Here is a 69,932-nt window from a genome sequence, read left to right as displayed (position 1 = left end):
AGTAGGTTGCAGGATGGGGTACCAAGGTACCAGAGTTGACCTTTTTGCCATTGAATCACTGGATGGCCTTGGGCAAGGTACTAAACCTTTCTTTGACTGTATTCCAAGATCTAGTCGGCCAGCCTGGTCTGGATTGGATGGACACTCCTCTTTTGGCTGGAAGGGTAGAGGTAGAGGCTACCTGGCAACAGGTATGGGACAAGTCCAGCGGGGTCTGTGCCATTACTGGGAAGCTGTAACTATTTGAACACCAGAAATGGTTAAAACTGATGTGTTGGCACTTCTCATATGCCTGTAGCAGCAATTAGGGCTTACTGTGAGACAGAAGAGATCAAATCCCGGTGGTGGAAATTAGGAAGTGAAATGCCAAGAACAATAACTAGAACAATGTCATGAATTTCCTCCACCACAGCACTGAAGGAGTGTGACAGGGGATATTTTGATGGGCCTCAATAATTCAGAGCATTGGTTTCACTGAGGAAATTCCAACTAAACATGCTCAAAGCTTCTGTTATGTTTTTAAATGTTAGCAATGGTTTGATTTTCTATCAGGGGCACGCATCATTGGAGAGGATCCTGGGCTCCCGTCTTGCTGCTCCGTGGGCTCCAAACCAGTAAGCAGCTCAGCAGAGCTGGGAAAAGGGAGCTGAGACCTGTGAAACTGGCTTTCTCCCGCATCCCCTTTCCCAGAGCACACACACATACCATGTGTCATGTTGAAACTGGATGCACCTGCTAGAGGAGCTGTGTGAGGGCAGACATTATACACCAGTTATAAATCCTTAGGCTATCAACAGCCTTTAGTAAACATTTGGACAATCCTTCCTACCTCTCGGTCGTCCAAATATTTGCACCGTGCGGGGCTGCTAGCCGTTTCCTGACATGCTGCATATCTAAGAATATCCCCGGATCGTAGGTCGGTTCCAGCGTGCTGTGATGGATGGTCTTATCGGATGAAATTAATGGCTTGGGGAGAAAGAAAAAAAAATATCTATCTGTCTCCTGATAATAAATCCAGGTCAGGATGGAGTGAAACAGCTTGCAGTCGTGAATGGTATTTTTAGAGAGCTTTTAGGATGTGATCCGAAGCACCCAAGGGTTAACGATGAACAGCCCTGAGCTCAATTAGTGGATGCACTTCCCTTGGTGATCACTTTGGACCAGGCTCTCGGAGAAATGGTTGAAGATGCTCTTGAAAACTCTTCCTTCCTGCTGCGCTGAGCGCAGGGCTGGAAATCGCCTGAGCCAACTTTGGATATAAAATAGGAGCCTGGTGCACCACAGCCAGGTTTCCTCCAGACCAGAGCATCTTCCAGGTGAATCATTGCAATGCACATCTGTGTGCGAACCATTCAATGCAGCAGAGTTGCCAAACAGAAATAAAACATTTTTTTTTCTTAATGCAGAGAGAGGAAAGTAGCCTGGACTCTGCTTTAGCAGGTAATTGGGTTTAGCAGTTAATGAGGTTTAGCAGTTAATGGTCTTAAACACAAAATCTGTGTTTTGTGATCAAGACTACTGTTCTAAATAACAACGTCAGGAAGATTAAGCCTTGCAACACGTAATTTTAGTCTTCTACTCAATACATAGCTGGTGCTTTATGGCTAAATACACACTATAATAAGCCAGTGGATTTTCTGATAGTGTAGCAAAGAAAATAATCGACCCTCAGCTTAACTGCAGGATCAAACTGCTTAGGGTGTAATGTGGCTTTTCCACTGCAACTTCAGTTTGGACCTTGTGTTTTAAGCTTCTCTCCCTCTCAATAAAACCACCAAACCCACGACAGATAAACGCAACGCAGCTCGCTATTGTGTGACCGGTGAGGCGGCGGGTGCCGTAAATGTGTTTTCTAATCGCAATGTGGGGTTAACCCCACGCAGAGGGTTTGCTCACCCCCCGTTACCACCAGGTAATTCCCCTCTGCCACCCCCTCCGGTTTCTCTAGCATCTCCTCTCCCCCCACCTCGGTCATCACTTCCTTTTGGGAAGCCCAAAGCTCCGACCCCTCTTTGGACAGACTAAACAACATCTGCAAAGTCGCCTCTCTCCCCTCCAGCCCTCCCAGGGGAAAGAGCCGGTCCCAGATGGACAGGAGAAAGCCGGTGTCACCGGGGAAGGCGAGCGGGCTCCCGGGGGGTGCTGGGGAGCAGGGATGTGGCGGAAGCATAAAGCACCTGTTGGGAGGCTATTTAAGGATTAGCCAAGTGCTGACAGACAAATTGGCAAGATTAATAAGAGCAATCAAGGCTGTGTGGGCTCGAGTTGTGAGCTGACATTAATGTGACATCACTTTCATCTGCTTTTGCCTCGCACCGCATAGCTGGTCTGCGGCATCATTAGTGCTTCTAGAGAGCAGCGCGGTCGGATGTGGGGGTTCGAGGAGCGGGGGGGGTGTCTGTGTGAGCGCGTATGGGGGGGGTGTGCACACACGTGTGTGTCGGGGTAGGGGACAGCCCTTTGTGCCGGTCCTTCAGCTGGTCCCCACGCAGGGGCTGCCCACTGTGATCAGTACAAGGGCTGTCCCTGCTCCAGGGCGAGGGGCTGTGTGTTTGGGGGGCCCCTGGACCCCCTGCCCTGCTGCCCCCTGCCCCCGGCACCTCCGCAGGGCCTACCTGCCTCTAACAGCCAGGGTGACATTTTCTCCAAAGCCATCTACTCTGCTGGGTTTGGGGTTTTTTTTTGCCCTGACAATCCCTCCTACACAATCACTTAATGCCACTGGGAAAAAACAATGTCTTTCCCCCCCCCAAAAAAAGAAAGAAGAAGAAAAAAAGCATCATGGAATAAAGGCTAATTCCAGGTGCGAGGAGAGAACAAAGAAACTCCTCTGCAGTCGCACTAAGCCCCACGCTGGGAATCTCCCCTTTCTGCAGGGAGAAAGTTTCATCACCTACAGATATTTTAAGGGAGAAAAAGCTGTTTTCAGGGTGCTTCTCTGCCCCATCAAACCCAGGGGGAAAACCCCCTGCAGCTCTAGTGCAGCACAGCCGCTGCAAGGGGAAAACTTTGGGTAGAGTTTTCTCATTTTCCCTTTTTCCCCCTTGTTTTCTTGAATCCCTCCCCTGCTAAAGCTTCGCTCGCCCCAAATCTTGTCCGCATCCCCTTCCAACGGCGTCTTGTTTACGCACTAATTTTCTTTCTGCTTTAGTCAATGAGAAATCATAACAGTAGTAAAGCATCCGAACGTGCAAATCCTCCAGGTCTGCCTGGCTCTGCCGGAGAGGCTCCTCCGCCGAGAGCTTTTGCCCACAAAAGGAAAGTGTTGAAAAGGAGCGAGATGCCAAACGCTGCGCGCACGTTTGCTCGCAGAGCTCCTGGGGGAGAGAAACCCACTCACTGGGACCCAAAGTGGTGGGAAATTATCGAGTGGGGAGAAAAAAAGGCTGTAAAATTCTGTGTTTTTTTAAACTATCGACAGTTCAAGCACGCAAATGCAGGCGGGGATAGAAACAATTGTGGGGGCAGGAATAATTTTGGAGAAGGTTTTTGTTAAGAAAAACAGAATGAGACTGACCCTAAAGTCAGACCCTGAAATCAAAGTAACAGGCTGATGATTGCTGCTCCCCCCCTCAAAAAAAAACCTTCTGTATTTTTATTTTTATGTAAATTGATTAATTGATTCCTGCTTAGTTAACCTTTAAAAGGACTGGAATTATACATACATCTTTTTACCATCTTAAATGGGTAAATTATCAGTGGTTTTGGAGTGAATGTCAGGTTCTGCCTAATTCCACCCCAGAAAAACCCCTGAGCATGATCCATCCCCCCTGCGCAGACGAGGTTTTGAGGGACATGCACCCATTTGTCACCAGGACACAGAAACCCCTCTGCGAAGTCGAGGGGCACTCGAGGAGGGCGAGCTGAACCTCTGCCCAACTCCAGGAGCCCAGGGCTCGTTTTCGTTGGTTTTTATGGCTAATTCTTGGAGATGCTTTTCCCTGCAACTCTCCTCCATCCCCGCCCGCTACGTCGGGAAATGCAGCCCTGAAACCGGGGGGAAGGGGCAGCACGGGGCTCCCCAAAGATCCTAAATGTCTTTCTGCTAAAAATAATAAATTTTTTTAAAAAAATCATTTTTGCCCCCCAAAACTGATTAGGTTTAAAGTACACAGCTTAGACCAATCCAGCAGCAACATCCCGGGCATTCGGTGGTCTGTTTGTAATCTCAGCCTTTTTCATTAACATAAACACTACTTCAACAAAAATATACACGGCCACCTACTAAGTCAGGGAAGTAAACGAGGAGCCGGTCGCGCCGCTCTGGGCGCGGGTCTTAAGCCGGGTTTAAGGGGCGCGGAGCGGCCGCGCAGCCCAGCGAGGCGCGGGAGCTGCGTGGAAAACCCACGCGAAAATCGCTCTTAAACCTGTGTTCTGCTTCGTGCCCCTGCCCCGGGGCGGGGGGTGACACCGGCAGAGCCGTTCATGCACCGCCAATGGCTTTCTCCGGGAAAAGATGAGGGAAACATTAAAACACCGAACCAACCCCCCCGCGCACCCAACGCTACACCCTGTCTCTCCCCTCTGTTCCGCGGCGCCCAGGGCCGCGGTGAGGGGCGGCGGGGAGGGCAGGGGGCTGGGGGCGGCTCTGCCCGCCGGAGCGTTGTCCTCCCGGCTCACCCCTGTTTGCCAGGGAACAATTATATTGTCTGTAGCTTATTATTGGTTTTGCAGGAAATAAATTTTCCTTTTCGTACTTGCTTTCTTGCTTTTTTTTTTGTTTTGCTTTCGTGCGTTCTTTCTCTCATTCTCCCCTTTTCTCCATTTCTCTCTTCTTTTTTCTTTCTCTTTTCTTTTGCTCTTTTAATCTTTATCTTTTTCTCTTTTTTCTTTTTCTCCCTTCTTTCCTTCTATTTTCTTTTCCTTCCTTTCTTTCTTTCTTTCTTTCTCTCTCTTTCTTTCTTCGTTCCTTCCTTTCTTTTTCTTTCTTCCTTCCTTCCTTTTCTTTCTCTTTTTCTTTCTCTTTCTCTCTTTCTCTCTCTCTTCCTTCCTTCTTTCCATTTTTCTTTTCTTCTTTCCCTCATTCCCTCTTTCCCTCTTTCTCTCTTTCCCTCTTTCTCTTCTGTCTTTCTTCCTTTCTCTTTTCCTCTCATACTCTTTTTTGATCTCTTTCTTTCTCCCTTTCTCATTTTTCTCGCTTTCTTTGTCTTTTTTTGCTCTCTTTTCCTTTCTTTCCTTCTTTTCAGCTTTTCCTCTCTCTCTGTTTTTTCTCTTTCTCTCTATTTTTCTCTCTAGTTATTATTTTTTGTTTGACTCTTTTTGCCTCCCCGTTTCCCTGTTTCTTCGTTTCTTTCTTTCACATGTTCTCTCTTTCTCATTCTTTCTCTTAATTTCTCTGTCTTAATTTATCTCTTTTTCTCTCTTATTTCTCTCTGTTTCTCTCTGTTTCTTTCTTTTTCGTATTCTCTCTTTCCTTTCTAGTTCTCGTTCTTTAACTCTTTTTATTTATGTCTTTCTCTCTTACTATATGTAGTTCTATATGTCGTTCTGTCTTTCTTCCTCCTCACTCTCTTGTTCTCTCTCCTCTCCCCCCCAGATCAGTCTCTCTCGATACCTATTTATCTATTTCAGTATTTGGAGGCACTTCTATTTTCCTCTTCTGGGGCTGCGGAGCAAACCAGACCCAGGGTTCCGCTCCAGCTCTGCTCTAAAACCTCTTCCCGATGTAAAGAAAATGTCTTTTCATGATATGCCAGCGCAAATCTCACACCACGTCTGTATTTGTTTTAGTCACAGCCGTTTAACCCGAGTCGGGAGGGCTGGAACCCCGCCGCGGGTCGGACCCGCTCCCTCCCCAAGGCCAGGGCTGATCAGGCAGATTTCGATACGGTTTAAGGGCTCAGCACCGTGCCCCGACGGCACCTCCCGTCCCACGCGTGGTGGGGACACACGAGGGACCCGGGGCTGCCTCTGCCCCGGGCACGGGCAGCTCCCCCGACCCCGTCCCCGCAGCAGCTCCGCGGCTGCGGCTTCAACACCCGCTTCTGTGGGGGAAACACCGCGGAGAGGGGGGAGAAAAATCCTTGAGCCCGCGGTGCTTCGAGTGAAGCGTTCAAATTCGATCGTTTCCGAAGGAGAAACGAATGATCCCGTAAGAAAAACTGTTATGCTGCAACCTAAGCCCTCGGCAGCATCTTTCCTCGCAGGTAGCCCGCAAAATCTGCTGGAGAAAGGGGTTTACTTCCAGCACCTTGGGGGCCAGGAAGGAGTTCCCCTCATTCACCGATTTTAAGGGGGTTAGATGCAAAATGATTTGAAGAAGTGGAATTTAAGGGAGATGAAGAGCGCGGAGCTGAGGGTGCTCTGCAAAACGCGCTGGGGCGTTTTACAAGTCGGCGAGCGATTCTGAAAGCAGGAAAAGCGAAATCATTTCTGGGTTCGTTATTCGATTTTTTAGTGAGTTCTGCGTCAATTTTGGTGTGTTTTTTTCCCAGATTTCTTCCCTTTTCCTCCTCAGCTTTCACACACGCACACCCCCTTCCCCCAGAAAAACCCAGATGCGCAGCGGGAAGATGGATGTTCCCGTTATCAGCCTGATTCTCACAAAAAGCAACTGCTTTACTGCAGAAATCGGTTAACTTCGGGGCATAATGACCAGTGCTGCGGGAAGCCTTCCCACCTTAGGTCGGGCATTTCAAGTATCCGCTGAGCATCTTCCCCGGGAATGCCAACCGAGCGCGCTGGTCACTGCAGGACATTTTTTAAAGCCCCCCCCCCAAATCGCGTATAATATTTAGCTAGGGACTGGTCATGCAAAAGGGATCGTTTTACGAGGCGCTCTCCTGTTTTTTTCTAAGGAGGTGGGAAAGATGAATAACTAATTTTTGGTGTCTTTTGACTCTCTGCGCCGGTAACTGCAAAGCAAAGGGAGTCCCGAATCTGCAGCACCCCGTAGTGCGGCTCCACAGCCCGCTGGTGCACTACAGAGCTGCCGGCGTCCGCCAATTAAGCGATACATCATTAGCTGGGAATTTACTCATTAAAAAAAAAAATAAAATCATAATGCAGCAAAGCAGTTTTAGCCGGGAGAGCTTCCAAGGAAAGCCCTTCCCGGGTCTGTTCAAAGAGGGGAGCGGGGAGAGGGGAACTGCAGTTGTTTACCGGGGGGATTTTTCACGTTGTTTGTGAACATGAGTCCTGGCCGCCCCCCACCAGCTTTGGGTTGGGGTAGGGAAGGAATGGAGTTTAGACGAGGGATTTGTTATAGAAACAAGGTTAAAAAAATCAAAAACAAGGAGGCTGCCCTGGGACAACGCGGTAGCTGTGCGGACAGAGCCCTGTCCGGGCAGGGGGTCTCCCCGGGGTGGGGAGGCTGCAACCCCTCCGACCCGGGCCGCGGGCCTTTGCCGTGGCCAGTGCAATGCCCCCCCATTCGCCTGTCGTGTGCTGCCCCTTTGCCTGGGGGCTACAGGGCCGCTCTGCAGTCCAGCCCCTCTCCCTGCAGCAGAGCACCGGGGCAAACGGCCCACGGGTGGGTTTTTCCCCCAGAGGGATGCGCCGGGGCTCCCTCCAGCAACAGCCGCTTTTGCAAGCGGGGTAGACCTGGCCGGTCGCTGGGCAGCGTGGGAGCTCCGTGGGCAGAGACGGGAGGGACAAAGTCCCTCTGCTGCACCAGGGACTTTCCCGCACGCCGAGACCCACCGGGGGCTTTCCTCCCGCGGCCAGGTACCTGCGGAGGTCGGTACCTCCCGGCAGGTCGCTGTCATGGCCCGGAGATTGTGCCAGCCTTTCCCCGCTCCCCCGGGGCAGCCCTGCCCTCAGCATCCCTCCCTGGCAGCCGCTGCTCTTGCCGCATCCCTCCCCACGGGGGACCGCCGCGTCCTGCGTGGATGGCTCTGCCGCCGCAGCCCCTTGATCCCGCTCTGCAGGTGACAAGGTGGTGGCTGCTGGGGACCCCAGGGACACTTGCCCTGGGGAGCACCGGGGTGCTGGCACCTCTGCTTCCCCCGGGGCCGGGTGATGCTCCTGCCTCGGTGCTCGCAGGGAGAACCGTGCTGCCCAAGGTCCTGTTCTCCCTCCGAGCAGCCCGCCTGGACCCGCAGCACCGGGGACCGATCCGGGGCTCCGTACGGTCGCGGAGACCCCCCCCCCCCCCCAATCCGTGTCCCCCCCTCGCCAGGATTTTCCTCTTAGAGTGCCCGACACCCGCAGCTCCAGCTCAGGGACCGAGGTACCCCGCCACGTCCAGGCACTGCTGCCCCCCGGGACTAAGCACCGAGGGGCAACAAAGGGAGGCCGAATCCTTCCCAAAACCCGTCGGGTTTATTTTCCTCATGTCTCTATATTTACGTGTAGACGAAGCCACCAGCTGGGTTATTATCTGGCCCGATAATATACCGTCACTGTGGTTTTTAGTACCCGTGCAAGAAAATAACCTTTTCCTCCTTGATTTGGGCTATTCCGTTTTAACATCTCTCACCTCTCCGTGCAGACGGATTTTGGGTGATACCCTGAAACGGGGGGGCGGTGGCCCTCGCCTGCCCCACGCTAAAAATGCCTCCGTCCGCTAGCACCGGCACACCGGTGCGATTTCGACGGCGTTTTGGTTTAAAGTTGGGAAGAAAACAACGAAAAAAATTCAATAAGCCTGGAAATAAGGCTGAACCCCGGGGAAGCCCCTCGCCCTCCCCGTTTGGCGGGGACTCCCCGGCCCGGCTCGGCCCGGCCGGGCTTTTCGCTCCGGGAGAAGTCGGGGGCTGGAGGCGATTCCCGACCCCAAAAAATTTCGTCGGGTCGAAATGCTTCTGTGTCACCGCCGTCCCTATTTTTACCGCTAATCCGCCGCATTTTGGGGCTAGAAAAGCTGGAAATGGCTCCCCGTTTTGTCTGCGTGCCACACTGCTCTGCCAAGGAGCTGTTGGGGTAGGGGGCATCCCTTCCCGAGGGTCCTGTTTGGTTTGGGGCCATCCCCAGCACCGGGCCCTGTCAGAAGAGCCCCCCGCCAAGGAAGAAAACTTGTCCGAGAAAGCAGGGATGGCTCAGCAATGCCAGCCCGGATTTAAATCTGGATTTACACCTGGATTTACACTTCGGGTCGCCTTTAAGGGCGAACTTGTTTGCTGAGGGATGGCCGGGAGCATCACTCGCCGGGTCCCAGCTCTGCTCCGGCTCAGCCCCGCTGTTTCTCTCGGTACCCAGGTCCTCGGGTCTGAATCCCAGCCAGCCCAAAAGCATCCCTCCAGGAAAGCATTCTAGCTATCCGTCCCTGAGCAGGGATATAAATACCCGGAGATATTTTGAAGATCTCTGTGGGAAGCGATTGTGTCTAAGTGGTAGCGCTCGGAGCTTATTATCGCTGGAACCGATTTGTATTGCAGGGAGCGGGTCCTGCCAGAAAACTCCTAAAAAATCCTGCGCTGAAGAAGGCTGTAAATTCCTGTGCTGCAATATTTCATCGAAGGACGTCATGGAAAATGTGGGGCTTGGGGTGGGGGGGCAGGCTGGGGACGGGCAGAGGGGGGAAAAGGAGACAAAAGTGGGGGGGGAATGTAAGATTTTCCTTTTTTTTCCTCCTTTCTGACCAAAGCCTGAACTTCTGCCTGAGGCACGGCGGCTGACAGCCAGCCCGCACCTCCCCGCAGCCGCGTTAGGCACTTCGGCAGCTCTGCTTCGCACCCGCTCCCAGTTTCGGCTTGTTCTTCCCTAAAATCTCCTCCAGGTCCCGCTCGGCCCCGGAGGTCGGCCTTTGCCCGCATGGAGCCCCGGGGATGCGAGGGGTCAGGGCCAGGCTCTGGGTGCCACCGGGAAAGGGCCCACGACCGGGCACACGCACACGTGGAGCAAAGCGTTGCGGTGTGATGGATCCGTAAAAATGGTGGGGGGTGCGTGTGTGTCCCCCCCAAATACCACCTCTCCCTTGGCCCGTTCACCCTCCAGCGCCCCTCTCCCTCTCCCCAGCCTTGAGTCCCTTGCTTGAACGCACCGCCTCGGCTTTAAATAAACATTTAGGGATCAATTTGCCGCGGATTTGGGGCCAGCGGCCACGGGGATGGCCGCGACTGAAAAAAAAAAAAACCCAGCCGAAGAAAAAAGGCTCGTGCTGGGGAAAAGATGGGGGGGGGGGGGGTCCTGCGGGTGGTGTTAATGCAAAGCAGGGGCAGCGGGGAGGGGGACATGAGGCGGTCACTCCCCTCGCCCTGGGTGGTCCGGGCTCGCAGGAACACCCCGGCCCCTCTCCGAGCAGCACCCAGCTCGCCTATAACAATACCACCTATATACATTTCCATACTCGGATTACACCCGGCCTGCTTGCAAAGTTGACTTCACTTAAGCAATTAGCTAGTAAAAATACCTTCGGCGCAGGAAAAGGAAGAAAGCTCGGATTTGTCTATTTTTACACAAAACACTGCCGAGTTTCGGGGAGGGGGAGGGAAGGGGAGCGGGTTTGGGAAGGAGCCGGTTGGGAAGCGCAGCGGGGCCGGGGGTGGTCGCGGGGAATATGCGGGGCTGGGCCGGCAAAACGGGCTCCAAACGGTGCCGGGATTATCAGGGCTAATTGCTCTAGATGATCTTGTATTTTTTTTTTTTCCTTCTTTTTTTTTTTCCCTTCCTTGCATCTCTCCCAGCCGGGGGCTGGGGGCGGACCTGATTAAAACACCCAAATTACCATAAAACAGCAGCAAAAGCGAGTCCCGTTCATCTGCTGGGGCCAACCCGCATCTCTAACCCAGAAACTTTCCCATCCTCTCCCCTCCAAAAACCCGTCTCAGGCCCATTTTGAATCTGAAAGTGTTTCTAGGACCTGCGCGGAGGTTTTATAAACAATAAAGTGTCCTCACCAACCCCTCTCCCGGCGTGTTTCTCTCCCCTCCATCTCTCCAGCCTCACACACCATCATCCCTCTCCTGCATCAGACACGACACGGCCCGGATTTTCCTCCCCAAAACTCTCTTTTCCCCAATTCACGGGCTCGGTTTAAAACCCTCCAACGTTTCTGCTGTTCCCACGGCGAGGCCTATAAAACTCGGGGCGATATATTTCAATTTTTAACGTTTGCTGGCTATAATAAATACATTGTAAATCAAATCTCCACACTCCAAAAAGATACTGCGAGGCGGGGAAAGGGCACTCGTGCAAGGACCGATATTCTTTGAAGGGGAATGGTTTGATTTTTTGAAGGTTTTTTTTTTTCCTCGGAGATATTTTATTTCCTAGTGGAAACGCTGCCGGTGGCGATGGTTTTGAACGTGGGTTTTACACGAGCTCTTTGTGTTGTGTTTCGAGCTCCATCCCCGGGTGTTTTGAGGACAGGTCGGGGGAATTTAGTCGCAGAGCGATGTAAAGCAAAGAAAACCACCATTTTCGCGGGTGGAATCGGGGGCATTCGATGCGGAGCAAAGCTCGGGGTCAGGGGTGCGCTCCCCCCTCAAAAATAAAAAGAAATCCAGCGAGAAGCGGAGGGTTTATTCTGCACCAGCCGCCGCGGGGCTGTAAGAACCCGGGGAAGGCGATCGCTTCCCGAAAAGAAAGCGATTTTGGGGGTGTTTTTTCCTCCCTCTCTGAGCAGTCGCTCTGCTCCGCGCCCTGCTCCGCGTCCGGCGGCCCCGGGAGGGAGGGAGCCGCGGCCGCCGCCTCCCCGGGCAGCCGGAGCAGCTCGTTCTCCTCCTCCTCAAGCGAAAAGCTCCAGAAATAACTATCCCACTCCCTCTCCCACCCCCTCCCCGGGTACCTGCCCCCGGCCTGGGGTTTGACCATGGCTCTCCCCTGCCTGTCCCCGTCCCCAAAGCTCCCCTCTTCGCCCCGGGAACAGGAGGGCCGGTGCTTTCTGCAAGAGGAATTATTTTGCGGAGAGGGGGCAGACGATGGGAAGGGGAAGGAGAGAGGCGGGGGGGGGAAGAAACCCCTGATGTGAAATCCCTCTTGGTTGTGTCACAGATGTGACAGGCGCCCCGGAGGCTGCTCACAACTGCTCGCGAATAACGCGGAGAGAGTTTGGGAACCCGATCGGTATCTATCTTTCTTTTAAAAGGTATTAAATTATCGTTAAGAACTTTAAAAGCGAATCTGGAAGACGGCGGGACTGGGGGGTTCCCCCCTTTCTCTCTGCATAGGGTGCAGCGGGACAGACCCACTGCGGTGCGGCCTGCAACAGGGCGGGGAGGGGGGGGGGGGATTTTTTTCTTCTTTTTTCCCCCTTCCTTTCCCCAATCTTGAAAGCGAGGAGGCTGCAGCAGCCAGCACATCTGCTCCGCTCCCAGCCAGCGGCCCTGAAAGCCCAGGCTCCTGCAGCTGTGACACCCGCCTTCCCACCCTGCACCCCCCCTCCCCGGAACGCAGGTTTCCACGCGCGGTCCGCAAGAAGGTGACAAAGGTTTCAAGCGACTTACCCTGATGAGTGAGTGACAGGTCTCCTGATGGGGTGATGCTCAAAAGGGATATTTGGGGGGAGCGGGCGAGAAAAGGAGGTCTCTGCCCCCCTGCCTTCCTATTCTCCTTCCCCCCACCCCTTGTGTGAGCCCGTGGCATCCGCCGGAGCTGAGTATCAGGCTCCTGGCATTCAACTGCAAACGTTTAGCACAGATTTATATGACCCCCTCCCAAAAAAAAACCCACCCCACCCTCATCCTTAAAGCAGCCCCGGAGCAGGAGAGGGATCCGAAGCCCGTTCCCAACCCCGGACCGGCGGCGGAGGCAGAAAAGGGCATTTCGCGAGGCAGCAGGAGTTTTCGCCGATTTCTTTTTATTAAAGCACCCCCGAGCCCGTGTTTACATTGCTCAGTATAAACATCCTGCCCGGGCCCGCCGAGCTTAAAAGAGCGCACGAAGAGGGGGTTTAAAGTGGGTGAAGCACCGCGCTGCGCGCAGCTTACGCGGTCGGGGAGCGGCTCCGCTGCCCTGCGCCTACCGCGGAAGCTCCGCGCTGCCCGTAGGCCCCAGCTGCAGCTCCCCGGTCCTTTCCACGGACCGCGTGGGGCCTTTCCCACCCTCCCCCGTGATTTTCAGCAGAGGCGGCGAGGGGAAGGGAGGGCACGGCGGGGTGGGAGGGGGGTGGGGGGACCCCACACAGCGTCGCGGTCACGCGTGGCACAACCCCCCCATTTACACGCGGCGGCCAGGGATGCGTCGCGCAGCCCCCGTGTCGGGGAGGGCGGCGTGGAAAGGGCTCTTTAAAAGCTGCCCAGCAGCTGGGAGCTGGGAGCGGAGGGGGCCGGGACAGGGCGGCGGAGGGGGCCGCCCGGGAGGGCGTGGGGGAGCGGGTCGGGGCGGGGATCTCCTCGCCGCTCTTACGTCTGTCAAGGAGCGGCAGACGCGGCTGGGAGAGATAAAGTAAAAGGCGAGCGGCGGGACCGGGGGCAGACTCGACAGCCACCGCGATGGGAAGCAGCTCCCCGCAGCACCAGCCCAGCTAAAGCCGGCGTGCGGGGCGGGGGGGACGGGACGGGACGGCGGCGGCCCCGGTAGCCCGGCCCGCCGAGGGGCAGCGGCGCAGGCGGAGGCGGCGGCGGCCGCCGGCTTCTCTCTCGCAGCAGCCGAGCTCAGATCGCTTCCACCCGCCCCCCCCATCCCGCCTCCCTGCGCCCCCCCCCCACCCCCCGACCCTCCGCCTCTCGCTCGCCTTCTGCAGCCGGGCTCGGATTTAGGGATAAAGTGGGAGGAGGAGGGAAAGGGGGGGGGGGGGGCAGGGGGGGGTCGTCGCTTCCATTTGTTTATCTGCGGAGGGGTGAAGTCTCCCGGTGGAAAGAAACCCCGCCGGGGGGCCGGGAGGAGGCCGGGGGTGGGTGGGGGGGTGAGTGAGCGGCGAGCCCCCAGCAGCGTGGCCTTTTGGGGGGGCGCGTAGGGGAGGGTGGCGGAGGAGGGCCGGGGCTGGCCGCCGCGGACCTGGCCGTAGATGACTGCAGAAGCGCAGCAGGCTCTGTCCTCTCAGCCCCCTCCTCCTCCGGTGCAGAGCAGCTACGGCCCCATGTCCTCCGTGGCCGAGAAGCAGCCGCAGAGCTCGGCCATGGACGCCGCCTCCGCGGCGCCCGGCGGGGCGACCGGCAGCGCTCCGGGCAGCGGCGGAGCCCCGGGCAGCGGCGGTCCCAAGGCGAAGAAGACGAACGCGGGGATCCGGCGGCCGGAGAAACCGCCTTATTCCTACATCGCCCTCATCGTCATGGCCATCCAGAGCTCACCCTCCAAACGCCTGACCCTCAGCGAGATCTACCAGTTCTTGCAGAGCCGCTTTCCCTTCTTCCGCGGCTCCTACCAGGGTTGGAAAAACTCGGTGCGCCACAACCTCTCGCTCAACGAGTGCTTCATCAAGCTGCCCAAGGGGCTGGGACGCCCGGGTAAGGGCCACTACTGGACCATCGACCCGGCCAGCGAGTTCATGTTCGAGGAGGGCTCGTTTCGCCGCCGACCCCGCGGATTCAGGAGGAAATGCCAGGCGCTGAAGCCCATGTACAGCATGATGAACGGGCTCAGCTTCAACCACCTCCCCGAGAGTTACGGCTTCCAGGGCTCGGCCGGCGGGCTCTCCTGCCCCCCCAACAGCCTCTCCCTCGAAGGGGGCTTGGGGATGATGAACGGGCATTTGTCCAGCAACGTGGAGGGGATGGGCCTGGCGGGACACTCCGTGCCCCACCTGCCCGCCAACGGTGGGCACTCCTACATGGGCAGCTGTACCGGCTCCTCGGCGGGGGACTACCCGCACCACGAGAGCTCCGTGCCCGCCTCCCCGCTGCTCGCCGGCGGCGGTGTGATGGAGCCCCACTCGGTTTACTCCAGCTCGGCCTCGGCGTGGGCTCCCTCCGCCTCGGCGGCCTTGAACACCGGCGCGTCCTACATCAAGCAGCAGCCCCTCTCGCCCTGCAACCCCACGGCCAACCCGCTCTCCTCCAGCCTCTCCACGCACTCCCTCGACCAGTCCTACCTGCACCAGAACAGCCACAATACCGCCGAGCTGCAAGGTAAGGCGCGGACACGCGTGGGAGACACCCGAGACCGCCACCACGGGGGGCTGCCGGGGGCTGCCGGTGGGGCAGGCGAGCTCCGCGGCCACGCGTGGATCCCGGCCGCGCCGAGCCGCCCCGCTTCGTGGGGAGTTTTAATGCACTCTCCCGAGGAAGAGGCTGCCATCCCCCCTGCTCCTCACCTCCTTTCCTAGGGGCAACCAGGCAGCCGTCGGGGCTCGCCCCGATGGGGGACCCGCTTTCCGCCACTGCGGGGCTGGGAACCTCCGGGCCAGGGCTCTGCTCCCCCGGGTGGCTGCTCTGCCACCGGGGCCGCCCCGGGCCTAGGACCGGTGGGCTCAGGCAGGCGGGGAGCTGCGGGAAGGCGAGGACGGGGGTGGGCCCGAGGGGTCTTCTACTTCCATCGAGACCTGGAGGGATTCAGAGGGAGAAAATGGGGGGATTTCCCCACCGGGATGTCCGCCGCCCCCTCCCGCCCCGGCCCCCGCCATCAGCTCCTCTCGGGGTTGTGTTTTCCAGGCCCATCGCCTCCCCGCACCCTCCGCTCATCCGCCCATGCGGAAGTCGGTGGCCTGGGCCACCCGCGCCCCGTAGCCCCGGCCCGGCCTCGCCCCCGGCCCCGGGATGGAGCTGCCGGGGGTGGATTTGCCCTGGCTCCTTGAGGGGGAAAAAGATGGTGTTTTGGCCGGGAGGAGGCCTCGGGAGGGACGAGGCCGGCGCTGGACTTCGTCCTGCGGCCCAAATTCACCTCGGGGGGACGGGTGAGGGGGCTCTCGGGGCTCGGGGGAGCCCTGGGAGCGGTGGCTGGGTGAAGGGGCAGGTTTTGGGGTCCCCGTACATCACCTCGGGCCTTCCGGGAATGGAAAGTGCCTGGGTGTGAAACGGAGCGTTCGCGGGTCAAAAACACGAAGCGAAACGGGGAAAAAGCATCAGCCGGGCCGGTACGGAGCGGCCGAGCCCGGGCACAGCACTGGGCCGGGCCGGGGCCACCCTCCTGGTCCCGGGTCGGTCCCGGCTCCGGGCGAGCGCACCGCACCCAACTCCGCAGGAAAACGGAGCAAAAACCCGGCCCGAGGAGCCACCGGGCCCGCCCGCGGCCTTAACCGAAATGCTCCGGATTAACACGCAAATGACCGGCGCCGGAGCGGCGGGGAGCGGGGTCCCGGGTGGCCGCTCCTCCCCAGCGCACCCCGCATTTTCGTGGGCGTTTTATGTCCCGAGGTGGCGGCAGAAAGGACAGGGACAGCCCCGCTCTCGGCGGCGTTTCGCCCTCAGTCTCTGCACTCGGTCCCTGCCGCCGGCCCCGGGGGACGAATGTGCTTCCCCGCTCCGCACCCCGCGGACGTTCCGCGCGGGCGGAGGCGATGGGGGAGGCAGCCGGCACCTTCAAGGGCGTAAAACGGGGAAAAAACTAAACCCAACGCAAAGCAAATCCCATCTCCTCAAAGCCTCCTCGGGCCGCACCGTCCCGCGGCCGCGGGGGTTCCCTCCGCCGCACCTGTCCGCGCCCGCGGAGCCTTGTGAGCGTCCGTGTACATGTGTGCATGCAAACATACACCCAATTCCTCGCTGAGACCCGGGGGCTGCGGGGTTTTTTTTTGTTTTTTACCCCAGACGGCGGCTTTCTCCCCCACCCCGCGCTCAACCTCCTCTACTAAATATAATTCCGATGGCTGACAATCTTTCCCCCCCCCGTCCCGCAGGCATCCCGCGGTATCACTCCCAGTCTCCGAGCATGTGCGACAGAAAGGAATTCGTCTTCTCTTTCAACGCCATGGCCTCCTCCTCCATGCATTCAGCGGGCAGCGGCTCCTATTACCACCAACAAGTGACATACCAGGACATCAAGCCGTGCGTTATGTGATACGGGGCGGAAAAAAACACCTCCTGGGGCCGGCGAGGCCTGACCCCAGCACCCCCCCAGGACCCTCTCGGTGGAAAGGGGGGGGGTCTCTGCAGACTGGCTTGCGGCCCCGGGGCTGAGCCTGCCCCGCAGCTGAGCATCGGCCGGACCCGGCCTCCAACACGGGTCTTCAATCACAGACGGTCTCTGCCTTCTTCTGCTTCTTCGCTTGGGGTTGGGTTGAAAGAAAAGGTTAGCAACCCCCCCCGTCGTCCCGAAAACCCCGACTGCGAGTTTGGGTTCAGGGTTTGAAAAATGAGGTTTTGATGCTTCTTAAAAAAAAAAAAAAAATCAAATTACTAATTCAGTTTTGTAATCGGCGTGGAGCGATGCCACCATCCCGGCTGGCAGGCGCAGAACCGGATCGGGCTGGGGGGCTGGGGAGGACCCCGACCCCAACGCCAGCGCATCCCGCGGCCCCTCCGCGCTGCACCGCGGGGAGGAGCGGGCCCACCGCCGGGTCCCCTGCGCCCCAGCCCCCTCAGTCCCGTCTCACGTCAAGCCCCTTCTTCCGATAAATACTTTTTTCTTTTTTTTTTCTTTTTTTTTTTTCTTTTTTTGCCGGCAAACACCCAGCGGGCAAAAATCTCTCAGAGGGATATTTTTTTTTTTAGCTATTAATAATTTTTTTTTTTGCCTGCATAAAGACTGCAGGATCAGACCCTATGCAGAGAGAATAAGGCACTTTGAAAAGAGACAGCCATGCTCATTCTGTTATTTATTCTACATTTTTTTTGTTGTTGCTAATAATCGAGACACGCGTAGTCTCAGTTGATCAGTATTAAATCGGTGAATCTCTGTTGGCAATATTTGCCATATAGATTTTTTTTTTAGTTAATCTTTGTAAATTTTAAACGGATCATGGTCTCTGTGTAAAGACAATCCTCCATATGTTTTTATAGAAATATATATATAATGAAGGATTATTCCCCTCCCTCCCCACCTCTATATTTTTTTTTCGCCCCGACTTTGTACAGTTCCGTGTCACCTATTTTAATTCTTTCTGCACTGTATAAAATTGTAATTATGTGGGTTTTTTTTTTTTTCGCCCTGCCCTTTTGTGTACGTTTTGTCCCTAAAGAAAAAAAAAAAATCGAACCGAAATAAAACATGTATGTTATTTGTACATGGGCTTCACGATTGTATGAGCAGCAAATAAACGAGCATGCGGTGTAACACGCGTAATTATATCTGAGGAGTCTGTGGCCTCTGCGGAGCGCTCCGCAGTGCGCGGAGGGGCCGCGGAGCGCCCGGCTCGGCCCGTGCAAACCTTCGTGTGTTTGATATAATAATTTCCCATCTCGGTGCAGACTCGAAAGGACCTTTTTGGGGGTTTGGCTGCGGCTTCCGAGGGGTCCTGTGTCCCGGGACCCCTCCCGTTCGCTGCGCGGAAACGTTTCAAATGAGGATAATGAAACGAGGAGGGAGGAAAAGCGGAGGCGCTTTTTATTTTTACCTTTTTAAAATTATTATTATTATTATTTTATTTTCTTCCCGCAAGGAGAAAGCGAAAGGCGGTGTTTGACAGCTCTTTGCCTCTTGCTCAGAAACAAGGCTTGTCGCTACAGGGACGCACCAGCGGCTCCTTTTCTCTCCTCCTCCTCCTCCCCGGGAGGGACACGGGCATTTTTCGGGCAGCCCGAGCCGCGCATCCCCGCGGAGCCGCGCCGGGCTCAACCCCGGCTCCGCGGAACCTCCGCTGGTAACGGCCGCGGCGAGGAACGCGCTAAAGCTTCTCACGGGTTTTTCCCTGCGTGACAAATATATAAAATAATAATAAAAATCAAACAGATAAACTGTACCGTCACCGTCCTGAGCTGGCCAGCGATAAATCCGCAGCGAGGAGAGCAGGCAGCAGGGACGCGAGCCCATCTCATCCGAAAAATAGATCTTTTCCTGCAAAGTTTGGCTTTATTTGGTCTAATTAAGGATATTACCATATCCAGGAAATTTAGCTTTAATCCGTGGGCCGATATCAACACTCATAGTTCGAATGTACACGGACATAAAAAAATGGGTGCACACAAATTAATCTGATTACTTGGCTGTGTATTTCTGTCTTTATATAAGGAAAATAGGTTACCGCACGCTAATTAGCCCAGCTGTGTGTGATCAGCTTAATTAAAACCAAAGTTAGGTGGTAAAAAAAATAACCTTTCTAATTATTCTTTTAATTAAGGCAGGTGGGAAAGGCTTTAGCAGGATTGGTGGAGGCCTTTCTCAGGCAGCAGGTTTTGTTGTTGTTGATGGGGGGGGGGGGTTTAGAGTTTTTTGGGTTGGTTTTGGTGTTTTTTGGGGTTTTTTTTTTTGAGAGTAGGTCCGTTGAAACTAGCAGCAATCAACCTGCAGCATTTATTGAGGTTTCCCTGTTTTTATGCCTGTATGGATGGATTGACCCACCGCCTGCCCTGCCGCCCGTCCCTGTTGGAGGGGAGCCGCGCTGTTACCATCCTTCTAATGCGCGAGCTGAAGACTGAGGTTTTGCTCCTGAAGCACATATCTGCGCTAGGTGTGGCTGAGATAAAGGTCCAGGGTTAGGAGTTCAGTTTCTGCCAAGTGGTTCTTCCTTCCTTGAAGTCTCACTGTCACTCCTAAGGTTCATTTTCATCCTTCAGATTAATTTGGGACTGGCTCGGTTGCCCGCAGTACCGATGTCTTCACAGCTTGGCCTCCGTCAGGCTGGAAAAGGCAAGTGGGCACCTTGCAAGCCCCAGGTCTAGCTCAAAGGGGGTTGATATCTGATCCCCAACAAAGCTTTACATGTTTCAGTTTTCTCCCTCCCGTCGATTTCTAAACCTGGAAAAACAGAACTGTCGCATACCGTGGACGCCACATATTCCTCAAGCCAGTGAGCGCAGTCTAAACAGACAGCTCTTCATCTCAGACACCTACACCAGGCAGGAGAGGGTGAAACCCCCCAGGCTCCTGCCCCCAGCCCTTCTTCTGCACAAGACAAACCTGATTTTTCCCTGTATACATTGTCCCAGGGGCTGGCAAAAAACCCAGCCGCTATCACCAGCGGTCCCTTTGTACAAGCTCAGCTCGTACGTTTGCAGGATCCGTTGAGCTCTGGTAGGAGGCGAGGAGAAATAAGCTTGCTCAGAAATGCTGTTGGAGCCCTGTAAGAGGAGATGAGACGTAGGCTTGCTCAGAAATGCGGTATTTGCTCACGTAAAGGCACACATCTGACCGCTGTCAGCTGCTGTGGCTCAGTTCAGTGTCATTGATCTGCTCCCCGCTCCTCGTCACCCACTTCCCAACCTGTAGGTGACACACCACCAGTTTTCTTTTGGGTTTTTTTGGCATTTCTGCTATAGGAAAGAGTTTCTCATTGCAGATGCCCTGTGCAGGCCCATGAGTTTTCTACAGGGCTGAAATTTTGGAGCATGATGAGAAACAGGGCCTGGTGTCTCCAGCTGGATTGGGCATAAGACGTACCCCCGCCTCAGGGGACCTGGGTGTCCCCAGGCGTGCTGCACCCAGGGCCATAGCAAGGATTTGGATGGCAAGGCATGTTGGCAGCCCCAACAATTCCTTCTGCTTCTCCCTGGGTGCTTCCTCCCACCCTTGCAGGGCCACCACGGAGCTGGAGCTCTGCATCTACCACTGTCACCTGCCTGTGGGCTTGTGTCCCCAGGGGCGTTTATGGGGGGGTGCACACGGTCCGGCGCTGTGGAACAGCTTGAAGGAGCACGGGATCATTCAGGGATCCCAAAGCAGGGACATGCACTGTGGAGCCCCTGCAAAAGGAGATGTAGGGCTGAGTCCCCGGGGGGCGACACACACATCTGGGGGGGGACACACATCTGGGGGAGCCCCATCGGGGCGACCTGTGGTCCTTCGCGGGGATGGCATCATCTGGGCAGGGATGGCATCATCTGGGCAGGGATGCTGTCGAGGGAGGGATCTGGGGGGGTCTCCGCCGGGGGCAGCGGGGCCGGTCGCGGGGGGGGGAGCCCCGTCGGGGGCGGGGGGGCGGTGCCGTTCCCTTGGCGGCAGCGCCACCTGGTGTCGGCGGACCGGCACCGCCGGCACCACCCGCGCCTCGCCCCCGCTCCCCGCCCAGCCCCGATTTTCCCCAAATTGGGCTTAAAACCGGGCCGGGTCTGGTGGTTTCTGACCTTTTCTCCACGAGGTGGGTGTTAAAGCTTCGCTTTCTGTTATTTTAATTTTTTTTTCCCCTTCTGGCATCCGGAGATCCGAAGGAGAACGTCCCTTTATCGCATCTTCAGATTTAGCATCGCAACGTTGGTGGTGGAACATGCCAGGTGAAACTCGTTTAAGGGATGCTTCTGGATCAGGCCTGTTCGTGCCCAGGTGGGACAGATGGGGGTAGGTGGCATGGGATAGTATAAAGTAGCCCATGATGCTCTCAGCTGGGGTTGGTTACACACACTAGCAGAAAACTGGGTACCTTGGAGACTTACCTGGTGAGTAGACACCTTGAATCTTAAATGGGTATGTGGAAGGCCATGTTCTGAGTTTGGTAGCAAAGTCTTAGCAGGTAAAGGCTCAGATCCATCAGAATAATTGGATGCCTGACTTCTCCCTCAAAACCAACAAGTTTGGGTACCTTGGGGAATCTGAGCCATAGTTCTTGTCACTTTTGAAAAGGGGACTTTGATTTCTGTATCATTGAAATGCTTTTGGAAGACCAAACCTGAACATTTGTTCCCTTTCCATGCATATTTACAAGCATAACTGCTGCCTGACACCAGTCTCTGAAGGAAAAGACAGTGCTGGAGTGCTCCTGTGGGCATTTACACATCTCTGCCAAGAAATCTTTGCCATGGAGGTTCACCCTCAGGGACAAAATACCTGATTTAGGTGAGTGTACATCTGTTTAAAGATGAGCAGGAGATGCCCTGAGTGCAGCTCTGCAGCAGCTCTGCAATTGTGAGCTGATGTTATTCATAGAAATAATTATCAGATTGGCTCAAGTGAGGAAGGGCGTGCAGCTCAGCTGTTTTTTAAAGTAAACTTTCACTGCTGTTATTCATCTTGCCCAGTAAGAAACTAAAATGAGAATATTATTAAGGCAAAACAACAGGAGGAATAAACCTTGTTGTTATTGAGCTTCTGGGTTGGAGATCTGTCTGTTTGCACAGGCTTATAAAAGCTCTTTGAGACCAATTCCCATTTGCAAAGGTTGCTCTGATCCATCAAGTTTCTGATGTATGTTTTAAACCCAATCTTAAAATGAGCTAAACGTTTGCAAGGGAGATGCAGATCCTTCAGAAAAATTCACTGAGGTGGATTGCTCTGAGGTGGATTCACCTCAGTGGGTGCACTGAGGTGAATCTCCTCTTCTTGGATGCTTCCTGCAGATCCTGAGAGATCCTAAGAAGCCTGGAGGCCACTGGTACAGGCACCAGCGAGCAAATGACAATCCCAGAGATCAAACCATCTCTGCTTAATGATGGAAGGAGATGTGGGGACACTAGCAGTGCCACTTTACTTCAGTAGTAAATGTAGGAGCCTGAACACAGGCGTTCCCTTATTTAAAGCAGCAGCAGTTGAAAGACCCAGAAAGGTACAGAAAGTGCAGTTCTGTGGCTCAGCTCAGCTTCAGGCTAATTACTGAAAAAATAAGCAAACACACCTGGGAAAGCACGGTGACAGGGCCTGGAAAGTTTTGCAGGGACTCACAGTACCAAGAGTTCACTTGGAGCAGAACTTGCTCCAGCAATTGTGCTCCTCTGTGGTGGTAAAGGAAAGCTGCTGCAGACCAGCTACCTGAGTAATCGCTTCCTTCAGAGAGATGGAAATACCATGCTTTGCAGTCTGAGCAGTGCAGGTGCCTGGAAACACTGAAAACACGATATCCCTCTGGAAAAATCTAAGTATTACTCTTGTCTGAACAATTATTCACTCAAAAATACAAAGGAGTGGCAGCAATGGATACACTAATGCCTAGAAATGTAGAAGTCTTTGCAGCATTTTGTGCGTGTTTCTCTTCTTTCCCTGCCCTTTTTTTTTTTTCTCCCATCTAACAGTCCTGTCTGTCTTATTCCTTAAAGAAAGGAAATCATCTTGGTTTAGCTCCATGTGTTCCTGCATGGGATGTGTGGACCATAACACCTGTCAGACCTCTGGAGGAGGCACGTTTTGGGAAAAGTATCCCAGTTTCTCTCTGATGTCTTGTCTCACAGAGCTGTGGTTTATCCCCAGACTGGAGGGAGGCTTGTGTGGGTGCCTTGATGGGAAGGCTCTACCAGAGCTGCAGGACCGAACGCTTCCCAGGTGCAGCAGCCGGTGTGCGGGGGCAGAGCAACCACAACACTGCAGCTCTCTGTTGGGAAGCAGCAACGTGCCCGTCTGGGACATCAGGTACCCACCACATAGAAAAGCCCAAAGGCTGCCACGCTATGGGGTGGGGTTTTTCTGAGCGCTTTTGATGAGTTTCTAGCCTGTTCTCTCCAGTTGTTTTCCAAAGTGGTCAGAATTACCAGTTGCATCTAGGCTATCAGGAGCCATCTCCGCCTTCCTCATTTTCCCATCTGTAAAACGTGGGTGTTACTGGGGCCACTGTAAAGATGGACTAGATAGGTCCGTATCCTGAACTCATTTCTCCCAGGGACTTCAGTGGGATGCCCAGCCCAGAACAATGGCAGGATACACGACCCTAAACATTTCTGCAGTGCTTTGAAAGATGAAAAGCAGTGACTTTTATACCTATGTCAGTGTAGGGGCAGGGAAAACGTTTCATGATGTTTATAGCAGACATCACGGACATTACACATGAAAACATGGGAAATGGTGCACTTTTCTTGTAGGGAGATAATCTTTAATAGATGGCAATGAGGAAATAAAAGCATTCGTACACAACAGCCTACCTCATGGAGGGGTATGTTTGCCTGAGTAACGTGGCCACAGCCACAGATGTTTCCTCCAGAGCCAGAACTGCTGCATGGGGCTGTTCCTCCTGAGGAACCGGAATGAGAGAAATCCCAGCGCAAGCTTTTCCTCCCCCTCCTCGCCCCTTGCCGCGGTTGTGGAGAAAAACACAGCCCCAGCGCTAGATTTTTCAATGGAAACATTCCCCTAAAAAACATTTGTTTCTCCCTTTGGAGCAGTAGAAGACGATGAAATAAAAATAAATAAATAAAAAAAAAGAGACATGACTTGAAGACAGTATTTAACTATCCCTTTTCTGAGATATTTTATTGGTCTCCAAAGATGATGGGCTAATGTCTCTGTCCTTAAAGACTGTTTTCTGGGAGAGGAGCAGGGACTGATGTGCATGGAGACACTGGAGGGGTGGAGGGGGACCTGGCTGTGGGACCCAGGATAGGGCTCTACTCTCTTCCCACCCTGATGGTGAGATTTTTTTTTTTTTTCCCTTTTTCTCTCCATGGAAATAAACGATCTCTGAGTCTTGTCACCCAGAGAAGACTACACAGCAACACAGCTTGTTTACTCGCTGTTGTCTTTGGTGGGTTGAAGCTGTGTGGCCTTGTCCTTGTTCCAGGAAACGCACGGACAGAGCTGTCTGAAGGAAAACCCTAACGATTGTATAGTTTTCAGCGCTGAGTGGCAGTCAGCCACCTCGCTTTTATTGTTAGCAAATTACAGTGTTGCCTCACTGCTCTGTGCCACACACCACGCTGTGACTAATATAATTCAACAAAAGAAAATCCCCTCCAAAGTGACCGTGTTCTCGAGCCCAATGGAGCTGGTAGATGCTCTGTTCATCTGATACTGTTTTCTCCCTGCATCTCACCCACAAGCGAGGACAGGACGAAGGGCGGAATCACCCCATGAAGCTCATGTCCATGATGTACCACCTAGGGTGGTCGCTGCTGGATCCCACACCCTCCCAGCTGCCACGGGAGCGGAGCTGGGTTTGCTCACACCCACCAGGCTCCGGAGCTGTTCAGCATCTTTCCCCACTGACCCCTCAAATAAGAGGGGCGTGCAGTAACAACATCCTCACTTGTTTGTGCCATGAAAGGAGCTGGAAAGAATGCATTGAACCACATGACAAGCGAGGACATCAGGCTGCACAGAGAATAGAAAGACTTCATTTTTAATTACTTCTGAACAAAGTTGGCTCAGTAAAGTATTTCCCATTGTACTGCTGAACTTTTCTTCTCATCGCACAGCAGCGAAACGCAGGCTCCTCTGCTGCTGCAAATGAACTAAAATCAAGTCTGTGTTAGGGATCACTTCATTCTCTATTAAAAGCAGACTACCCATCTATCACCAGCGTTTCAGACTTCTCTGCAGCATCCAGGCACTTCTTTGTCACTGTAGATGATTTTGTCTTAAGAAGCAAGGACATCCCACTGTCCTTACAGAAAGAGACTGGGGGTTAAGTGCTTAAAGACACCTTCTCTCCATTGCTCCAGGCACGAGTGGTCACAGAAAGGCTATTACAGAGAACTGGCTCGAAGCATCGAGGCCTCAGAAGTCCTGGACTAGTGCTTTCAGTGAGCAAGGAAGAGGGGATCTGAGGGTCGGTACGCACCTGAGATGAGGCACAAACTGTATCTACGTAGACGTAGCCAAGTCCAACCTATGTGCTAACAGCAGGGCCACAACTACAACAGGTACAAAATGAAGAATTATCATTTGACTAAAGGTTCTCATCTTTAACGCCTGTTAATGCACACTGTAAATTCTTCAGGCACGGACTTTATGGTTTGATAGTCAGTAAATTATCTTGCATAGTCTTGGTCTGGGCCAAAATATAACATAAGCAGGCTTCAGTTCCTCGAGGTTCATTATGAGATCAGAGTCTAAGATTCACTAAAATGTATTGCATTTCAGAGCTTTGTGGATTTAGAGAAAAGTCAGAAGTGACTCATGTATAACTGATGTCTTCCTGAGCATGCAGAGAGCCTGAAACAATAGATCTAAGAGATGCAGGCTGCCCCATTCACTTTTTCTTCAAAATCTGCTGCTTCCTCAAGTAGGAACTTGGTCAGCCCACAAGAAAAAATCCACATCATACAGCTACAGACACCAGAAGGCCATGTAGGCGTGTGCCTTGGGCAGTCTTGCGTTATTTAATTAAATAGCAATTTAGCATCTTGCGTTGAAATGTCTTTTAGCTAAAGATGAGCAACTTCCCAAGCAGCAGGAAGGGCCCCATCCTTGTCACTGCTTCCCTTGCTGTCCAGGACAGAAATTGCATCGACCTCGGAGTGCACAGGCTCAAACTCCTGTTGCTGGTACACGACACATTTCAAAAAGCAGGAGCTATACCCTCCTCCTCACAGGTAAGCTCATAGAACAGCTTTGCTGCAAGTCATGCTGCTTTTTTTTTGCAGAATATAAATACTCAAGTTCTTGTTTTCCCTGTGGGAATCCTACAGCAATCCAAAGGTGATTCCTGAGGGCTACTGTTTTGCCTCCATGCAACCCCTTACTACTAAACCTCTGCAGAAGCTCTGAACCCTGGTGAGCCTTCTGCAGCTTCAGGCTTCATTTTCAACAGCTGCCTGTACTAATTCCTTCTCTGCAGGTTGTTGCTCTTCAATCAGAGATGAAAGAAATGAACTTGTACCTGCACTTCAGTTGCTGCTGATTTGCTGAAGCTGCTGGTACAGGTGGGTTTGCAACAGGCTGCCAAATTCTGACCTGGAGCAGCGGCTACCTTGAATTAAAAACACTCTTCAGTGACTTTAAGATGGCAAGACCCAAAAGACCTTGCCATTTATTAATAATCTGGATCAAAAATGACTACTTAAGTTGGTAATACAACTATCATAGCATCATTATTCCAGTCCATTCAAAATGCTAATGAATGGTGCATTAGCTTAAGCTTATAGTAATTATTTTTCTTCTCTGAGCCCAGCTACAGTTACAAACCTCTGTCTAGTTAATATTTTCTCCATAGTGTGGTTTGGACAGTTACCTGCCTATCAGGAAAGGAACAAGATATTAGGTAGCACTGTGAAATGTGGCCTCACAATACATGACAGAAAAAAGTGACAGGCTGGAAGAGAACTGCAGTGATCTGCCCAGCTGGATACAGACAGAGCACAGCTCACCCTGCAGGCTACACACAGAACCACAACTGCAAGCAGAAAACCATCGAAACATGTTTGTCCAAACAAAACCAGCCACCAACTGCACACAGTGTTGAGAGCAAAGCAAGCAAAGGTAACACATTTATGTATCACATAATGCGTAATGAAACTTCAGATGTTAAGAAAGGAAATAAGGTAGAGGAGGAAATTCCCACAAATTCGACCAGAAAAGGCTGGTTCAATCTGTAATGCAACAGGGGAAGTCTGAGATGCTGGAAGTTTTCATTGGCAGAGTAACTCCTTTTTAACTGCAAACGTCGCCTGGGCATCTTCACCAAAGCAAGCAGCATTGCAAGAGTCAAAAAACATCAAATGATCACGTTACTTAATTTGCCATCATTTGGAAGGGGAAAGCAGTGATGTATAATTATATTTTTGCTTTTCTTTCCTCCGCTTTCTAAGCTCATGATGTAATGAGTATGTTTAAGTAGTAACACAAGCCCCAACTCTTACACTTGAATTGCACAACTACTGAAACGAGACGCAGAGGACTCTGCAGTGCTTGTGTTTTAATTCAAACTAAGTGATATTGAAAATAATTTTCAGCTGGAGAAAAAGAGAGCATTTTAGAGCACAGCATTTTTTTTTTCAGAAACCTTTCCTTTGTTGACCTTACAAGAAGTTGAAGAAATGCTTTCCTTGAGCCCCTCTGTACTCAGTACAAGATAACGATGAGAACTTTGTATTTAATACTTTTAATGTCTGACCCCTGAGGCATAATAACGTGCTTAAAATATACTTAACAGTACCCTCTGCCTAAAAAAGGTTTCCAACTCATACTTAAAAAAATATCCATTTAGATGCTTACTTTGACTATGTGCCCAGCATCAATGGCAAAAGTGCTTCTGTTCAGAAAGGATGGTTCAGCCAAAATTCAACTTGTTTTTCAGGAATAGGAAACTGAAGGAAAAAAAAAAAAGTAATAAAAGCCATACCAAATAAATGTCATTCTCCTTGACGCCGTAAGTGAATGTTCACATGTGTGCAAATCTCACTACAATGATTAATATCAATGTAATATCACGGAGGCAATGGAATCACACCAAATTATAAGAGGCAAGACAATCAGGAAAACCACCTATTTTATAATTATCTGAAGCCATGGAAGAGGCACCTGAAGTGTTTTGGGGAAAAACAAAGGAGAAAACTGGTCTTCACTTTCCTCTGCCAAATGGAAATATGAAATATAAGGTTGACCAACGGCTGAATGAACAAAACAAAGCTGAGAAAGGGGCTACCACCTCTTCCACCTGATGTTAATAGCTATTACTAGAACTCAGTGGCTGAGCCAGTGTTTCCACAGCCATTCTTCAAGAGCACAAAAAAGAGCAACCTTTCCCCCCAGCCATTTTTATGAAAAACATGCTGAAAACTCCCAACAGGCAAACCCCATTTCTTAGTAAACAGACTTGTAACCCTTAAGACAGATTTTCTGCAGCTGGCTTTTAAGCTCACAAGTACAAATTTGCAGGTACAACCGTTAGATGACAGAACATAACCACCTCGCTACATGTGGCTGCATACAGCTACCAAGGGGCAGGTTTTTGTTCCAGGCCTAACAAATGTACACACCGAGCAGCAAATCAACCCTTGGCCAATGAAAAACAAATCCAGAGAGCGCGGGTACTTCGTGGATAACCATCTAGAGAAACAGCCCCTCTGTCATGTCTTGACAAATACACTTTGCCCGTACAACTGCAGGAATGAGACAGGCAAGTCAGCTGTGAGATTTATGCCTCATTTGTTTGAAAAGTTGGCTTTGCACTTTGTTGTTTAGCTCGCAGAAATCAGAGGATATACCAATATCCTTGAAAACGTAGGTTGGCTTCTCACAAAACAATGAAAACACGCCTATTTTTTTTTTCCTCTATTCACATTCATTTCTGACTATTGATTTCTACTTGCCCTTTGTTTCGCTGACTCTTAGCCAGCTCAACTCGTAAAGTATTACCCCCGAGGCTCAAGCCTTTCAAAGAGGATACAGCACTCTCTGCGGTTGCTTTATCCTTGTAATCGAGAAAAGCCCTGTGCTGTGCTCCTTGCCAATTCAGTCGTAAAGGAGTTGCATGGAATTCCCTTAAAGCACATTTCAGCTCGCTCACTCTTAGGCTGGGAGGTATGTTCCCCACATACACAGTAGTAATCATGTCAGATCCCTCTAATCTGGGATTTAAAGAATCACTTTCAACATAATGTTGTCCTATTTGAGCTGAGCCCGTTGCAGCCTGTGGTCTTGTATTTTCAGCCATCACCTTCTCATTTAACGCTGCTGGTGTGTTGGCATTTGCCAAGTCTGGGTGTTCGTCTTGGAGGGTAACATCCTTGCCAGTCTGCTTCTCTCTGTACCGAAGACTCTTCAGGACGGGGATTTTTTCCAGCATCTCATAGCTGACCTAAAAAGGAGGAAGACAGATACAATTAGGAGATTTCTCTCCTTCCAGAAAAAGAAGACGACCATCAGGACCCATTTGTGCCATAAAAAGAGAGGAACCTTATTATATCGCTACCATTCAGAGTGCCAGAGCATTCAAAATGTTACTAATTGCTGGCCTGATTCTGAAGTTGCTCCCTAAATACACACTGCAGGACAAAAATAAACATTAGTTACTCTTTAAGCAAGCAGCACAATGTAGGTCCAGCAGGAAAATCAAAACCAAACTCAGAACTATTCAATTTTGACAGTTATTTATCAGAGTGCTTTCAGATTCACATTTTCATTGTTATCCCTTAATATTTGCTTTGACCAAGGGCCTGTGCTCCTGCTCTGGCAGAATCTTACATGCCTACAATTCACCACACCATCAGGCACTTTCGTTCTGCAGACCTCCTTGCACTCTTTTCCCCCAAAACAGGATATCCCATAGGCTGGGTCACACAATGGGGAGGGACGATGGTGTTAAGTTTGCAGCTGAGGAGCGTGCCTTGTAGCGGGGCTCCTACGAGTGTGGGCCCAGCTGGAGGCACATTCTCTGGTTGTGGCACATCACCACAGCCTCCCTCTTGTCATCTGACCTCACACACCACCCGCAGCTACTCATCAGATCCCACATGGGTCTGCTGGGTTGGATCACAGAACGGAAGTGCGCCCGGACACTAGACTTCAAAACTGTGAACCTCCTTCCATCCATCCCCAGTTCACAAGCAGCTTCTCTGGGAAGGCTCTTCCTCTCAACAGCTGAACCCTATCCATCTCAGGCATGAGGTGCCCCAGGCTGCACTCAGTGACTGGCAGGAAACACAGTGGTTCCCTAGCTAATGTGGTCTAGCTCTTGGCTTGCAGACTGCAGTTGGAAGGAGGAATAATTCGTACTTGGCTGCAGGACAAGCAGAACATTCATCAACACAAGATCCAATTCTTAAATTTAGGGAGCAAAACAGAGCCTAGGGAAGCGATGCCTGAGCTAGCAGAGACCCAAGCTAGTAGCCCACACAGTGTGAGCAAGCCACTCTAGCAGGGTACTGCACCCACGCTTGTGAGCCACTACCTCTCAGCAGGCTGTACTGGACTAGCACCAGCATATCCTGGCTAGAAGACGCCTGCAGATCTCCCAGCTCAGATCTCTCTCATCTCAGAGACCCTGAATTCCTGATTGTACAATTACAGTCAGAGCGACTTTGGATCTGGCTGCACCACTTAAAGTCTAAAATTTATAGATCTCTGGGGAGTGTAGCCCAGCACTGAAGTGACTCGAGTAAAACCAAAGACAGGGTGGGGGCAATGTTAGGTTTAGGTAACAGGAAAGCCAGTCAACACAAGTCTCTTAAACATTCCCAGGGCTCCTCTTCTGAGGAGCAAAGAAGCAAGTTTTATTTCAGGCTGAAACTAAATAAAAATATAATTTACATAAAGCCTGTCCTAGCTCTATCTTGTTAATGTCAAACAGCAGAATAGGACCAACCAGTATGGGCAGAGGCCACCTCCATTCTGCCGCAGACCCAGAGTTAAGGTGTTTGGGATCAGGCCCTTTAAACAAGCAAACTAGAACTGAGAACAATTTCTGAACAAACCTGGCCTGATATGGCAGCCAGAGAGGGAAGGACTTCCTCTGGGGCCCCAGGAGCCTCTGCACTCTGAAAGGTACATGCCATTTTCAGATTTTGAAGAGTTACTGCTCTGGGGATTCTTGGACCGATTTATTTTTCTCAGCCAAGAACTCAGACTGGTGTGTTTGACAGCAAACTCCCCCTCCCTGGGCGATACAACATCAAATCAATGGCTGAAGCCATCTTACTTTGTTTTTACTGGCCAACAACTGGGAACATTTGTTGTCCTCTGTCAAATTTCTATGTGAAATGTAAGCTCTATGCTAATTAAACCAAACAGGAAAAAGATTTTTGTATTCTCATGCAACTAACCACTCCTGGGCCCAAAGCACAACCTCAACCTCTTACCAAGTGTATGTACAGTTCTTTTCACCCTGAAATGAAACTCAGTTCCCAAGGTGTGGACCGGGTGTTTAGCTAGAAAGATCACCACCACCAAGGGCAAGCCCTCACCACTTCGTAGAATAAGGGAATCAAACAGATGGGCACTGAGAGGATGATCTCTGGAACTCCCAGTCTTTCAAGGACAAACCAAGGAGAGGATTTAGATAATCCCAGAGCCAGCATACTCTGTAAGAGACTTCAACTGCCCAGCTTCAGGATGGCCTCTCACAAGGGTGACCAGTAGTTTTTGGCATCTGAGTGGAGCTCTTGGAGCTACTGTTCCAGGCTGCCTGCAAACTCAGGAAGATGTAGTTACACAACAGTATATACATGTTTGTAAGGGCTATGAACTGTTGTTTTCTATAAAAGCTGAAGTTCTGATCAAACACCACCATGAAGTGAACCTATCATTACCTTAAATTCAGCCCTGTGCAGATAGAGCAGTAAGTAGCCTTTATGGTACCAAAGCAACAAAAGCAGTTGATTTGACACTTGGATTTTTTGGTAATAGAAAACATTCTGTAAAAACACCTACATTAGACAAGTTCTGACACTGTCAACTGACACCCTTCTGTCACAAAAGAGAGGGAGAGGATTTACCTTAAGGGCTGTTCTCCCTGGGGTCTAGGAGAATCTTCCAGCTGGGCCGCACTTTCTAAACCCTTCCCTGTTTTTCCCCACTTTTATGTCAAGGGAAGGCAGAAACTCAGTTTGGGATTTCAGAGTTTCAACTCGACAAACCAATTCACTACCTTTTTTGGGGTGCAAGGGGTGAGAGACAAAAGGGCAAAGGGGGCAGCGGGTGGCAGAGGAGAGGAACGAGCTTGCTCTGCTCTGTTGCAAAATAGCAAACAAAAGAACTCTGTGGTAGTACAATGTGTTGCTAATTATGATCATGCAAAAAGTTTCTTTTGTCTTGTGAGCTGTGGAGGATTGCAATGATTTATTTCCATGTGGAGAGAGGCCAAAGATATTCCTCCTCTCTTTCAAACAAGCTGCACGTTTCTTGGTCCTGTGCCGGCTGGTCACTCCTCCCTAGCCTTGCCTACTGCTTTAGGCTAAGCCAGGATGCAAAGGACTTGGGTTCTACCCCAAGTCTGGTTGATCCAGTTATGCGGACCTGAGCAAAGCCAGTGGCGGAAGCTTCTTCCCTTGCTCCCCCCCCATCCCTATAAAGTCAAGGCCAAACCATTTATTGATGTTTGTAAACTTTGTATTGAGTGTTGGGATTTAGCTAAATGATTGGCTTTGGCAGTGAAGGCAGCTGAAGAAGTTTCCTATTATCCCCTGACCACCAATTCCCAGGCCAGTTCCATACTTCGGCCCTCTGGGGTTGGCCAACAGAAGTGCTTGTGGGTCTGTGCTATAAACTCAATAACTGAAGTGATTCAGGTTAAAAATAACTCCACCAAAGGCAATTAATCATTTAACAATCCTGCCTACTCCCTGCCATAGCTGGGAGAGCCTTAGGGAAAGAGGACAGCAGGGTAGATGAATTCTTCTGGCACACAATTAGCGGGCTATGGGAAAGGAGCTGAGAAGGGAAATGTGGCCCCTTTCTGACAGAAACCTGAAGAAAACAGAGTCTTGGATGCTGACTGCCAATACAAATCTCCCAGCACTTAACCCTGAGCATCCACTCTTATAACACCTGGTTTGGTCCCAAAACAACGTAGTGGCAGATGGACTTCTGCAACTTCTCTGCTGGAACATGGGGGCTCTCTTCAACCTCTGTTATTCCAGAACAGTGAACGTAGCCACTTTCAATATTTTGCTGGGGAAAATGAAAGATGTGTTTGTCCTCTGACAGAATGAGTAATGCTGACCCCTGATACAGTGCAGGCCAAGCCAAACACCACTTTGATTTCCCTGGCAGCAGAGGCGGTGCAGTTCTGATGTACAGCAGATGAGGGAAGGGCAGCTATAGATTGGAGAGCATGCTAGGTTTGCTATTCAATTCTGCTTCACACAGCTACCCATCTGCACACACCAACTGATATAAGGACACGTGGCTCAAGATGGAGACAGATGACGCTGCTGCCCTGCCGTGGAAGGCTGTGAGCAAGCCCAAACTATCTTTAGTACAGCAGATCCACCAGCTCTTCCAAGTATTGAGGCTGGTAGGCAGAAGGTGTTGGAAAGATTCATCTTTGCCCACCCTGAGGGGTGTGTGACCCAAGGCCTCCAGGACAAAGCCCATTTCTTGTGTTGCCTCCTTACATCAGTTGCTTGTTTCAAGGAGCACTGAGCTCACAGGGGTTTAAAGCACGGACAAGGCCAAGACAGCTCGGACGGGCCAGCACAGCCCAACATTTTATCATTCATTTGTACAAAATGTCCAAATATGTGCACGCAATCCGAGGGCATATTTCTGGGAGCTGGCAGCCCGTGAAGTCTGCTAGTGTCCCTCAGGAGAAACTTATGCAACCCACATTTGGAATCCATCAGCAAAAACTGATTCCATGGACTCTGCAGCAAGGGTCAGATTTGCAAAGGTGTTGAGATGTTTAACCATGCGTGGAAGCATGCCCTGCTCACGCTATCCCTCCAAAAACCAAAACAAAATCAAACCTTGGCTAAACTAACAGCAATTTTCTTCTGATGGCAATGCTGTGACCCTGCTAAAGGTTCTGCCAGCTTGAACGCGTGAATTTTTTGAGCTTTAAAACAACATCATTTTACTTTCTAAATATTCTATCACAGACCCAAATCAAAAGGTGTCTGTTGGCAGATAAGTTTCCATCTCTGCCGCTGCGTACTAAACTCTTTCAACATTAGACCCAGGGATTCCCCCTGGTTCATTTCATTTGTGAAAAAAATCTTTTCTTACTTCTATAAAATTCTCAGCAAAAAGAATGATTAAAGAAACAGAAGGAAATGCTTGCTAGAATCTAGTGATTTTTCCACCAGCTACTCTCATTTCCCTCTTCATGACCCCAAGTATTTCAGTTGATCTGTACCGTTTCAATTTAAAATAAGCACAGCACAAATAACTTCGTAATTGTGACAAATATAATAGTGTCACAGATAAAGATCACAGCTACCCATACAAAATACTAAATGAGAAAGTAAGTCGTTTCATGAATTTAGAGTTCCCAGAAACAATGGGTTAGATTTTCAAGACAGATGAAGCCAAATACTTCTCCACTGGCATCCAAATAAAGTTTTCCAGAGTGCTCAGCTCTTAGCAGCTCTTGCTGTCCTCCAAGAGCACATACTGATTTCTCAAAACCCTGAACTCAGATGCAGAAAACTTACCCATATACACACTCCAGTTCTGCCTGTGTATTTAGAAGTGTTTCTAGATTGCCTAGCACTGATATTGATAATGCTTCTTTGCTATTAATAATATTGTAACTCTCATACTTCCTTGGAAGTCTTTGAATTGGCATTTCAGTGACAAAAATCACAGCAAGTAATTCACATCATCTTGTTTGGAAAAACATACTACCTCGACAGCAAGAAATAGCTCAGCTGGAAATTCTGCACCGAGAACTCAAAGGAGGCAACTGAGGGCAAGTCATGCCAGTTACCCCAAGAAGTGAATCATTTACTCACAGAGGAACACCTATTTACCCCGTCCCCATATCTGACACACTACTTCCTTCCTACATAGCACACAACAAACAAAAACACTCCAGGAAAATGCAGTACTCCTTTGTGCACAGAAATCTAGCCTGGAGACTGGCATTTTGTTTGCTGCATAAGTACATTCTTACCTCTTCTGAGCTGAAAACAGTGTATGTATTAATGGCTGTTTATCCTAACAGCTTCAGGAAAGCACATCCTTTACAACAATGCTTAGCTGTAATCCCATGTTTGCAAACACCTTTAATTTAAGGTCTTAAATCATTGTCTTGGCTTGATCCAGCCATGTTCCTGAAGGATGAACTTTTTTGCAATGTATTTTACACATCACACATCTTAACAATAAAGTTAAGCTACTTTCTATTGACAACACACCATATTTAGAAGTGGGTTATTTATTTACTCACTACCTCTTGGCTCATTTAGTTTTGCTCTGATGAACAGGAATGCACCAGTAAAGCCAGGATTTGAAGGAGAAAAGGAAGAGAAAAGGATGTAGAAGCAGCCAGGAAAAGTCAAAGGACAAACACTTAAATAACCCGTATCAAATCCTGCATTTTTAACACCCTGTTGATTAACTAGACCTCCCACCTCCAGGACCCGCTGAGTAAGAGCTGATCATACAGTTATCACCACGACCACAAACATATACAAGTCATTCAGCTCCCTGTGAAAGAATGTTAATTTCTTTCTTCTTTATACAGACACGACACACTGTTCTTGTCCCAATGTAACGATTACCCCTGCTCTGGCTAGTATTTGCCAATATTCTTATCTAATCAATATATGCTCTGAAGAACAGCCAAAAGCAGTTTTAGGTGTTAAATCAACATTCAAATATTCAAATACAGGCTCAGGAGTATAATGTGCTCCATTGTCAGTGAAAGCTGTAGAAAATTCAGCGAGAGCTGATCTTTCAGACAACACCACTAATGCAGAGTTGTGGCAGATACTTCATTAATTTATGAGGCATATAATACTGATCTTGATTTTTTTTGTGTGTGAAAAGCAAAGAAATGCAAAGATAACATCGAATTTGATACATCACTTGGGACTGACTTCTCACAAGTGGCAAGAGTTTCACAAAAATTCAGCGGCCCCTGCAAGAGACCATGTTCCCCAGACCTTTGAAAAATGTCATTGCTAAAGGGCATCAGACAGAAAAAAAGAAAAAAAAAGTGTTAGCATGGCCACTTACTGAGACTGAAGTCTGACACTAAGACAGACCGACTGTGATCAAAAGTATGTTGGCAAGATGGATGGAGCACAAGGGGTAGGCCTTCAAAACAATTACATTCAATAATATCCTAAAAAAATTACGATTCAAAAATAATTCAATGGAAAAAATGCACTAGTACAGACAGAGCTTTTATTTATTTATTTATAACCTCAAATCCTCAACCACAGACAGGGTAAAATACTCTCCCACCATAGGAATAAAAATAGTACTGGGTAGAGTTGTTTGTTGTAGATACATTACCTTAACAAATTTAACTCTTTTTGCTGGTTGGCAAGTGCTTAACAAACAACAACTGATTTCTGTAGAAGTATTTGCTAGTAATTCCTCTGTGGTGTCAGCAAGACCTGGGTATACTATTCCTCATTTCAGTGTTCCTACTGTTACTCAATCATGCGGGATTGCGTCTGCTCCCTAACTGGATGATTTCAGGAATGAAAATCTAATGACAAAGAAAAAGTTTTCCCAGCATGAACTTCCAGTAAAACAATTCACTGAACGTTTTTCGGAAACCATTCGCGAAGCTGCTAAAGTTTCTGACAATCTTGGGGCAGGAGGCAAAACCCATAAAACAATATTTATCAATAAATAATGATCCATGATTTAAAGTCACTATTCCTCCACCTGAAAATGAGCTCCAGCCACAAATTCATCTATCTTTTGAAAGTTAATCCCATACATCCACTATGCAAACAGCAACGTACCAGCCACTAGGTCGCGCTTTCCTTTTAAACACTTTCAGTTTTAAAACACTGAACACAGATGCTGTTGCTTTGTTTCATCTGACAAACATATTTGCTCCTTTTCCAAGTATTTCTAATACAACAAATGTGTTTGCATGTAAACAAGGGGGACTTATCAACAGAACATCGGTACCAGTAAGCCACTGTCAGCAGAAGTAACTTGCCTTATGCCATATTATCCCCTGAGGTTTCGGTCGTTTGCAATGAGTCTTGATAGTTCTTGTTGGAGTGAGTATATAATCCACAGTCAAATCATGATCACCAAGAAGCTCTTCTGCTATGTCAACCACCTGCAAGGAAGAAGAGATTTGGTAAATAGTTAAAAATAAATTCACTAAAATTGCAAACCACTCCTGATGTCTCGCAACATATGAAAATCTGTCAATGACAGTGGAAATAAAGATGCCAGAACAACATCATTCCAAGTCTCTTCTTCGAACATACCATTCAGTATCACACAGTTCTGACTCGTCACTCAAGAGTGGATATTTTAACTCACCTGACAGTCATGCACAATAGTAATTACAGGTGTATCTGACTGCACTGCACCCATTGACACCATCATTGCATATTCCATGTCCGCATAACCTTCTCCTTTTCCAATTCTCCAGCCTAAAACACACAACAGCAAACAGTGACTGTAAACACAGGAACAGCAGAGTGGAAAGGCTGGTAACTGCCAAAACCATGCAAGTAAACTAAGCAGTCTGCAGCAGATAAACCAAGCAGAGTTGTTACTTGGGAAAAATTCAGGTCAGCATCTCTCATGGAATGTAACTTTCCTTGTAATCAGCACTGAAATTAAAATAAAACATTAGTTTCAGTGAACTCCTAAAGGATCCCAGGATCCTCCCATTCTGAACAAACCAAATTTAGTCCAATTCAGTTAACACAGAAGCCTATTTACCCATTGTAATTAGAACCCTCTATTCATGTGAAACATAGGTTAACTTCATGTGGGTGAAGAGGAGTCTGGGTCACACACAAAGAGCATGTTATTTTTAGGCAATGGATAAAGTCAGAGTAAAATTTTTCACCACCAGGTCTTCAAAATACTAGAAAATACAAAATCTGATCCCCACATGGGTACCGAATCAGCAGCTGTAACACATGTCCTTTCACACACCCTGTGAGAGCAGAGCAGATCCTCTGAACAGGGAGCCCTGTGACTCCTTTAAAAGAAAAAAATAATAAAAAATTGTTTGCCTGAATAGTTCTACCGAAGGCCAAAACACTGGCCTGCATGCTCTAAACCACACTGCTGTCTGCCCACTAAGTCCTGGTGGCACTGTTGTAAAGTGGGCATTTATTCTTCCTGGTTGGATTGGGATCAGTGACTTGTCACACTGAAGAGACAGAACTCAAGACCGTAATTCAGTTTCAAAGATATGTTTGGGTCTGCCAAAAGGAACACGTAGTGTAGCCTACCGACATTGCGAATTGTGACTTAAGACCCTCCTCCTGTAAAGCTTGCAAGGCTTTATCTTACCTTTTTCAGAGACAGCCACTGATCCTACAACAACCAAGTCCACTCGTGCTTTCCCATCAAGACCTACAGGCACACTGTATTCTTTTATCCCCTGCAAGAAAAACAGAATTTTCGGTTCACAGAGTGCAGAGTCTTCCAGCCAGTGAGGCAGAAATCCAGAACATTTTGATAAATCCAAGTAACTCCCCACATTTCAAAGTGTTTCTTCCATGTATAGCCAAGCTGTACATGTCTGGGAAGTTATCCTCTAGGGAATCCTAGAATACTTTCCCTACTACAGTGACAAGAATTTTGGCATGCTTCAAGGAGAGCTAAGGGAGGTGGGCACTTTTCTAAGCAAGGTTACTTATTTAGGATCAAAACCTCATATTTTGAAACCCTTTATTGGACATCCATTTCTAAAAATGAGGGCAAATGACACTTCCTACCCTACTACTACTAACTTAAAGTCATAATATGTAAATTCATGCCCATGAGGAATATCAGAGCACTACAAATTCTTAAATTAATTTTCACGAAGTTAATTTAGACATCGACAGCTACAGCATAAAGATGTTAAGCTGCTTGTCTGAAGTCACACAAAATGCTTTACTGAAGCACAACCATCTACATAAGCTGGATCACTCTCTATTTCACACTGCATCCACTGCACTTCCAGTTTCTCCATGCCTGTATCTTAAAAAGCACCTTCCGAAGCCACCTACGTGTTCCCCGGGACTACATTCCTCAATACTTTGCTGTGTGATCATCATTCTGGATGTACCACTGCAAAGCTAAGCCATCTTTACTGTAACCCTTTATCTAAGACACTAATGAATAGAAAAACACACTGTTCCTGACAAGTGGAAAGCAAAACCTTACACAGCCCTGTCATCCTTTTTTCCTTCCGCTCTCTCCTCCCTCACTCCTACCCACCCCTCTTCAGGCTCCTCTCTAAAGGATTTCTAACAAAATTCTGTCCAGAGCTGTAGAAATTAAGAATGGTGTTTACTTGGGCTTTCAAACATCAGAGGTTTCAAACTTTTAGAAAGATATCTTCGGATTCATTCACTTTTAATACATTTGTACAGCATAATGTAAATCCTCCTCACACCAGTCCCACTTTGTGCTAAGTTAATCCTCACAATAAAAAGCCAAATATTTTCTGTGTAGAGTACAAAACCAAGAAGATCAGTAATTAGTGGCTGACTATCAGTAATAACGCTCATTATCCTCTTCACAGCAGTGTGGTAAGAATTGTTTGCACAGTGCTTTGTAAATATAAACTGCTAATAGCATTTACTCATTAGTACATCTGGTTGGGGGAAAAAACCAGACACATGGTGGTAAGATCAAAGATCAGACACGAGGCCTGAAGCAGGTCAAGAGAAAGGTCTCTTTCAAAAGTGCTCTTCAACCCTGAAAAGCTTAATTAGTTAATGACCTTAATAGAAGTTCCAACAAAGAAAGTCGCTACTAATTACCATCCATTTACAACCCTCAGTTGTATACAGGATTACTGTAGAACTTTATTGCCTTTAGCAGGAGATAAAGAGCGAAATAAAGGCTACATAGCTGGCCTGCTCGTTTTGTACAAGTTACGTTTTCACATCAAGTAAAGATGTGTATAAAATAAGGCAGGTTTCTCTGCAGTATGGTATCTTAACAGCGGAGGGCAGCAACATACCACACATCAAGAGAAAACTGGTAACTCATTTTTGTACCTCGGCTGATGCAAACGACAGAATTAATGTTTCTTCAGATGTCGGATTCTGAAAGAACTGATCTTTCCTATTTAGTAAAACCTAATATTTTATTGACGAGATTATGCAAAAACTGTAAACATTTCCTTATAGGGTTCACTAGCTCAAACTGCAGAAGAATATAGTACTACTATTTATTAGAAACATAATCTAAGTCACCAATGACAGTTGCTCATAATGTTCCAAAAAGCATTCAGAAAATATCGATACCATTCTGCTAATAAAATATAGCAAAAAGACTCAATTTCCTCATGATTTAAGTACCAACAAAAAAACTATTAAAGGCGGATGTGTACACAAAACCAGGAATAGCAGAACAGTATTTCAGGTAGCATCTGTTTTTCCAACTTTGAGCTGGACTATCGTAACACAACACTCTTCTACAAGTTAATTCAGACCTCCCCCATTTTTCATTCCTACTTGAGATGTAGCACATATTCGCAGGATCTCCTTAGTTGCACCTGAAGGTGGAACAATCTTATTGAACAGCCCAGTTCTCAGACGTGGTGTGGGAACCAACAAAGTCTTCCTTGCCTGTGTAACAAAAGAAGTTATCACGTTAAGAGGTGGGCCACTGAAGAAATATTTTTACTGTCCCATAGGTTGCCATGTGGTCAAACATCTTATTTGCTACAGAGCAGTTAGCATTGTTGATTGTGTAGTGCTGGTAGATGAATCCCCTCCAGTACAGCAAAATTCCAGGCAAGATTTTATTTAAGAAATAGATGGCAAGACATACCTATTGATCTAAAGTGCATGTCCACAAATGAGCTACACCTATAAGCCAGTGAGCATGCATAGGTCTGAGGTAAATCAGTCACACATTCATCTTGTGATAGACATAAGGCAATTTGAAGCAAGGCTTCAAATTTGAAGCTACCTTACAAGTTTTGGAAAGTAAGAATACAATGATGGTAAACCAGTTATTGCTCCACAGAGACATACTAATTTCCTCAAACCCCACCTGCACCTTCGCCATTTGCCAAAAAGGCAAAGACATCCTTACATGGGCAACCTCACAAGGCATAGGACTGGTAAAGCTCCCGCCGGAGAAATGGCAGGCATTGACCACGAGATGCTGCCAAGCGCTGCGCTGCTGTCCCGCTCTCCTCCTCAGGGGTGCAAAGGTGCCGTTACCTGCAGCGCAGCCAGCCGAACACCTTCTAGAGGTTTGTCAGGATCCACTTTAATCTCACTTGCTCTGTTGAACACATCCAGCTCTTTAACAGAGCAGCAAGCCTGGTGAGAGCCCTGTGTGAAGAAAGGAATTAACAGCAAAGAGAATACGTTCACTTACTTCCAGCGTTAGAAAGCGAGCGTTCTTCTGGGGAGCATCGGGATTTATTTTTACAGTATGGGCAGCTTTGAACTCCTGTAAACCCAGAAGCCTTGTCGCAGCATGGGAGGCACCCTGTTTTCATAAGATATCAGTGCATCACCAAGGAGCTCACAGCAGAGATGGGAAATTTACCATCTTCCATCCTACAGAGAGGCTGATCTCCCCAGATTTTAAATATGAGGGACATACTGCTAATTTTGAGATGTTTTCTACGGGAAACTTCACACACCAACAGATGCTGAGCGCTTGGACTAATATCTTGCAGGCCTCAGAAAAAGAGGGGATCCAAGTGCACTCACTTGGCCTGACTTCACCCTCATTCACACTCAACTCAAAGCTGGAGACCAATTTCCCTTTTTGGTCAACGAATACAAATAGATTCGTTTAAACACAAGCCATAGTCAGAGACTCTTCTAGATGAAGACTTTCTGGACAAGGCTCTCTCTTTACAGAGACTATACTGAACTCTGAAGACTCACTCCTTAAGTAAGGTAGCAGAGCACACGCTCCTCTTGTAAATTAAGCTGGTATCCCCTTGCTTAAGGGCATGATAAAGTCTCAGGCTTCCTCTACCCGCTTTGGTGCCTATTTTACCTCAGCGCCAAGCTAAGGCAGAATGTTTCTGCCAGTCTCTTGAGCAAAAGCAGAGCCCATCTCCTAATGCTGCTCAGGGGCTAAAACACACAACACACCCCCACAATGCTATTTTGGTCATAATTTCTTCAATACATGACAGATACATGGCTGCACACCTTGAGATGGGATTAAAACAGGCAGATGGTAAAGCGGTGGCCTGAGTAACTGAATACTTTAAAGTCCTCTTATTTCTTCCTCCCACCTATCAAAGCAGAGATGCAATGTAGCCAGAGCAGGAGGAAGGGTTCTCCCACCACTGCCCAGCAACACTTTGCCAGCAATAACTTGGCCACCATTCACATTTTAGCCGCACACTGTATGTTCCTAGGCTAAGTCCTACGAGACAGGTGACCTCAGCTTTCCATCCTAATGGACCTGCTGAAGGTCCTGGGGAGTGAAATTCCGTTCTGAATGCCTCAGTTTCCCCACCCATAAACATAGTTATCTCATTCACAAGGTGGTTTTGTATCCACTGACTAAAAGGCAGCACACACCTGCCATTTCTTGTCAGGTAGATACCTGCCTTTTTCTACCTGCTGTAAATTATATATATGTGCTGTTTGAGTCGTGGTTTTCCGAGCTCTGCCACCCTCTACTGTCACATACGGTTCACAGCCGCCTGCCTGAGGGCTGCAGCGACAGGCGGGGAACAGGCAGGGGAGCTGGGGGGCCCTGCCGGGATCTGGAGCTCGGGAGGAGGGAAGAGGAAGGAAGCGGCGCAGACCCGCAGCGGGGTCGCCGTACCTTGAAGTTGGGGATGCGGTGGTGCACGGGCCGCGGGAACTCGGCCAGGCCGCTGGCCTCCAGGTAGTCCCACACCTTCTGCCGGACATCCCGCTTGGAGGCACCTGGAGGAGGGCAGAGCTCAGGGGGCGGCCGGGCGCCTCACGGGGGAGCGCTGCTGCCGCCGCCGCTGCCGCCGCCTCACGGGGGAGCGCTGCCGCCACCGGGCCGGCGCCGCTGCCTCACGGGGGAGCGCTGCCGCCGCCGGGACAGGCCGGGCCGGCCCCGCCGCCGCCTCCCTCAGACCAACCATCGCCCCTAACGGCCGCGCGCCCGCGCCGCAGCCCCGCCCCTCCGCGCGCGCCGCTCACCCGCGCGCAGCCGCGCGCCCCCCTCCATAGCGGCGCGACCGGCGGCGGCGGCGGCGAGAGGAGGAGCCTCCGCTTTAGCCCCGCCCCTCCCGGACGCGTCTACGGCGGCGCGGAGGGGCCAAAACGCCTCGAAGGCGAAACGGGGGAGAAGTGGGGACGGAGAAAATGGGGATGGTGTCTGGTGATAGCAGCCAGGAAGGGCCGCTCTTGGGCCGCCTTCGCCTGAGCGAGGCGAGCCCCCGCGGAGGGGGGAGCCCGTGCGCCCGCCGGGGCCCCCTTTTGCAGTGTAAAGGCCGTGAGGGAACTTGGGCCTAATGGAGCGTCCTTCCCTCAGGCGGCCGGGCCTGGTGTGAGGGTGTGCACTGAGGGAAAACGCTGCTTCACACCCGGTGTGCGCCCGCGGCGGGCTGGGCTTGCTTCGCTGGGTGTCTGTGGTTGTGGGCTGCTTCCAGGCTGTACAGTGAGCTGCCAGGCGTCTTCCTGCCCGGGCTCAGGGCGAGCAATGTGAGGGGACACACACCCCAAAATCTGCACCAGCATCACTGATCTTTCTCAAGTTAAACATAGAAAAGGACGTGCCTTCTCACTAACGGGGTAGTGACCCCTAAGGTTATAGAAAGACCATGGTCTTTCAGTCATGTGTTATAGCTGGGGAGAAAAAACACCCCACTTCTCACAAAATAAACTCCCAAATCTATTATTTTTCCATTTAAACTTCTCTGGTCATGGATGAAGCAACATCCAGCCTTTACGTGAGCTTCCAGGTCTGCCAGCTTTCAGAAAGTACACTTCTCGCTTGCATTTGATAGGATAATAAATTGTTTGCATGATTTATTATTTATAGAATTAATGTATTTGACAATTACTCCAAGAAGAGGGAGGACATTGAGAATCCCGACATTCCTGAGCGGAGTGGGATGAAAGGGTCATGGGAACAATGAAACGGAGGTTTATTTTAAAGTGTGTCGGGGAAGAGGGGGAAATGGCTTTTGAATTTGGTTTCTAATCTGCTTGGCTTGGATGCTACCGATACACATCCACCGTCGGAGCTGACTGTTGCTCTGCCAACCAAAAAGCGGAACAAATTCGGATGCTCTTCTCTGAATAGTTACAGATGTAGCCGGGCAGATGCAAACGCATTTTCTCTCTGTGGCTGCTGTTGATTGCTGAACTGTTTTTTTCACAGTGCGAATCAAAGGCCAGGACTCTGCTGGGTTCAGGAGTCTTTCCCCCTCCAACTATCTGTGTTTTTCAAACGCAATTTAGTATTAACGTATTGGGCTAAACACTGCGGAGCAGCTGCGGTGAGCCTGAGGCTTCACCTTTCCACCAAAGTCCCTCGTAAGCATTCAAAGAAAATACTTAGAGCCCTGGTTCTGCAACAGGGTGCATTTAGGAAGAGCCTTTTCACTACCTTGGAGTGCTGCTGGAGCCAGTGGGAATCTGTCCAGGCATAATAGACCACCCATGTGGAGCTGGGCTGAAATATTTGAAGCTCATTCCTCCACTTCCTACTCACGGAAAACTCCCAGTGACTTTGATATCTCTGCGGGGAGTTTGGGATCAGGCCTTTGGTGAGCAATTTACAACCTCTCTGTAATTCAGCATTGCGATTTGCACTCCTGGGCTGCTAGTGCCGGCACTGTCCGTCTGTCTGCTGTCACCCAAAACCACCGTGGTGCAGCTCACGGGACTCGTTTCTGCTCCAACACACTCTCTTCCTCCTCTCCTTTGAGGAAGGGAACGTGAGTGAGGTAGCAACAGTGCTGCTAATTAATACATTACCAAGCAATGGGGGCTGAGATCCTACCAGACCACCTACATCTCCCTCCAACCTCCATGCAACACACTCAGTAAAGCTGTTCCTTACGTGGATTTGGCTTCCAAACCAGAGGGCCTGGGCTGACTTTCTAGAAATCAGGGTACTTTGTCTTAAGCAGATGAGGAGTTTGCTAATAGGTGATGTCTTTTCTGCTGGTTCAGTTCTCTGCTTTGATTCTACAGGTCTGAAATTTGCTCCAAATGACTTTTCCAGGGTCTCTTCTATTCATGCATAATGCAGCCTTTAGCATTAGCTCTAGCAGCCTGATGTGGCTCATATAGATGCCACTGGAAAGCCTCTCTTTTCAGCTGGAAGCAGACAGGACCACCAACATCCTTATAAATGGAATTAGTCTATTGGAGGTGCCTGAATCACTTCTAATACCCATTTGACCAAATTGAATAAAATACACTTGTGAAAGAGGTTAAAAAAGGATCCTGGGCTTTCATACAAAAGACAAAATGCAGCTCTTGCTTGAAACACCCACAATTTGTGAAAACACCTAGAAAAAGGGAGTGCCAGACTAACACAAACCCCGTGAACAACGCAGAAATAAACTCCTTGTGCTGCAGGAATCATTTCGCTGAAGTGCAGGCTGAACACACAAGGGCAGCCACGGAAAACAGATGAAATGCACCCAAAGAGGAGCACTGAACTAGCGATGTCGCTCTGCTTGGTTTTCAATATTGAAAATTAAAAATTGTCTATAAATTTTAAAGGCAACAGTTTTTAATGAGGTTTTTGAAACGGGTTTCCATGTGTGAATAAACAGTGTATGACTGAATTCTTGTGCTTACAAAATAACCCGGCAAAGAAGCCGCGTTAGGGCAGGTGGGGCTGGCCAGAGCTGACCTGTTTGAGCTCAACAACATCGCCTGCTGCTGGGAAATCGCTGTGGGGTTTGTGTGAGCCCCCCACCCCCTGCGGTGGGTGCCCTCTCCTGGGCCGGTCACCAGTACAGGGGCAGAACTGGTGAACGAGCAGAAAGCTGTGTGCATCGGTGGGTCTTAGCTGGACTGATGCCGCTGTTGTCATTGCCAAGGCATAGCTTTTCCTTTCCTTTCCTTTCCTTTCCTTTCCTTTCCTTTCCTTTCCTTTCCTTTCCTTTCCTTTCCTTTCCTTTCCTTTCCTTTCCTTTCCTTTCCTTTCCTTTCCTTTCCTTTCCTTTCCTTCCTTCCCCTCTTTCTTCCTTTCCTTCTTTCCTTCTTTCCTTCTGTCTTTCCTTCTCTTTCCTTCTCTTTCCTTCTTTCCTTCTTTCTTCCTTTCTTCCTCCTTCTTTCTTTCTTTCTTTCCTTCTTTCTTTCTTTACTTATTTATTTCCCTCTTTCCCTCTTTCCCTGCCATCTTTCTTCCTTTCTCTCTTTCCTCCTTTCTCTCTCTCTTTCCTTCTTTCCTTTTATCTTTCCTTCTTTTCTCTCTCTCCCTTTCTCTCTCTCTCTTTTCCCACCACTCTCATGCTCGCTTTCTCTCTTGTTCCCGTTCTCCATTCTCTCTCTCACACTCCTTGATCTCTCTTTCTTGCCCGCTCACTCACTCGCCCTCTTTTTCTTTGATTCTCTGGCCCATTCCCCCCCCCCCATCTCGCTTTCCCCTCGCCTCCTTTCTCCCCATCTCCCCTTCTCTCTCTCCCTGTCCCCTCTCCTCCTTCCCTGCCCGATACTCCCGCACCACCGGGGCCCCGGGGCGGGCAGCCGGTGCCGGTGCGGTGCCGGTGCGGCGGTGCAAACCCCCCGGTGTCCCCTGGGGGGCAGCACACCCCGCGCGGAGCCCCCGGGGCGGGCAGGTGAGCGCTGCCCCCGCCGCCGGGCACCGGGACCCGCCGCCGGGACCGGCCGCGCCGACCACCCGCCCGCCCCGGGGGAGCCGGCGTGGGGAGACCCCGCGAGGAGGTGAAGGGTTCAGGTTGTGGCTCTCGAGTGCTGGCCAAAGGCGAATAAAAGCCGCGGAGGGCAAACCGCCGCCCGCCCGCCCGGGCTGTGCGGGGAGCGCGGGCAACGGCCGCTCCGGGGTCCGGCGGCGGGAGGGACAGAGAAACCCGGGGTGGGAGAGCGTTTCCCCCGCGCCTCTTGCTCTCTCGCTTGAAAGGACTCCTCTCTTTGCGCTCCCCCGGCTGCAAGCTGCCTATTTTTCATAATGATGATTTTTCTTTTTTTTTTTCCTTCCTGCGATTTGAAGTTTGGGCTTTTCCGAGCCCGTCGGTTCAGTCTCTGTTAAGTTCCCAGCTGCAGCAAGCAAAGACCTGTTGCTGCTTCTTGGTTTTCTGTAGAAATTCATCTCGGTAAAGTTTTCAGCCGAGGAGAGGTAAGGTTCCCGCAGGGTTATTTCTCGAGGGTGTCCCAGGCTTCTAGGAAGGGACAGCTGTAGGACGCCGCAGGGGTGGCTTGGGTCAAGCTTTTGCATTTACAAATCCCTGCCTTTTAAAAAGTTATACGGCTCAAGAAATCCTGTGTGCTTGTGTACGCTAAGAAAACGCCCCAGTTTTTGTGAGAAATATGATTTCTTTGAAAAACGAAGATAAAAATGGGAAGTCGTTCTCAAATTATTCCAGGGGGAAAAAAAAAAAGTTTTCTCGATGCTTATACATTTACATGAAAAGTATCAGCAGCCCTCGCAGGATTTACTATTGGTTTTCATAAAAAAAAAGTCCCCCGAACATGCGCTCTGTTGATGAAAACCTCCCAGAACATTTACATTTATTCCCATCAAAATTAAATAACAATTTCGAAGCGTCCGGCGAAACTTTCCAACCAATTTTTCCATCGCAGATCCTTTTTAACCATATCTCCTTGTAAAGGAGCTGCCTCTTATTTTTTATTTTTTATTTTTTCCAGCGGCAATCGTGTAAAATCGTTCCCTTTCTTATTAAGAAAATCTTCGGTAATTAACGGCACCGCCGAGTTCCCACGGCTGCGATCTTGTCCCCGCCGCCCCGGCTGGGAGCGCGGAAGGGACCGTTCGTACCAGCAGCCAGCAAAAAATCCCCGTCTGATTTTGGGGGAAAAAAATAATATATATATCTTTGTTTAAAGCCTTACGAAGCCCCACAAATTGCATGGAGGGAAAGGGAGAATTACAGTGTAAGAAACCAAAAAAAATCACCGCTTAGAAATCAGAGCAGGAGCAGCCGGGCTCGGGGGAGGCAGCGGGAAGGAGCCCTGCCGAAGTGACAGCTAATTAATTTCACCCTTATCTTGGTCTCTTCGGGCTCGAATCGATTTTGCAGTGACTGAGGGTTTTGTTTTTTTCCTTGGAGGAGAGGGGAAGGGGGGAAAATCGCTGTTTCCCACCTTCATTTCTTGGCTGGGCAAATCCACGCTTCTCCCGGGTGGGAAAGCAGTTTTCCCAGTACCTGAGTTTACACTTGGTCACCATGCGTCCCTAATTGTCCCTCTCTGATTGCCTCTAATGAAATCATTAGAGAAAAGGCAGAGGGGGTGGATTTCACAGGCACGAGAAAATCCGCCTCAATGGCCGGAACGAAAAAAAAAAAAACAAAAAGCTGCTGAAGTGCGCTCACTGTTTTCTTTTTAAAAAATAATAATAATAAAATACCCTCAAACTCCCCCCAAAGCGGCAGAGGAACCCCTGAGCCCCCGGCGACGGCGGGGCCGGGGTGCGAGGGGCAAAGCGGGGCGAGATGCCGCTCGCCACCGGGCGAGCAACGTGGGGAGGGACCCGTTAGCCTTTGCCTATTTCCCTTAAAATAAATATATTTAGAAAAAGGGGAAGAAGGACCTGCCTGGCGCAGGAGCACCGTGCTATCGGCGTCGCGGGGATGAGCGCGGTGTCGCGACACCCGCCGTCCTTGAGATCACAAAAAGTGCTTAAAAACGTGACTTTCGGGTGAAGCGCGAGGGAAGGTGCCGCGGGCGAGGCCCGGCGCTGGCTCCTTTTGGGGCCAAAACGTTAAAATTATAGAAGCGGGGGAACGTATATAATTTTTTATGCGTGTGTATATAATTTGAGAGTAACGCGAGGGGCGCGCGTGTGTGTGTGAGTGTGTGTGTGCGTGTGGCGCGTGCCTGCGTGTGATGCTCGCGGACGCCACCGCATCCCCGCCGCCGCCGCCCTCCCATTGGCTGCCGCCGCGGCTGCGCGCTCCGCCATTGGCGGGCGGTGGCGGCGGGGGGCGGGGCCAGCGGGGAGTAAAAGCGGGCGGGCGGGCGGCGCGGGGCAGCTCGGAAGGCGGCAGCGCGGCCGGCGGCTGGGCGGCCCCGCGCACCCCCCGCACCCCGCGCAGCCCCGCACCAGGAGCCGGCGGGGCCCCCTGGCTCCGGAAGATTTCAGGCCGTTGTTGTGACAAGAGCTGGGTTTCCGCAAGGCTGCTTTTTCTGCTTTTTGCTTTCTTTTTTTTCCCTTTTTTATCATTTTTTTTTTAAATAATTCCCTTTTCCTGCGAGAACAGGCCCCCCCACACCTCCCCGCTCCCCGCCTCCCGCTCCGCAGCAGCGCCCGTAGGTGTGTAGACAAGAATCACAGTAATAAAGAGGGAGGGAGAGGCCGCCAGAGACCACCCTGCCCCCGGCCACCCGAAGGATGCTGCTGCGGTGCCGCTGCTAGAGGACACGCTGGGATTTAGCTCGTCTCTGAGACTCTCTCTCTCCCCCCTCTTCCTTCTCCGCAGAGGGGTGAGGCCCTTCCACCCTCCTCCTCCTCCTCTTCCTCTCCTCCCCGGCCGCGGGAAGCCCCTCTCCATGATGCAGGCTCGCTACTCCGTCTCGGACCCCAACGCTTTGGGAGTGGTGCCGTATTTAAGCGAGCAGAACTATTACCGGACGGCGGGGACGTACGGCGGCATGGGCAACCCCATGAGCGTCTACTCGGGCCACGCCGAGCAGTACGCGGCGGGCATGGGGCGCTCCTACGGCCCCTACCACCCCCACCAACCCACCGCCCCCAAGGACCTGGTGAAGCCACCTTACAGCTACATCGCCCTCATCACCATGGCCATCCAGAACGCCCCCGACAAGAAGATCACGCTCAATGGGATTTACCAGTTCATCATGGACCGCTTCCCTTTCTACCGCGAGAACAAGCAGGGCTGGCAGAACAGCATCCGACACAACCTCTCCCTCAACGAGTGCTTCGTCAAGGTGCCCCGCGACGACAAGAAGCCGGGCAAGGGCAGCTACTGGACCCTGGACCCCGACTCCTACAACATGTTCGAGAACGGCAGCTTCCTGCGCCGCCGGAGACGCTTCAAGAAGAAGGATGTCTCCAAGGAGAAGGAGGAGGCCCGGGAACGGCTGCTGAAGGAGCAGCCCAAGCCCCCCGGGCTGCCCGGGGCCGACCTCCCCAAGGAAGCCTCCTCCTCCTCTTCCTCTTCCTCCGCCTCGGCGCCGGCCTCCGAGAAGAAGGTGGTGATCAAGAGCGAGACGGCATCTCCCGAGCTGCCGGTGATCACCAAGGTGGAGACGCTGAGCCCGGCCAGCGGCGGGGCCCTGCGGGACAGCCCCCGCAGCGCCGCCTCGCCCCCCGCCGCCGCCTCCCCCGAGGGCTCGCTGCCCGAGCATCACCCCGCCGGCAACGGGCTACCGGGCTTCAGCGTGGAGAGCATCATGACCCTGCGGACTTCCCCCGCGGGGGATCTCAGCCCGGTGAGTGCCGCCTCGGGCAGGACGGGTGCCGGTATGCCGCTGGGCTACCCACCGGGGCAACCGTCGGGCTACAGCGCGGCGTGCAGCCAGGCCCTGGACACTAGTGGGAGCTACCACTGCAGCATGCGGGCCATGAGCCTCTACAGCGGCGAGAGGCCGGGCCACATGTGCGTGCCCCCCGCACCGCTGGAGGAGGCTCTGGCCGAGCATCCCACCGGTGCCCCGTCGCCCCTCGGCACCCTCAGCTTGCCCTCGGGGCAGGAGGGTGCGTTGGGGACCGGGCATCCCCACGGCGGCGGAGGCGGCGGGGCTGCGGGGGGGAGCGGGCAACCCACCGCCTCCTGGTACCTCAACCACGGGGCTGAGCTGAGCCACCTGCCCGGGCACACTTTTGGCTCCCAACAGCAGACTTTTCCCAACGTTCGGGAAATGTTCACCTCGCACCGGCTGGGGATGGAGAGCGCATCGCTCAGCGACCACCAGGTGAGCAGCAACTCCGCCTGCCAGATCCCCTACAGATCTGCGCCCTCCCTATACCGCCACGCCGCCCCTTACTCCTACGACTGCACTAAGTACTGAGTAGCCGCCAACCCCCCTCCCCGCCTAGGGCCATCCGCCAAAAAGAAAAAAAAATTTTAAAAAAATTATTAATAATAATTATTATTAAAAAAAAAATCAGGAGAAATAAAACCACACCAAACGCTTCAGACGGAGGGGAAAAAAAAAAAATCTGACAGCTTCCCCGTGGATCTGGGGGCCACAGAGTTTGTAGATCCCGAGCCCCGTTTCGGGCCTCCTTAAATTCCAGGCAAGTAAATTCTACTTGAAAAAGGGGATCTCTCCTAAAAAAAAAAAAAAAATAAAGGAATAATTCTATATATATATGTCTATCTAAAAGTGGCAAATTTTATATGCTAAAGTATAGGGGGTCTCAGAAAAAATAAGTTATGGACCAATATCACAACGACCATTTATACGTTTTAGAAGAAAAAAAGTATATAAATATATATATATAAATATATGTCCTGGGTATTTTTTAAGTTCTCTGTTGTGCTGTAAAAAATGTGTGGATTTCTAATCAGGCTGATTTTCAGAGCCATTAATATAATATTTAAAGTTGAGTTCACTGGATTATTTTTGTCTCGCCCAACGATTCCTAACTTCCAAATTAATGACAAGTGATTTCTTCTTTTTCTTCTTCTTCTGTGTACAATTATGCAATAGAGTTTCTTTCGTTTTAGAGCTGTTCTTTTCGCAAGACGAGGAAATAATTTATTTTTTGCTGGTGGATTTTTTTTTTGAAAGAAAAAAAAAAGACAAAGTATCTGATACTTTTTTATTATTATTTACGACGTGTGATGTTTTGTATAATAGATTTCACCTTGACCATTCCTAAGGACTATTTGCTTTAACCTGCTTCAAAGTTCGTTTGTCTTATGTGGTCCTAATTGTTGTACTTACCTTAAAATAAATCCATGCTGTTTTTTTCTGCTCCAAGTCTGGCGCTTGTCTGTGTATATATGTGTTTTTCGCAGTTTTTTTCTCCCTTCACCTTTCCTTCACGCGGAAAACTGCTTGTTTTTAAAACAAAGTCGATTTCCTGGAGCCCTGAGGTTTATTATTATGATTATTTCTTTGATAAAAGGTTTAATTCACGTAGAGAGCTGGAAGTTACACAACTGCGGGAGGGGGGAACGAATAGGGACCGTGGGGACGATCGGGTCTGAGCACCCTCAGTCTCAAATCTTTGGCCAGTCTGAAATTTAGGGAAATTTCCCAGGCCTCTGATGGGGAGAACGGGGCGGGGGTGGGGGGATAAGGAGCCTCAGGGAGGAGGATTTGGGCTTCCCTCGCCCCGGCCCTACCAGCGCCGGCCTTGTGCGGGGCTTCGCGGCTCTCCGCGCCCGCAGCCGGCTCTTCCCACGACAGAAAACAAACAAAATTCCCTCTTTCTTTTTTATTTATTTTTTTTAAAGGAAGCCCGAAAGGTTACGAGTGGGTGCGGGTGATAAGAGCAATCGTTTAAACCCGAGCTCACTGCAGAGTCTAAAAACAAGGTGGAAAGTTCACTTCAGACTCATTTTTTCAGCTTAAAAACCCTCTCCCGTATGAAGATTTCGCTGATTTTAACCTTCTCTTTATCTGTTTAAGCTCCTATTCGCAATGCCGGGCACTGACAGATGCTCTGCCTTCTCCCCAAATCAACCTTAACCTGTTAAAGCAGCTTTAACCAAGCCCAGAAGCGCAGGGGAACAGCAATGCTAAAGCATGGAACTGCCGGGAAAGCCTGGGGCAGACTTTACGAGGGCTCCTTGGGACTTCTCAAGCCCAGGTCGCTGGAGCCCGGCTCCTTTCTCAGCTGCCCCGACGCTGCAGAGGCTCAGCCATCCAATATTTCCTGGGGACATTTCCCGGCCGTGCCCCCCTTCCACCTCCCGCAGCCCCCCAAGACCTCTCGGAGGGGTTAGGGAGCGGTTATACCCGTGGTAGGCTGTTAAAATCGATGATATAAATTGGTTTTGATGGGGTAAAATTCGCATGCGCTGGGAAGCTGGCAAAAAGCACTGAAACTCTCGGTTTAAATGAGAAAAAATATCCGAGACTCACTTGATCTGTATTTTAAGGAACATTCTTGTAAAACTCTTGCCATTTTTCCTGGCTCTCAGAGGGTGGTTTTTATTTTTTTCTTTTCTTTTTTTTCCTTTTTTTTAATGCAACAAAATCCAAACTGCCGTTTTAAAGAGAGAAAATAAATAGGGTAAAAGATAAAAAAAAAATAATTTAATAGGGTAAAAGGGTAAAAAAAATAAATAGAGTAAAAGGGTAAAAAGAAATAAAGGGGGGAAGAATTCTTGCCCCGGCCCAGCCCTCTTCCCCGCGAGTTTTCTCCCCTCGTGGAGCCCACGGCAGGGGAGGGCCGGGTGGGTGCTTGCCCTCCTGGAGATGGCTGAAGTCAGGTGGCTGCTGTGGGTTTTTGGTTTTCCCACACGCGTCGAGAAATCCCGGGGCCGCTGATGCTCCTACGCCGGGCAAGAGCTGCTGGGCACACGGGGACCCTTCCCCTCGACGGTCCGTGCTCGGGCAGGGATGCCGGGGGTGCGGTGCAACCCCCCGGGGCTCTGCCACCTTCCCCCTCTCCCCGCTGCTGCTGGACAGTTCCTGGGGGTGGCCGCAGCTTGAGCCGGGCTTAGGGGTCCCCTCTCCCCCCACAACCCCTTGCTGGTGGGTTTTTTCCCCACCCCATGTCGGTGGGATGCTTCTGCGTGGGGTCTGCGCTGCTCCAGGCCCCTCTCCCCCTCCCCACTGCGCTGCACTCCGGCTTGGGCGATGGCAGGATTTCAGGATTTCGGGATTTGGGGATTTCAGGAGTTTAGCAGAAAAAGCAAAGCCCTCTGTGAGGTGCTGAGAGCAGTGCGGGCCGGGAGCGCGCAGGATCAGGCCTGCGGGAACAGCATCCAGGGCAGGGTGGGCTGATTTCACAGGCGAGGTGAGAGCGAAGTGAGGGTGCAGGGACCTTTTTCGGGGTTGTATTTAAAAGCTGAGATATGGAGGTATCGCTAACGCGATAGGCATCTGTCGCGACAGGTGACTTCAGTCCGGCCAGGGCAGAGGGGGAGGAAGGGAGGAAGGAGGAAGGCCCAGGGTAGCTGCTGCAGACAGCCGCGGCCGGATCGGGCCCCGCCGGCCCTCGCAGCTGAAGGATCAGCATAAACTCCCCCCGTAGCAGATAGGAGGGCCAAGCTCGGCCCGGGGGGGGCTGCCTGAAGCTGCTGCGTGGCCGCTTGCACCGGGCCAGGGCCCAGCGGGGTTCCGGGCAGCGGATGAGGATGGTGGATGGGTTTTTATTTCTTTATTTATTTATTTGTCTTCCTGCGCTGCCATTATCCTACGGCTTTGCAAACCTGTCCGACAGCCCAGACACCTCCGGTGTTCGGGAGGGGAAGGGACAGCGGTTTTCCAGCTCGTCCCAGCCGAGAAGGTCCCTGCACAAGTGGTCCCCGCAGCCCGGCCGAGGCAGCGTTTCCCTGGTGCTGCAGGACCCGGGTAAAACACAGTCCCTTTAGGAAGCTCCCCAACCCTCTGCAGAGCCCGGGCACAGCGCTGTCTGGTCCCCCCCAAGCCGTCCCACCTCCCCTGGAGCTCGACAACGCGCCGTGGGAAGGCACCGCACAGGAGGCTGTTGGGGAAGGCCGCTCGCTCCTCTGTCACTTTGGAGGGGACTTTGCAGAAAGTCCGTACCAGGCGCTGCCAGGCCGGGAGAGAAAGAAAAACACCCCTAAGCCTGGGTCAGTATCGAGCGACCTCGCAACTGTACAGCGCCGTGCACGGGGAGGGGGCGAGGGGGGCGCAGCATCCCTCGGGCTGGGATGCAGCAGGGAGTGGGAGCACTGATTTACACCCCCATTCCCTCTGAACTGGGCTGCAGCAAGGAGTGGGGAGCACTGATTTACACCCCCGCTCCCCTCGGGCCGGGATGCAGCAAGGAGTGGGGAGCACTGATTTACACCCCCATTCCCCCTGAACCGGGCTGCAGCAAGGAGTGGGGAGCACTGATTTACACCCCTGCTCCCCCTGAACCGGGCTGCAGCAAGGAGTGGGGAGCACTGACCTACACCCCCGCTCCCCCCGGGCGGGAGCGCTCCTCGCTGCTGCTTTAAAAGGGGCTTGTCAGCTGGAGAGGAGGGGAAACACGTCCAGGAGCGCCTCCACCGCCGGCTCCGCTGTTTTTTTTTTTCCGTTCAGGGGAAGAGCGACGGTAAGAACAACAGCAACAATAACAACAAAGCCCCTCTCCGCCGCGCCGCTCGCTTCCCCGGCCCCCCCCCGCAGCCGTCGGAGCCGCTCGGGGGGCTGCTCCCGGGCGGATAACGCTGCGAGCTCCAGCGATGCCGCCGGAGGGAGAGAGACAGCAGACAGCATATGAGCTGGGAAGAAGGAGCAGAGAGAAAAGCCGCATCCCCGCCTCCAAGGATTTCCTACCGCGAAGAGGGGAAAACAAGGAGGAAGCAAGAATTTTACTGGGGGAGGGAGCTCGGGGAGTGAGCGGCAGCCCGTGTGCCTGTCTCCTGCCGTACACGCGAGTATTTATTGCTTTAATAATCCGTGCTTGGAGTGTCCCAAGGAGCGGGGGACTCCCGGAGGTGGGGAGAGGAGGGGATTGGGGGGGGGGGGACCCTCGGCCTCGGCAGCCTGCCCTGAGGATGCATCGGGCGGGTGAGAGCAGCCGGGCTCTGCCTCATCGCTCCCTGGCGAGGATGCTACAGGGGGGCTGCCCGGGAGTGCTGGTCCCCAGTGTCGAGACGAGGGGAGTCTCTCCCCTGCCCAAAGCCTTCTTCTGCCTCCCCTTTTTTATTTATTTGTGGGTTTATTGCCTGGATGGCACGCTGGATGGCTCCTGTAGCTCCCGGGGCCGGCGGGTGTGTGCACCGCGGGGGAGGGATGTGGCACTACCGGCAAGGGCGGTGTCAGAGGGGTGGGTTTCCCTTCCCCTGCGTGGGACCAGCCAGTGAGCGGGGAGACCCCCCAGCCCCGCCCGAGAAGCCACCTCCCTCCGCACCCCGGCTGTATTTCCCAGGCTCACATGGCGGCTCGCAGCCCTCGGGACTCAGCTGCAGCTCCAAAGCCATCGCGCTATGTTTTACCTCGGGGGTGAAGCCCCTTTGCCCCATAGTTTGCTGGGGGAACGGGAGAAGTGGGCGAGAAACCCCACGCGTGAAGGGGAGCTTGCAGGGAGGTCCAGGGCAAGTGGGGGCATCGCCAGGGCCGGGCGGTGCCGGGGGACACCCCGGAGCCCGGCTTTTACCTCTTCCCCTGCCAGGTAAAAGTCCCACCACGGCCGTGGGAGCTGCGCTGACGGGATATTTCTCTCTGAAGGAGGAAGGATCCCCCTCAGGCCTCCTCTTCCCTCCCCTGGAGAAATGATGCTCCACGGAACAGGGTCTCCCAGGGCTCTAACGCAGGTCTGAGCCGCGGGGTTTGGGGAAACAGCCGACACCTCCAACTGCATCGGAATCCCTCGGGGCCTCGGATTAAAGCTGTTACATCAGTAAATTAAAAAAAAAAAAAAAAAGTAAAAAAATCCGACAACAGAAAACACAGCCCCAAACCTGGACGTTTATACAGAAAAAGAGCATCACAAATTCCTAATGTAAGCACCGGCCAGCTGTGTGCACTTGTAAAGTTGTTATAATCCCCCTCCTTCTTATAAACAGGAAAGTACATAATATAAAGCAACAGGCCCGTATTCACAAATACTGACCCTCCTCCCCGCGCCTGCCAAATCCCCCTTTTATGAAGCTCGCTGCAGCCCCCGGGCGTCTCCCCCGGCGCAGCCCTGGGCCGGGCCGGCGGCTGGGCCCGGGGCTCGCCCTCCGCCCGCTCCCGGGTGGCCCGTCGCGACGGGGCGGGGGGGTCGGGACAGGGCCGGCCGCTCCGAGCCGGGTCCCCGCCACACCTGGGCTCCCCCTCCTCCGGGCACCAGACAGTCCCTTCTCTTTCCTCCCCGCCGTAGCGCTGCTTTCTCCTCTCACCCATCCCTTTTTCTTTCTTTCTTTTTCTTTTATTTTTTTTCAATTTTGGTCAATTTTTTGTTGCTTAATGCCCCGGTTTTCCTGCGGGGATCCTTGCCCGCTCCTCCCCGAGCTCCAGCAGTGTACATCCTGCTCTGCTGTGTGTGCTTACAGCGTCAAAGGGTGGACGTGATATTTCAAACATCAGATCAGTGCGTTTATATATTGGGTGCCCGGAAATTTTTCCAAATAAACACAGCTTGATTCGACTTGGGTGGGCAGACTTATCAACAGACTAATTCTATAAACAAATGAAGGAATAACCCGGAGACCATTGGCTGGTACCAGCAAGACACGTGGAGAGAGCTTGGAGTTTTGTAGCAATGAAATTTTAATTAATGTGGGTGGGCTGAGAACACAAACGACTGTTTATCAGAGACAATTTATTTTCCAGTGCTAAGTCAACATATACTAGCAAACTTACAACAATTATTTAACTTTTTTTTTTTCTCCTTTTTTTTTTTTTTTTTTTTTAAGAGCTATGAAGCAGGGACAGAGGCAGAGCAAGCTCCTTCAGGCAGGGCTGGGATCTGAGCTCGAACAAATAGCTCCCCGGTGGACTCGTCCCAGGGTCCTGCCCTGCCCCGTCCCTTCGCTTGGCTCCGAAGGGGAAGACCCGGAGCTAAGAGCCCGCCGGCGATGAGCCACATCTACGGCAGCCACCTCTCCGCCATGGGCAGCCCGTCCATGGTGTACCTCCCGGCCGCCCTGGGCTTCGCCCCCAGCGGTGCCATCTCCCGGCAGGACCCCCCCCAGAAGCCCCCTTACAGCTACATCGCCCTCATCGCCATGGCCATCAAAGAGGCTCCGGAGCAGAAGGTGACCCTCAGCGGCATCTACCAGTTCATCATGGACCGCTTCCCCTTCTATCACGACAACAAGCAGGGCTGGCAGAACAGCATCCGCCACAACCTCTCCCTCAACGACTGCTTCGTCAAGGTGCCGCGGGAGAAGGGACGGCCCGGCAAGGGCAGCTACTGGACCCTGGACCCCCGGTGCCTGGACATGTTCGAGAACGGCAACTACCGCCGGAGGAAGAGGAAGCCCAAAGCCCCGGGGCCGCCGGAGGCGAAGGGCAGCGCGACCCCCGGGGACGCGGGGCAGCCGGGGCCGCCCGCCCGCCCCGACGAGCCCAAGAGGGCCAAGGGGAGCGCGGCGGCGGCGGCGGACTCGGGCGACGAGGGGGTGCCCAGGCCGGGCGGGGGGGAAGCGGCCCCCCCCGGGGGGCCCCCCCGCTGCGGCGGCGCCCCGGCCCCCGCCGCGCCCCGGCCGCCCGCCGCCGCCCCGCCGCACAAGAGCGGCCCGCGGGGCCGCAGCTTCAGCATCGAGAGCATCCTCGCCCAGGGGCTGAGGCAGCCGCCCCCCGGGGCAGCCCCCAAGGCGGCCCGGGAGGGCCCGGTAGGCTGCCTCGGCGGCTCCCTGGTCGCCAACGGCGGCTTCGGGCCGGCCCTCAATGCCTCCCTCATGCTCGACTCCCAGGTGCACGGGAGGCTCTACCACATCGGCATCCCCTTCCTCTCCTGCTTCCCCCTCCACTTCTCAGAGGCGGTATTTAATTTTCAGTAGCTGCCCCATAATTATAACCTAATCCCCCCCCCCCCCCCTCCCCATCCGGGGGGCGCGATGGGAGGGAGAGACCGGACTCAGACCTCACCAAGCGGGTAAAGACCAAAAAAAAGAGGCGATATTACAGGTGACTCAGGATTTCAGGGCATTTTCAAGGCACGTCTCGCTGCGGAGCTCTCTTTAGCCATTGCCTCCCGCCCCCCCGCCAGATCGACTTTTAAAGGTAACCCGGTTTTCTTTTCCCGTGGGTGGCAGAGGAGCAGCGGGGGGGTCCCACGCCGGCCTCCAAGCCCCGTCGGGTTTGCTCTGCACCTTTGCATCCCTCAGGTTTCTCAGACCTGGTTTCTGCCAAGCCCTTCGGGTCTCTAGTTTTCTTTATTTTTTTTGTTTTCTTTTGAAAACCAAACCTGCTCCTTCCATCCCTGGGGGAGGAGGCTGAGTTTTGTTTTGCCATTAATACCCACGAGTGCCTGCACATAATAATTCCTGATATTGCCCTCCTGGCCCAGTCCTCCGAGTGGGTAAAAGGCAGGTAACCGGAGCTGGAATAAGGGCAGACCGAACAATCCAGGCTCATTCTGCACAGTCCTGCTTGCTTTGACTCAGCACTGTATATAACTCACGCCGTTAGTGCAAGCTGGTTTCCTGCCCAGCACTTGTGCTTCTCCAGTATTGTGATAGCGTTTCTGTCTCACCGATGTGGTCAGAGAGAAGGGGATGGAAGAGCAAACACGTTGGGAATGTGGAGATGCAGTTTCCATGTCTTGCTGGGATCGGTTACTTCTGACCAAAAAAGACTGAAGAAGGGCTGAGAAGGCTGGTCTCAATGTTACGAAGTTGCTGCATTAACAACCCAGACAACTACCAGGAAAAAAACAAAAAGACCTCAGCTATGTTTCTAAAGTTTTCTTTTTTCTTAAAGAAGGAAGAATCCAGACACATCACAAGCAATCAGGAATATTTCTTTTTTTTTGCCATAAATAGAGGCTTTTTGTATATTAGTGGATAAATGCCCTTTTGGAAAAAGAAATCTATATTCTCAGTTTTCATTATGAAACCAAACCTATATCCAATAAAAGTATTTTGTTCAGGACTGTGGCTGATGTGTTGTAAAACACCCCTCGGCTCGTGCAGTTGGAGGGCTGAGGAGTGAGGCCTGCTGCTGGATGCAGCAGTGAGCTCTGGTGCAAATATCCTGGTGATGATACGATGCACAACGCTGCTGGGAGGAGGGAAAAGGTGGGAGAGGCTAAGAACAGGAGCCTGGGAACGTGCCCATTCCTCACAACTGAGATAATGTTTCCTAAAATGTTTCTGTTTCTCCTTCCCTCCCCTCCCTCCATCCCACCTTGTCTCACTAGCAAAGCCTGTCCTTAAATTAGCACCTGGACTGCTGGAAGTCTGTGTTTCTCAGGTGAGTTGTGATTCAGCTTTTGCAGAGGGTGGCCGGCATCAAACTACCTTGACATTTGGACCAGGAGCTCAGGGGGGCTCATTTCAACACGAGGCAAAGAGCTCTCACATGGGGAAGTACAGAAAACCTCCAAAAGGTGGGAACTGATGTTGAGTTTTCCAAAAGAAAGATGCTCATAAGCAGACCCCTGGACAGGCAGAGCTACAGCTTCTCACTGTAAAAGAATAAAAAAGGAGAAATGTTTTTTTTATACAGATTTGCAAGAAGGACTTTATTTAAATAAAATCTCTTATATTCCTCCTATTTCTGACAATTCCTGTTTGAATATCTATTGATATTCTTCATCAATATATAAAGAATACATATTCTTTAAAGTTATGGCACCAAATTTAAAAAATAAAAAACCTTGTAAAAGTGAAGGTATCACTGCCCAGTCAAAGCCATGTGTGCCCCCACCATGATTTACAGGGCTGGGCAAGTGCTGAGAGGGTTAATGCCCTCTGTGTCAGATCCCTTGTCCCTACAGTGCCACTCCTGTGTGTAAGCAGAGACAGGTATTATAGCAAGTTAAATAGGTGGCTACCTTGGGAGGAGGTTTCTGTTCAAGGCTCGGGGCTGACATCACCAGTCTTTTCGGAGTCCATGTGGTAACATCACTCACGGGAAGCTGCAGGGGTAGGGAAAAGATCCAGCTTAGTTCTTGCCCAGCAGAGACCTCAAATCATCTCTCCACCCCCAGCCGCTTGCATGTTCTAGGACTTGGACACGTGTGAAACAGGAGGTCCTACCTGCAAGGACTTGTGAAGCTGGGCCTCCATCAGGCTCTTGAGCCAGTTCCCACAGGTGGGGATGCTGCATGCCCGGTCTCCCTGCAGCCTGGCCCACAGAAGGATTTTGCCCCCAGAAAGTGGTTATTTATGCCCTCAGTCACAAGATGATTTACACCTAGAAAAACCTTTTTGCTCCTTTAAAACCCTTCCCCTGAAAGAGCTGTGGGTGTTCCCATCAGGCATGGGGAGAGCCGTGGGGGGCATGGACCAGTGCTGAGCAGCCCCACCATCCCCAGGTGTCTGCACGTGTCCAGGAGGTGCTGGCAAGCAGCCGCTGCCAGCGAGGGCGAGCACTTGCTTCTGCATGCACGGCGTGCGAGGACAGCCCCACACAAAGAAAAATCCACTAAACCCTCCCTAAATCAGTTTTAACCTGTGTCTTCATGGTTTTCTGCTTCCCTTCCTTCTAACTTGGCACCTCAGCTGTGACCTCCCAGTTTTGCCACCTCTCAGCTCCTATTCCAGGTCCCAAAGTACCTCTGCAAACAGGGCTTTTCTTCCTCTCCTACTCACACAAGCATACCCCCTCCACCTCAGGGCTCTTTCTGTACAAGGGCAGCTTGGTCCTGGTCAAAAAAAAACCATCTGAAAGAGTAAGTCTCATATTCCGATAGCAGTTTGATATGTACATGATATATATTTTTATCACAGGCATGTGTTTTTGGAGATTCAACTTTTTCTATGCAATGGGAATTTATTTTTCGTGAAGCTTTGCTCATGGTGACATTTGATTTTATTTTTGTTTTGTTGGAGTGGAGTGGGACTGAGCACAGCTGCAGTATTTAAAAGCCACACTGGGTTTGATGTTGGTTTCACTTGAGAGAGTAAAATTAGCAAACTTAATATGCCCTGCACAAAGGTGGCACTAACTGGAATGAACTCAGAACCGAGTGAATAGTTATAGAGGGGCAGTTTGGAATTAATTGGGATCAGGCCATCCATGTAACTGGCAGGGGATGAATACTGAGAAAAAGGGTCTTATTGCCAGCACGCAGAATGACTAACCGCACACGGCTGTCGCACGTCATCTGTTTATATAGAGAGGAGAAGAAGTAATGGTACAATAAAAACAACAGCGCTTCGGGGTGGAGAAATAAGCCTGCATGTCAATACACCAGTACCTCCATTCGGATGTAGCTGAGCATCCTCTCAGCCCCTGTACATCACGTGAATTTTGGTACAAAACTGACAACGTGTCGTACAGATAGAAAGGACTTGACAAGCTGCAAATAATTGATGCCAATGGCTTCACACCTGTTTCACAACCCAAAAAAAGCATCTGCCGAACACAAAACTGCCACCCAGTATTTAACTCATCCCTGGAATCTTCCCCCTCCTGGCTTTCCCAACCTCTCGGGGTTGGCTATAAACACCAGTCTGAAATACTGTGAAGAAATGGCGAAAATAGCCTATGATGCAGTATAAACAGCATACTTCTTGTGTGGGCGATATATATGCCTTTCCGTTCTGCTGGAGAGGAATGACCTCTCCCAACCGAGCAAGGTTTCACGTCTCTAAGGTCTGCAGCCAATTTTAACTCGTAGGAACAGAGAAGAGCACACAGTGGAAGAGGCTCACAGCGGAGTCATTCGGTTCACGGAGCAGCTTTGCTCCAAACGCACGTTTCCTATGAGAAGAACTGAAAATTTGGCGTATTAAAATAATTCAGGAATTTAATTTCTCATAAATGGGGCTTCCAGTCTTAAAATATGCTCAGTGTGTGTTCTCTTAAAGCTGGTCCCATAGCATATAAAAAATTAATAACACATGAGCAGAAGCCACTTTCAGGACTTGTCGCTCAAAGTGCATGGCTGTCCATGTCTGATTTCAAGGTGACATAACTCTAAGGAACTTTATAACTGCTGCAACTTCCCCCCCACCCCCTTTTAATAGTTAATTCTCTTTCCATCCTTTACCAAGGAAGACACATAATGGAGAGAGCACCCCTTTTCACACCAAAACCCACTGGCCTACTGCTAATTGCTCCTAAGCCTGTTGTGAAGAGCAGCCAATTCCCAAACGAGAGGAGGAGAAGGATCTGCTTCATCACTTGATTCATAGCCCTGCACACCCAGAAAACAGATCTCCTGGGAGACAGCAGTTCGGATATTAAACAGATCGCATGTTTGATTTTAAGCGAAAGAGCAAGAAGACAAGATCACAGAATTAGAGAAGTTACAGATGGAAAAGGTCTATGAGGTTATGCAATCCATCAGTCTGGACATTGCATAATTGCTCCCCACAGTATATTTTTAGTGCTTTATCCAGACAAATCATTAAGTGCTTTAAAATGGGCCAGATTCCTCAAACGCAATGCGTGCTAAGTCACAGCTGATTTCACCGAGACTCGTAGCTTGCAGTGTCTAACAAGACATCAGGAGAAAGTTTTGTGTGGTCAAGGAGAAGAGAATGGACTCTTCCAGAAGTAAATACAGGTCTGATTCGGTATTCCTCATAGGAATCTTTCCTAAATGGGCTGAATTAGATCTCTTAAATCTCATTTTTTGGATTATACTGAATAATGCATTTTTACTTATTCAGACGTTCACTTCGTCCAAAGTAAAACATTGTTAATGTTCATGTGAACGCAATTTGTTTTAAGCCAGCTTCAAAGCCGGTTCAGTAAAGCGTAAAGAATGTTTATTTAAAATATAGTTGCTAAATTTAGCATGAGCTTGGTTAGCCTAAATCTTAGCGACATTTTTAGAGAGCACATTGCGAATCAGGAATGCATGGAGAAATAAATAAACTTTCCCACATTTTTGGAAATCAAGTAAGAATTTGCAAGTTATTTCTTGCACGGGCAATTTCTGTGGATTGGAAAGCGTTATGAATAATGCAAATTTCCCACTAAACAGACAGTTGAAAACACAATGCTAATAATTTTCATTGCAATTTCATTTCAAATAACGCTCCCTCAAGGAGGAAACAACACCATTAGCAGTCAGCTATTGTTATAGAAATTACGCACAGCATCAACATGTTTCAATATTTACTCAAGCTCTTTGCAAAGCACCAAAAAGCGCGACGGAGCTGCGGTTGGCTACAAGCCACATTCAAACCCCTGCAAAGGAAATCTGATGTTTGAATTAGGTCCTGCGCCTCTTCCTAGTAATTACGATGCTGGATTTTGCACCCACCCCTCGCACGTTGCTTGCAGAAGTCCTCTGGCCGGATCCTCGGCTGGGTTAAGTGCCAGCCTGCCTGAGGGCTGAGCGTTTAAACAGAAGACAGATGCTTTTAAGCTTTTCCTTTCTTTTCTTCCAGCATCACCTTCCTGAGTTTATGCAAGTAGAAGAGGCACATCTGGGCCATCTTTATGTTAAGCGGCATTGCCTTAGAGAAACAAGCAGAGATGAGCAGACGTGCAATGGTAAGCAGTTAAATTCTCTTTTATCGGGTCAGTATCGGAGGGCTGGAGCCTGGAAATTATGCTCAGCTTTCATCATCTCCCTCCGGCCTTTCCATCCTTTGGTTAGTGCAAGTGTAATACCTGTTTCTACTCCTAAGGTGGGAGGGTTACAGCTGTACTGGTCATGGGGCTACAAGACAAAAGGGATGTGGCCAAGTGTCCCCAAAGATACCCATGGACTTTGGTGGGGTTGGAATCAGCTCCTCACCAAGCAGACACGTGAAACAAGGGGGCATGGAAGAAAACACTGGGAGTCTTTTTTTTTTTCCTCCAAAGTCAGGGCTTCATCACTCCCACTGGTTTTAGGCAGCTTCAAGCATCTACATCCTGATCCAGGGCTCCTTGACTCAGCTTTACCTGCAAGCATCAAGTCCCACCTGTAGACCCATTCTCCCCAGCCACCTCGCATCTCCCTCAGCTCTTCAGATGAAGATTTGCAAATACACTGGCCCAATAACACTAATCCCTGAATCTGCAATGAGGTGGACTCCTTAATTCTTCACTACCTACCTTCAATTCCTTACTAAGTCACTGTTTTCATTAGAAAAGCAATATGTAATAATAGTTGTTAAAATAATTGTATTTCTGTTTTTACATCTGTAAAGATTAAGTTAAACAGTATGAAGCCCATTAAACTATTTCATGTCATGCTGCCATAAATTTCCTCCATTCCCATTGCTACTATTATTCCAGAGTAAACTCTGAGATCAAGCTGCTGCCACAGAGAGTTATTTATAGGAGCTCATTCATCAATAAAAACTTCAAAAGAAATCTGTTACTCTTCTATTGGGAAGCCAAAGAAAACTAACATAAAGACAACCCTGTTAAGAAACAAAGCTAAGGAGACCACAAGACATTTTGTTAAGGAAAATCCTGATTTCTAACAAATACCATGCAAGGAGGGGAGGAGGGAAAGAAAAAAAAGTTTGTTGGCTACATGAATCCTTTTAAGTTATTTCATTCTCATTGGATGGTTAAAATAAACTGTTAAACAGTTGTATTTATACTGGCTCAGCCCCCTCATTAGGCTTCATGTGATGGATTTGTGATCTCGTAGTGCGTAAGGAGCTCTTCATCTCTTGCATAAGCTGGCGCTGTCTTTCCGCTTGTCTCAGCTGATCGTACACCCGTGCACCAGCGAGCAGAAACCTAATGAGCAAGATGCTGAGTGGGCACTGATAGCATCCACCTCCCTAAAGGCAGATATATAGACTAGCAAGAGTTTATATTTCATCATCCTTATTCTCTCTCATTTCCTATCGTACCTTCCTCTATACATCTGAGCTGTGCGATAGAGTTAGTCCTGCAGAAACTCAAATATACGAGGCCTTTAGTGCTGGGCTTTCCTGTACCAGCACCCACTGCCTGTACCAGCACTGGTCCTCACAGAGCAGATCAGGTCTCTTTTCCAGCAGGACTGTTTGAAGCCACATCAGATCTCAGCACATTTCATTTATATCATAGCAACTAACCATATTTAAAAAACAATCTCTCTCCTTTTTGTCTGTGTCTCACTAAGAGCTCCACATGAGTGAGATTTTCCTGGAGGTCTTTGTAGGAATACTCGTAGGGACTCATAGGGACTCAGTGATCAGCCATGTCATTGTAATAGCATCCTCCAACTGTCTTTCTGAGGTCAACAGACAGACTCACTTGTTTCTGTCACAAGGATCTGAGTCCTGAAGGCAATGTGGACCGCAAGCTCCTGGTATGCATTGCATAAAATACCATAATCACTTCCCCAAACATCAAAGCACGGAGGTGAGGATGCTATTTCCCAGACAGTTCTTTACATCTCTACCATTACTGATGCAAACCTAGGCAGGGCACTTTGCATGACGTTCATCTTAATCAACACTAGTCATCTAACAACTCAGTACCTGGTCTATGCTGGCCATGAAAATGTCTCCAGAATCTGCCAGGAAAGCAAAGCACCTTCAGAGAGCTGAACTTCCAATCATCTGAGGCACACGCTTTAGGGTGGCTTTGATTATGTATGGAGGAGCTGGATAAGGTCTGTGCTTTAGAGCATTAGGGGAGGTGAAAGCCACCTGCAGCAGATTGCTTCTTCCAGACTCGCTGTCAGCTGGGTTGGCAAATGCAACTTTTGCCTGAACAGATTCCTCTCGAAACTTGCCCAAAAGGCTCCTTTTATTTTCCTTACAAGCTGTTCTTGGTTGGATTGTGCTGCAGTAGAGGTAAGACATCACTGGTTTCCTTCTACTGAGGATTTAGACCAATAAGTCCTAAATAACCCACTAGTGATGTGAGTGAAAAATAGCCCAGTAGTTGCTTCCCCAAGCAGAGGCACTAGATAAAGAAATTTGCAAAGACTCATCAAATTATGGGCCAAATAAATCTCTTTCCCCATGAGATCTGAAAGCATTACCCTCACTTTTGTCCACCTTGCTTTGCTACAAATTGAGGCTCATGTATCCAATTTTACTGTGATATAATCACAGTAGTTCAAAAAAGCTGGAGATCCAATTCAGTCATGTTGACTCAATTGTGCCAATGAGAAAAGTTTTTATACATTGTTATAGCTTATATTTGGAATTGGTCTAAACACTGTGGACGCAGTGATTATTAATAAACATGAAATGTCTCTGTATACAAACCAGATTTATTCCCATTTAATTGTACCTACTGTTAAATACAACTGCTTTGTTATGAAAAGGGCAAAGAGAAGCCCTAAACTGTTGTGTCTGCGTTCAGGTTAGACGCTACATAAATTCTAAATAACAGTGATTGTGACCCACTGCTTATGGAGTATTTGTCACTGATTTCTCCTAAAGTGCTTTGCAGTGAAAGTCAGTAGAAAACCCCATTGTAAACATGGGGAAATCTCCTGATTATTTGTTTTGGATGGCTAGAGAGGAAATTGCATATGCTTTCATGGAAAAAAAATCCTCTATTATTGTTCTCTGTCCTAAAAGGGGAGGAAAGAAAAGCCTGGTGACTCTGATCCTACACTAAATTATCCTAAAGTAAATTCCTGGCAAACCAAATTAAGCCAGATGACTCTGGATTTAATGAGAGTAAATAGTAACAGACTAAGTTAAAGCTTAAAACAGGGCACCTAGCTGCTCTGCACTCCTTCGCAGCGTGATGGGTGTCTTGAAACCTTTGACTGACCAGTTTTATTTTCTTAGCTTATTTCAGAGATATTGTACTTATGGCTTGAGCATCAATAGGAAACAGCAGGTCACTGTTGCTGGGAAAAAGAACCCAAACTGAAGCCCCTGACAGAGGGAAAAACATGCATTTTAATTAGAGATGGCTCTCAGAGAACTGAGAGATCAGGTGTTTGCAGGGTGTGTGCAAATGCAGAATCCCAGCTTTGGTGCAGAGCAAGCAAGTAGCCAGTTAAATGCACTGATGGGAAAGGACTGGGAGCTGGTGTTGGCGGAGATCTCCTGCCTCTCCAGATGTGGGGCTGGGCTCCTGGCTGTAGAAGCTTCTGATGCTCTGACTTCCCTGGTGCCAAAGGCCAAGAGGAGCAAGAGGGAGTGTTTGGAGGGGGACTCTGTCTCTCCCTATCTCAGGGCTCAGGCAAGCTTCCCTGAGCACTTAATTTGCAATACACAGGCTTCGTCTGGGCAGGCATCTAACGGGCTTTGTTGGATTGTTTGCCTGACCTTGCTCTACCAAATGTTTTTGTCAAGTCTTTAATAATCAAGACAGGACTAGCCATCCTCCACCCTGGTCGCTCAGCAGTTGTTGAAGACCTGTTGGCCTTTCCTTGAGTTCCTGAAGGTGTAGGCATGTGGTGAGAAAAGTTCCTGGAGAAGCCAGAGGGCAGGAGGCCTTCATTCCCATTCCTGCTCCTTAGCAGGACTGCCTGGTGTAGGGCATTTGTCCAGGGTTTCCAAGGACTCAGCACCTGGACAAGTGGTCACTGCCCACAGGTACTTGCAAACCAGTCGTGCAGCAGTGGCTCCAGCTTGTATATATTTTCTCCTTACCTTAAAAGTGATCGTCTTCTCTGCTTTAGTAAAATAAATCAATAGGGAAAAAAATATCTTTCAGATGTCGAAGAACTGAAGTTTCTCCTCGAGAGTGTTAAGCTACAGAGGAAACATGAAGAATCAACTTTGACACACACGACAAATATTCAAAGGGAGCTAGAGCTAAAAGGCAACTCCTTGAAGACTCTGGATCATTAAGAAAGTACACGAATGGGTTGAAATTCTTGAAAGAAAACCTATCCCAGACTTACTTGGTTGGATGAGTGCCAGGGCTGTGCATTTGCCTCCCAAACTCTATCACAGTAATGATGTCTCAGGGAAAATCCGTCTCCTCTTATTTCCTATGGTTGGGGAGGATCCGTGAGCCGATGAAGTGGGGGTTCCTCTGTGTTCGTTTGTGTGTGTGCCTAGTGCTTAGAGCAGCAGCTGTGAACCCATAAATCCTGGCTCACTTGGCCCCAGCGAGGGTAAGACCAGCAGCTCTGTTTTGGCCCAAAGGGTGACCACAGGGGAGCCGGGCTGGGCTGTGCAGACCTTTCCCAGGCTCAGCTGCTCGCTGGATTGCATTGCATGAATTTAAAACTCCTCGGATGCAAACCCGAGGTCATGGCTGCACAGGGTCCTGTGCAAACCTCTGCAGTCCTGTGTACGTGACACAGAGATGTGGACGTGGTGTTCTATACAGCGAGGATTGTGTCTTCACATGATACCCCCTGCTCTTAAAAGAGGGGCTTGCCCTAGAATTGAAGGTGAAGTCAAGGGCAGCTACACCCTGGCCCCATCCTTAGCTAAGGAGAGAATCATTTGGGTCCTGTAAGCAGCGCATCTCTCCTGGGTGGCCTGAGAAGAGCCTGGCTCCTCTCCATCAGCCCTCTCTGGCTTAGGCATCATGGCAGGCGCAGGAGTTGGGCCCCAAGTGGATGTCCGATCCAGAGGGTGACCTTAAGGACTACGGAAACTTCACATGTGAAATATTCGAGACCGCACATCTTCCTGTGTCTCTGCCCAGCTCTCACACAAATCGTCCTGTGTCCCGGGCTGCACACAACACCCCAACAACAATTAGGTGACTCAGCTGCCCTGGCATGGAGGTACGCGCCCGGACCACCCTCTGCTCTGCAAGGCGAGGGGAGGTTATTTGGGGAAGCGGGCTTGGGGGTGGTTTGGTGTGGGCACTGCGTGGAGAGGTCAGTGGGTCTCATAGTGGAGGGAGGGAGGCGGAGGGCGGCCGAGCTGAGCTTTCCCATGGCAGTCACAGCGATTACGAGTCACCTCGCAAGGTCGGGCTGTGTCTGTCCTGGCATTCATGCTTTAAAACTAATTTCCAGCTACTTTACTAGAAATAGCCTGTACAGCCCGAGATGTGAAACATCCCAGGCTGGCGAGCTAAGGGCTTGTGCTAGCTGCAATCTGCAAGCTCTGAATTTCACAGCTGTGGTGAGACAGTATTTAAAATCTCAGAGACAGAAATGGCCCTCTGTAAAGCAGAAATTATAAGTTTTGGCCCCGTCTCTAACCTTTGGAGAGTTGCCCAGCTTCTGACAGTCTGTGATGATGTCTCTGTGGAGGAAATCCTACGCTGAAGAAAAGCATGTTGCTTTCTCCCAAAGTTATATTCTTTCTTTCA

At 50.5% G+C, this 69,932-nt stretch overlaps 4 protein-coding genes across 4 annotated transcripts; 3 read left to right on the top strand and 1 right to left on the bottom strand.

Annotated features, from left to right (window-relative positions):
* The first annotated feature begins 13,828 nt into the window (after positions 1-13,828).
* FOXF1 (forkhead box F1) lies at positions 13,829-16,755 on the top strand. The gene is made up of 2 exons (XM_068411519.1): positions 13,829-14,888; positions 16,595-16,755. Exons 1-2 carry the CDS (start codon positions 13,829-13,831, stop codon positions 16,753-16,755), a joined length of 1,221 nt encoding a protein of 406 aa, XP_068267620.1.
* Positions 16,756-26,883: 10,128 nt separating this feature from the next.
* MTHFSD (methenyltetrahydrofolate synthetase domain containing) lies at positions 26,884-43,204 on the bottom strand. The gene is made up of 8 exons (XM_068411533.1): positions 43,128-43,204; positions 42,778-42,881; positions 41,196-41,309; positions 40,479-40,592; positions 38,317-38,407; positions 37,327-37,439; positions 36,992-37,117; positions 26,884-29,224 (listed from the first exon to the last, which is right to left on the bottom strand). The coding sequence occupies exons 1-8, from the start codon at positions 43,153-43,155 to the stop codon at positions 28,709-28,711; spliced, it is 1,206 nt and encodes a 401-aa protein (XP_068267634.1). The 5' UTR covers positions 43,156-43,204; the 3' UTR covers positions 26,884-28,708.
* A 6,050-nt stretch (positions 43,205-49,254) lies between these two features.
* FOXC2 (forkhead box C2) lies at positions 49,255-52,043 on the top strand. The gene has a single exon (XM_068411339.1). The coding sequence runs from the start codon at positions 49,644-49,646 to the stop codon at positions 51,123-51,125; it is 1,482 nt and encodes a 493-aa protein (XP_068267440.1). The 5' UTR covers positions 49,255-49,643; the 3' UTR covers positions 51,126-52,043.
* Positions 52,044-57,754: 5,711 nt separating this feature from the next.
* Positions 57,755-58,681, top strand: FOXL1 (forkhead box L1). The gene has a single exon (XM_068411626.1). It carries the CDS (start codon positions 57,755-57,757, stop codon positions 58,679-58,681), a length of 927 nt encoding a protein of 308 aa, XP_068267727.1.
* The last annotated feature ends 11,251 nt before the right edge of the window (positions 58,682-69,932 follow it).

Source organism: Nyctibius grandis, chromosome 12 (genome assembly GCF_013368605.1).
Source record: "Nyctibius grandis isolate bNycGra1 chromosome 12, bNycGra1.pri, whole genome shotgun sequence".
NCBI classification, from domain to species: Eukaryota; Metazoa; Chordata; class Aves; order Nyctibiiformes; family Nyctibiidae; genus Nyctibius; species Nyctibius grandis.
The sequence above is the reverse complement of the archived record's forward strand: the minus strand, read 5'-3'. Positions and strand labels throughout refer to the sequence as shown.

Coding starts and splice junctions, on each gene's coding strand:
- FOXL1 (XM_068411626.1), top strand. CDS start 57,755: ATGAGCCACATCTACGGCAGCCACCTCTCCGCCATGGGCAGCCCGTCC.
- FOXF1 (XM_068411519.1), top strand. CDS start 13,829: ATGACTGCAGAAGCGCAGCAGGCTCTGTCCTCTCAGCCCCCTCCTCCT. Junction 14,889..16,594: donor CAATACCGCCGAGCTGCAAG/GTAAGGCGCGGA, acceptor CCCGTCCCGCAG/GCATCCCGCGGTATCACTCC.
- FOXC2 (XM_068411339.1), top strand. CDS start 49,644: ATGATGCAGGCTCGCTACTCCGTCTCGGACCCCAACGCTTTGGGAGTG.
- MTHFSD (XM_068411533.1), bottom strand. CDS start 43,155: ATGGAGGGGGGCGCGCGGCTGCGCGCGG. Junction 38,408..40,478: donor GAATATGTGCTACATCTCAA/GTAGGAATGAAA, acceptor TTTTTCTTGCAG/GGGATAAAAGAATACAGTGT. Junction 37,118..37,326: donor CTATTGTGCATGACTGTCAG/GTGAGTTAAAAT, acceptor TCTTCCTTGCAG/GTGGTTGACATAGCAGAAGA.